This window comes from Cryptomeria japonica, chromosome 5 (genome assembly GCF_030272615.1).
Source record: "Cryptomeria japonica chromosome 5, Sugi_1.0, whole genome shotgun sequence".
Taxonomy (NCBI): domain Eukaryota; kingdom Viridiplantae; phylum Streptophyta; class Pinopsida; order Cupressales; family Cupressaceae; genus Cryptomeria; species Cryptomeria japonica.
The window spans coordinates 344,902,956-344,975,044 of NC_081409.1; the positions used below are offsets into that span (position 1 = coordinate 344,902,956).

Sequence of the window (72,089 nt, forward strand, 5' to 3'; positions counted from 1 at the left end):
TATACTCTTAAAATGAACAAACTAGACTAGAACCTCCTCAAGGCCTATTTGAACCATGTATCTGAAAAGGCGGCGAAGCGTAAACACAATAAAAGGGAACTCAAATTATATACCAACAGTGGAATATGTGCCTTGAATGGACAAGGATGGAATAGCATGCCTTTTAAGCATCCCTCCACTTTCCACACGCTCACACTTGATCCTTTCATGCTTTTTTATAAATTCTTGCTTTCAATTATTTGAGAATTCAAGCTTACGACCTTTATCGTTTGGTGGAGGAGAAGATCACTTCTGGGGCTAAGATGACTCCTGCTGAAATTATAAAAATTTTGATGAGTAAAATATACACTCATGACGAAGCAGTGAAAAATGTGATTAGTTTGTTGGATGCCAAGATTAAGGAAAAACAGTCTCAAAGGATCAGTCCCAAATGGAGGAGGAAGAAAAAATGTGTGACGAAGGTAGGGATAAATCTTGAAAATGATCCCATAGAGAACTCTTAAAAGTTGGGTTTCCCACTTTACCAAATCATATATTATAGATTTCAAAATTGAATATGTTAGCATTTCTCCCTTTTACGTTATAAAACAATATTGGATTTAACAATTACAAGTGTATAGAAAAATTTATGCCATATTAAAAATAAAAAATTTCCATGAGACATTTTGATTATTAGTGAATAATAATATATAAATTTTAATAATTTGTAAATCTTAATATTTAATTTTTATGATTATTATTTCAAAGTATTTTAAGTCTTAAGAAAAACATTCAGATTAAAAATAAAGTGCACATAGAAAATAAAAAATAACGTAAAATTATAAAACAAGCATCTAAATATACATGTTCAAAGTCAATAAAGCTAGTTTCTTGATAAACTACATTAACATTCCTATCATTATAACATATATGTTTGTAAACAAACATTATTCAAGAATACTTCATTAAAATATAAAAGAAAACAATTTCATTGGGAATAATAATTATGTAATATGTAATTATACTACTTTTTTTTTTTTCCTGTTTCGATTAAAGTGGCAAAGCCATTGAATACTACTTAAATGTTAAAAGCAACTTATTTTATATAATAAACTAATATTTAAATATATTAACAATTTAACATTTAATTTGAACATGTAGATTGGAATTTTTCTTTCTTTTGTATTTAGATGGTGAAATATTGTATGGTAAAAGAAATGGGAAATCTAATAAATTGATTATTGACGGAATATTAAATTGATTAATATTAATAAAAGTATGAAATTCTAAAATTAAAAAATTGAATTTAAGTTATGAATTAAGAATGTAATAGGTCACATCTAATAGATTATAATATGATTGAGTTGTAATTTGTAAGTTGTGTTGCTTGATATTTTGAGAAAAATGAAGAGAATAGCTTGTATTCACAATATCTTATTAAAATGCACATCATGGCGTATCATGGATGCGGCTAATCTGGCTCCAAAATGACTAACTAACCTTCATGTTATACACAGTCTAAAAATAAAAGACACAGCTAGTTCTGTAATGCATGGTTGAGATCTATAATTTTTGACTTACCCTTGTGTTATGTAGAAATCATGACATATTTGCAGCTAGATTAGCTACAAATAGTGTATCATAATAATTTTATAATATATTACAAAAATATTTCAATTCAGTTGAATTTATTTATTATAACCTAGGCCTATATCTCACTTTCTTGAAAAAATTCCAATAATTTTGTTGATTTGTATAATCCTTAAAATTTGTAGTATGTTAAAATAAATTCAAATAATGAAAAAAATGAAAAGTACATATCTGTTAGCATAAATAATTTCAAGAAATTTTATTTCTATTATAACATATGCCTAGATTTATTTCTCTTGAAATTTCCTAAGAATTTCCTTGATTTGTAGCCTTATCAATAAATTTGGTGGTCTCATGGAAATCTAGGATAAGTAGGTAGTGTGCAAAGCCAGCACAAAGTGAAATTGATTTTTGCCTAGATGTCACAAACCTAGCAGTGCACACATCACAATTTTCTGAGGTGTTTGTGACTTATTATTGAATCTTAATTACCAAAATGAAAGGTTTAAAAATTTTATAATATAAGGTGACTTGTTGAATGTGATTAATCTTTTGAATGATAGGGCCAAGCCTAGCTAGCCCATTTGTGACACATGCCTGCAACAACAACACTTGGTTCTATAATCACATGGCTACACATGTATATAGGGAGGGAATACAACATAGATCTTGTTAAATTGGCTTCTCAAAATAATGATCCATTTGTATGGAATGAAGATTCTCTCTTCTAAGTCATATCACCCTAATATTACACCTAGATATTCATGGAGTTTAAATTTAACTCTCCACCATCTTTGAGGTAGCTTGACCAAATGTGATTAATCGATTGAATGATAAGGTCACTTGCCCATATGACCTATCCATGTTATGATAGTTGATTCCCACAATAACACCACTCCCTTCTAGAATCACATCACTTAACAAGTGTATAGGTAAAGAAACACTTTATTCTCCTCATAGAGTTTGTGATTGGAGGGTTTAAATAGAAAACCTTCTTTATCATTAGTTTTGTTTAAAATAGCTCAGAGGGGATTTCAAGGTTTTTCGTAGAGGTGTTAGGTTTTATTTCAAATTTGATAAAGTTATTATTAAGATGAGGGAAATCAAATAGGAATAATGTGAGACCAAGATTAAACCAATAAATACAATAAATGAGGCCTTGAAGTGGAAAATATTTGTCTTTGGTTAGAATCACATTCATTGACTGTACTAAGTAATAATGAATCTAGAAAGAAAAATGCATTTTTGTGTTATGCATAAAGTAATTTATCATAGGAAAGAACTATGAATAAAATAAAGAGCCTGGACAATAGTCTTCCACACCCTCAATAAGTCCTCACAATTACACCCATTCTATAGACAAAAAATTTCCTCCCCTCTGTTCAATTTTTTTTTTCTATATCCTTGTTGTATTTTACTTTAGATTTCCTAAGGTATTACGCTCCCTTAACAAGAAGTATAACAACAACCAAAATGAGTTAAATATTGATATTAAGTGAGAGATGCCTAATAACCACCAATCCCTCTTCCCAAGAACAATAAAATCTAGTAAGGAGAAGAGTTTCATGGTTAGTCATTTCTTCAATGTAGGAGCCAAAATTCCTTTTGTAGAATGGGCTAGACTTATAGTTCATTGTTAAAAGACTCACTATTGTTGGGCTTCATCTTTAGTTGGTCACCTCCCATGGTCAATATATAATCCATACTACAAAAATAGAACACCAATGAAATATAGAAATGCAAATGATAGACAAAAAATAATAAGAAAAGAAACAAGTATATGTAGATTGACTTCTCGATAAAATTTGGGGAGCTCACTGTTAAGCCCACTACAAGACTGAAAGGGTTGGTAAATCAGTGTGAAATACTTCAAATCTAATCTAACTATTACTAAACAATATTTAACACTAACAATAAGAACATCAACCATCAACACATGAACACCAAATTTTACATGGAAAACCCAATCAGAAAAAGACCATAGTCAAAATCATACTTGCAATATAAATATAATTTCTTATAAAGTTTTAGGATTACTTCCAAGGAGAAATATGAACTTGATGGACTTGCAAGACTAAGGCACACTACATTAGGGAAAGATATAAGGACTTTCTTATTTGAGGCACACTCCTTTAGGGCAAGATACAAAAGAGGCTACCAAGAGACACACGGTCATCTAGTAATAGAAAGAATAGTAGAACTGATATGAGAGGAATTTCTTGATCATTAAATTATCCTTAAAAATTTGTGTCAAGCAGCACATTATCACAAAAAGTAATCTCTGATAATCACCATTGTCACATCACATTCTCACTAAATGTATCAATTTTTAAATATTTGTACAAACTAACTTTCACACATCCACAATCTCAAATCTACTTGCACATCATTCACATTCACTTCTCATCAATTCACATCCTTCCAAGTAAAATCCAACAAACCACACAAACTAACACATCCTCCAAAGTCAATGCCAAATGAAATAGGTAGATAAACAATAAATATTAGTACTCAATCAACCAAAAGACATCTTCCAATGCAAATTACTTAACACACATCTCCACTTTCCATGGTGACACCCATAGCAATGTCCTAACTCAACTTTCAATGCATATCCAAACCAAAAAGGTATGATCCAAATAAGGGGCATGTGCAAGGTAATGAGTCACAAATTCGCGGAAGTTCGCGCATTGGAAAATGCGCTCTTATAAACGGGGGCCCGTTTTCAAAAAACGGGGGCCCGTTTGTGCTTCGGGCTCCCAAGCCAAAAGGTAACGGGGGCCCGTTTTGTTTAAAAATGGGCCCCCGTTTTGTTCTAAAACGGGGGCCCGCTTTTAAACAAAACGGGCCCCTGTTTCTAAAAAACGGGCCCCCGTTTTGTTTAAAAGCGGGCCCCCCTTTCTAAATGACATTTTTCCTTTTTTTTCCACAATCCGCCCTTGTTTGAAAACGGGGGCCCGTTTTGTGGAAGTTGATTCCACAACCCGCCACTTGGTTCAGGATTAGGCCCGGGATAGGCCTGGGATGGCCACACCTAAGACATGGACCTGCAAATTCAAATCTCCATGAATGAAAGCACAAATATGAACTTCAGAAATAGTTTACACGCCTCTAATTAAAGAATTTTTATACGAAATTAAAACCCATTTCAGATTATACTGTCTAGATTCTAAATATGTAAATTTATTTAAAAATTGATTATTTTAACTATTTTTCATTTAATTTATACTAAATCGGGTCCATAAATTTGAAATATTAACTAATTTTGTTAATTTAATAACTTTTTTATTTTAAAGAATTTTGGAAAAAAAATTATATGTCATCAATCTACACAAAATTCTTTTGTATTTAAAAAAAAAAAAAATCAAAAAATGTTAAAGTTTACATCAAATTATGTGGGTCGTACACGTCAAATTTTTAAAAAGATAATTACGGCCATTAAAAAATTAATTAAAAAAAAAATATTAGAAAAAAAAATACAAAAAAATAGGCTCATCAATCTTCAGTGTGTTACAAACCATTTCCCAAAATGGTTTGAGAAAATAATTTTAATTGTGTCAAAAAGTGTGGGTCGTACAATGCATGGTATGGTCCTGAAATAGGCATTTTTAAAACATAGTTTTCAGAACTCCATTTAAAAAGTTATTTTTTATTATGTGGGTATTAAAATAAATTATATATTCGGAAATTACACTCAGAGGGCTATCTTTTATGTTACTGACTTTTTCCAAGATTCAATCTCTAAGTGTTTCAAAATTTAAGCTCAAATGAGACAAAATCTGAAAATCAGGGAAAACACTTCCACTTTTTGGCCAAAAAGTGGACTCATCTTCTTGCACTGACCCTAAGATATTCCAACAGGATACACTAAACCAGAAAATTACTAAACATGTCAAGTGCAAACCAACAAAGCTCACATGTAGAGAAAAAATACCAAAAGAGACCAAAATTGAAACGTTGCATGAACCAAATAAAAATGTCCATGAAACAACACAATATTAAACATATATGGAGGCCTCCAATGACTTTTTTAACCAGTCTGATAAGCACCATCACTATCAAAGAATATTAACACCCAATTTTTGCAATCTAGGAACTAGAAAACCAATTGATGCAATATTCATAAGACATAATCCTTACCATTTGGAGGAATGCAAATCATTTTACCAATGGAACATTAAATATTGTTTCCTGCATACATTAAAAACTCTTTCCTAAATATTGAATTTGCCACAACCAACACCAAAATATTGCATTAACAAACATACAATAGTACAAGATCATAACCAAACCAAGATCCATTCGAAGAACCAAGTTTGAAATCATTGAAAAACCCAAACTCAAATACATAATTCATATTTCTAAGAATCTCTCCCTTTTTCATTGATGGCAGTACATAAACACATCTCTGAAAATATTAAGATCATCTCTTCCCCTAATAATAAGATCTTTCACCTACAAAACATCAAGATCTCTCCCCCTCTCACATAAAAGACGTAGGGCATCAATAGAAACCACATTCACCATTACTTTGAATGAGAGAAATACCTACATTAATCAAGGAGACAAATGATAAGCTTTGAATGTTCCCTAGGAAATATGCTCCACATGTACACATCTAGCTAGAAAAAGGAGGGGCAATAGCCCCTAGTTTCATCCGAAGATACTAAAAACTATCATTCACCAATGCTTTAGTAAAAATATATTCATCTTTCTCATTTGTAGAAATTTACTTTAATCTGACTTGCTTGTTTGCAAATTTCTCTCTTAAGAATTGATACCTAATTGAAATATGTTTAGTTCTTGAATGCATTATTAGATTCATTCTAATGTTTATAGGACTAATATTATCACACATGATAGGAATAACTTCATCATTCATTACTCTGATATCTTTGAGAGTCTATTTCATCTATATAACTTGAGTATAGAAATATTTTGCTATAATGTATTCTTCTTCTAATGTAGATAGAGAAACTGATTCTTGATTCTTGATTCTTTCTTAGAAATGAGACCAACATGCCTCCCAGGACAAATACACCACCACTAGTACTTTTCCTATCAAAAACACTTCTAATCCAATCTACATCTATTTATACCTTTATCATAAAATTTCCAATCTTTTTATACCAAAGAGAAAAAACTAGTTACCTTTCAAATACATCAAAATCCTCTTCACTTATTTCTCATGTGACTGCTTTTGATTAGCCTGAAATATTGTAACTAGATAGACAACTTGTATAATATTTGTTCTAGAGGCAGCCAAATAAAATAGTCTACCAATCATAGATTTTTACTTCTAATAAAACTTTGAAGGTTCATCTTCTTTTCTCAACTAACAACCAACAATCAAAGGGGTTCCAATAAATTTATAGTTATCCATTTCAAACTTCTTCAACATTTCCTTGACATACTTGGCTTGATAAATACAAATTTTGTCTTCTGGCTGTGTAGTTTGTAAACCAAGGTAGAAAGATAACTCAATGATCATTAACATTTTAAATTCCTTCTGCATCTCTTATACAAACTCTTTACATAGACCATCATTTCCTCTAAATATAATATCACCAACATAAACAACAATAATAAATAGTTTGTTACCTTCATCATTGAAATAAAGATTGCTAATGGCAATACCTTTTCTCAAATTTTGTTTTAACAAATATCTATCCAATCTTCAATACTTAGCCCTAGGTTCTTGTTTGATTCCATATAATGCTTTCTCCAACCTACAAATCATATCTATATTTTCTAATAGTTTGAACCCAATCGATTGTTCAACATATAATTTTTATTCAATCCCTCTATTTAGAAAAGCTAACTTAGCATCCATTTCATACACCTTAAAGTTCTTATAATAAGAAAAAGAAAGAACCATCTTTATACCTTCCATCCTAGCTATCAAAGCAAGAGTCTCCTTAAAACATATGCCTTCACCTTGTTAATAATCTTTATATTCAAACCTTGCCTTGTTCCTTCTAGCATATCCATGTTCATCCATCCATAGATAATCATGTTAGACAGTTCAGATAACCATAAGACAACTGAGGAGGGCGGGGGATGAATCAGTTGTCATAGATTACCAGAAGCATTACCAATTTAAAATAATAATACCAGAGCCCAAAACAATAATACCAGAATAGTAGTTAATCCATTTAAGCATAAACAATAATCACATAATAAAAGCCATCCACAGAACACCAAGATTTGTACGTGGAAAACCAGTAAAGGGAAAAACCACGATGGAAAGCGTACCTAGAGTCAGATAATACTTTTGTAGTAAGTATGAAAATTTACAATGAAGGGGCCTACACATGCAGGAAGGCCAACAGCCTAGAGCACACTACATCACAAAATGAGTCTCACTGACTACATACAAATCTAGACTACAATCCGGAGAACTATTGAACTGCAAAAGATAACATCTCCTATGCTTGAGTATAGTTTCGGTTAAGCTCAATAGTGGAGGACTAAATCCTCTGACAAACCCAATTCAATCTCCAATGATCGACCAACTCCTCTACCTGAATGATATTACATTATTCGCACATTACATTCCTTGACCATGACCTCTTACAATAACCATGATGATCTAAATGAGATCTTACATCTCATTTATACAAACCCTCAAGCATAAACAATCAGGTTGGCCACCAAATAATAAACCAATTACATAATTACAAACCATGTCAGCCTTAGACCGAAAACAAATAATATCCAACACATGAGACATCCCAAAAATACAACAATAGGTCTTATCCACATGCTACATTAATGTCGCTCCATAACCTAGATCAACCGAGACCAGGTATAGGTCCACATGCTTCAAAAATCATCTCTAAATGCCAAGTCTCAAACATGATCACCAAGAACATCTTGAAACTCCATCAGAAGCTACACCAACACCAATTATGCAATGCATTAAAGATCTCCATGAAAATCTTTATGAGGGAAGACCTCATCGGAACTAGAACCCAATCTTCATAGCAAGTAGGATAGCATCCAATCGCCAGACCAAAACCAATTGACTAAATATGAGTATAAGCATTATGAACAAGTCAGTTCCATCACCAATTATACCAGAGTCTATCAGATCATGCTGGATCCAACTTAACCAGAAACCACTCAATGTACCGTGACCAGAAGGGTGCTGGTAAAGCATCCAAACAGCGAGTGTTAACATCAATGCAACACATAATCAATTCCATCAAATGGCCAACAATCTCCCCCTTTGGTATCGATGGCAACACTAGATGTGAAAAACATCTAAGTACCAAGAAATGCCAAACAAGTCTCCCCCTGTGGAAGACAGCCAAAAATCTCCTGTATATAGGTCTGAATATCAGTGTCTCTCCCCCTTTGAATATTTTCTCTCCCACTTTGAATAATATCTCTGTAAAAGCTCTGAATTTATTTTTTACATCACTATCTCTCCCCCTTTGACATCAATGCCAAAAATATGACAGAAATATCAAATCAAAAACATAAGCCTCTGAATCTCAAAGTTGAATGCTCCCCCTAAGCTGTAGCATCCCACATCAATGCCAAAATGAATAGTATCTCTAATAATTCATACCCTACTAAGCCAAACCGCATCAATGAAGTCTTTTCCAGAGAGGCACAAACCCCAATCTATCTCTCAAGTACTTAAATGATTCCATGGATAGAGGTTTAGTGAAAATATTTGCAATTTGTTCTTTAGTGTTCACATAAACTAGATTAACTTCATTTGCTTCCATCTTCTCCTTCAAAAAATTATACTTGATAGATATGTGCTTTGTCTTAGAGTGAAATACCTGATTCTTTGATATATCAATAGCAGCAAAGTTATCACAATGAATAACTATCGATGCATCACAATCCACCTTTATATCCTTCAACATTTGCTTCATCTATAAAAATTGTGTACAGTTAGTAGTAGCAGCAACATACCTAGCTTCAGCAGTAGATAAAGAAGTACAAGATTGTTTCTTGCTGATCCATGAAACCAACTTCTTTCCAAGAAAGAAAGCTCCACCGGAAGTACTTTTTTGGTCATCAACATCTCCAGCCCAATCAACATTTTTATATGCATATAAACTAAAGTTATCGTGCTTAGGATACCACAAACTATATTTTGATGTACCTTGCAAGTATCTAAAAATCCTTTTCACCGCCATCTGATGATTTTCTCTAGGATCACTCTGAAATCTTGAAACAATACAAATAACATTCATAATGTCAGGCCTAGTCTGAGTCAAATAAAGTAGACCTCCAATCATAGATTTGTATCTTGTAGGATTTATCGGTGCAAAAACATTTGTCCTTGTCAATTGCTCACTTGTAACCATAGGTGTACTTACTGGTTTAGAATCTTCCATACCAAATTTCTTCAACAATTCCTTAGCATATTTAGTTTGACAGATAAAAATACCTTTGTCAGTCTGAGTAATCTACAAACCTAAGAAAAATTTCATCTCACCAATCATAGACATCTCAACTTCTTTTTCCATGTTTTTAGAAAATTCTATGCATAATTTATCTTCACCTCCAAAAATAATGTCATCAACAAATACTTCAACAATTAGTATATCATCATGAGTGATTTAATAATATAAATTATTTTCAGCATTGCCCTTAGTAAAACCAAGCATCAAAATATATTTATCCAACCTTGCATACCAAGCTCTAGGTGCTTGTTTCAATCCATATAAAGCTTTCCTTAACCTGCAAACCATATCAGTATCATCTGATAGTGAAAAACCATGAGATTGCTCAATATAAACTTCCTCATCAAGATCCCCTTTCAAGAATGCACATTTAACATCCATCTGATAAACCTTGTATTTTTTATAAGCAGCATAGGCAAGAAATAATTTTACAACTTCAATCCTAAATACCGGTGCAAAACTTACACCATAATCAATTCCTTCCCTCTAAGAATATCTTATACAAATCAATCTAGCCTTATTCCTTATATTTGTACTATCCTCATTCAATTTATTCCTAAAAACCCATTTAGTTCCAATAACATTTTTTATTTTTAGGCCGGGGAACCAAAGTCCATGTGTTATTTTTCTCCGTCTGATCTAATTCTTCTTTCATAGCCTTTAACTAAAATTCATCTTTCAATGCCTCAAATACTGATACAGGTTCAACTTGTGAAATTAAAAATACCTCATTAGTTGCCAGTCTTCTTCTTGTTATTACTCCATTGTTTTTATCCCCAATGATTTGATATCAGAATGATTCAATCTTACATACCTATGAGTCTTCTGACTCTTTGTTCCTCTTCCTGTACTTCAGTTACTGTAGAATTATCTGACGTTGCTAGAGTAACTGGTTCAACTCTTTGTTGTGGTAAAGGTTCTAACTGTTCAGATATAATCATTTCCACTATTGATTCCTTCTCGTAAATGCTGATTTGACTTTTGCTCAACTCATTTACTTTGACATTAGCACTATACACTATTCTCTGCAAACTCTTGCTATAACATCTATATGATTTTATTTCATTAGAGTAACCAAGAAATATGCCTTCATCACTTCTAGGATCAAATTTTCCAATAGTATCATCTCTCCTGATATAACATTTAATACCAAAAATTCTAAGATACTTCACTATAGGTGTATTGCCAAACCATAATTCATAAGGTGTCTTACCTGTTTCTCCTTTCATATGTACTCTGTTGAATGTATAAACCGTTGTACTAACTGCTTCTCTCCAATAGACATCAAGTAGATTAGCTTCCATCATTATTGTTCTAGCAACATCCAAAATAGTTCTATTTTTTCTTTCCACAACTCCATTCTGCCGAGGTGTCCGAGGAGCAGAAAACTGTCTTCTAATACCATGCTTGTCACAAAAGTTATTAAACTCACTAGATGTGAATTCTCCACCATGATATGATATCAAATATTTAATCTTCAATTTTGTCTTAATTTCCACTTTAGCCTTAAAGATTTTAAACTTTTCAAATGCTTCAGATTTTTCTCTCAAAAAGGTAACCCACACCATTCTAGAATAATCATCAATGATTAGCATGAAATTTCTATCATGATGAAAACTTTTAACTCTAACAGGGCCAAACAAATCAGTATGAATAAGATCAAGAACATCATTTGATTTATCTTTTATACTCCTAAAAGAGGTTCTGACCTGTTTAACCATTTGACATTCTTTACATATCTGTTTATAGGGCTTCATAATCTTAGGTATATCTCTAACAACCTTAGTTGAATTGATCTTCACAATGCAATCAAAATTCACATGACACGGCCTTTTATGCCATAACCAATTCTCATCAATCCATGTAATCAAATATGTCTTCTCCCCGGATTTCAAATGAAATATGTTACCTTTTGTCTGTGTACCGGTTGCAATCTCCAAGTGAGATCTGTTAATGATTTTGCATTTTACATCCTTGAACTGTAATTGAAATCCCTTATCTACCAATTGTCCTACACTCAAATGATTATGCTTCAAACTTTCAACATAATAAACATTGGTAGTATTGTTCTTACCATCCAATGATATAGTTCATTTTCCCTTGATCATACATGCCTTGTCATCTTCAAATCTAACTAGTCCACCATCAATTTCTTGTAAAGACAAAAACTTCCCTTTATCTCTAGTCATATGATGTGAACAACTACTGTCAATTACCCATTCATCCTTATCCTCAATTTTAGCAACGAGTGCCTTCTCCTCAGGTACATTCTCTTCCAGTGACCATCTTCCTTGATAACCAGGAATACCCATTCCTTCCCATTTCCAGATCCACTAGTATATTCTTATGTCGGTTCATCATCTAAATTAGTAATGCCTTCCTCATCCGTTATGTAGCATTATTTGTCTCTATTTCTCATGAATCTATACTTGTTTTGATATCCAGGGTAAGGCTTAAATGATCTTTTAACTCTTTCTTCAAATCTTGAATTCCTTTTAGGACATCTAGATGCAAAATGACCAATCTTATTGTATGCAAAACATTTAAAAGGTTCTTTTCCTTCATACTTACTTCCTATTGGTCCTTTCAATACTCTTCTAGAAAATAGTGCTTCAAGTTTCTCAAACTCATCATCTTCTCTCTTCATATCTTCTAATTATTTTGCATATAAAACTCTCTAGTCTTGCTTTCCGGTTGTAGATGTAGATGCATGAAAAGAAGGTTCAGTCTTCACAACTTCAAAAGGTCCAAATTCCTCAAGCTCAAAAGAAGATAATTTCCCAACCAAAGTACATCTCTGTTGACAAATGTATTACCCATTGTTCTCAACTCATTAATAGCACTAGCCTTCATTTTGTATGCCGGGGGTAGGACTCGCAGGACTTTAGAAACAATTTCATCTTTGCTCAAAGTTCCACCACAACATTGCACTCCCATAACAATCTCATTTACCCTTTCCATGAATGCAGTAATCCTTTCATCTTCTTCCATCTTCATATTTTCATATCTCACTTGGTAACCATCAAGTTTAGCAATCTGCACTGTAGGGTCACCTTCATTAAGAGTATGCAACTTATCCCATATAGCATTTCTAGATGATTTTGTCCTCTCTACAATCATTCTCAAGCTCCTCGTCCAGGTTTGCCAGAGGAGGATTGCCAGATCTAGGATTAAAGGCTATGATACCATTCTATGTGATCTCCCAAATCTCCTTGCCAAGACATCTTAGATGAGTCTCCATTTGACTCTTCCATACTATATAATTTGTTCCTTCAAGCCTCGGTATATTCCTTCAAAAGATAGCTCCAAAAAGAAATGGATGAACTTGAACTGTTAGTCGCCATAGGATCTTCCTCAAGCAGTTAATCTTTCTGTAGAAAGGACAAAATCTCTTATACCAATTGTTAGACAGGTCAGATAATCGAAAGACAACTGAGCAGGGGGGGGTTGAATCAGTTATTACAGATTACCAAAAGAATTAGAAATTTAAAACTACAATACCGAAACCCAAAACAATAATACCATAATAGAAGTTAATCTAATTAACCATAAATAATAATCACAGAATAAAAGCCATCCACACAACACCAAGATTTGTACATGGAAAACCCAGTAAAGGGAAAAACCATGGTGGGAAGCCTACCCACAGTCAGATAATACTTCTGTAGTAAGTATGTGAATTTACAATGAAGGGGCCTGCACATGTAGGAAGGCCAATAGCCTAGAGCACACTGCTAATCAGAAAAGAAGTCTCACTGACTACATACAAATCCAGACTGCAATTCAGAGAAGTGTTTAAATGGAAAAGATAGCATCTCCTATGCCTGAGTACAGTTTCGGTTAAGCTCAATACCGGAGGACTAAATCCTCTTACAAACCCAATTCGATCTCCAATGGTTGACCAACTCCTCTACCTGAATGATATTATATTATTCACACATTATATTCCTTGACCATGACCTCTTATAATAACCATGATGATCTACAATGAGATCTTACATTCTTATTTATACAAACCCTCGACCATAAACAATCAGGTTGGCCACAAAATAATAAACCAATTACATAATTACAAACCATATCGGCCTTAGACTGAAAATAAATAATATCCAACACATAAGACATCCCAGAAATAAAACAATAGGTCCTATCCACATGCTACATTAATGTCGGTTCATAACCTAGATCAACCAAGACCATGTATAGGTCCACACGCTTTAGCAATGATCTCCAAACGTCAAGTCTCAACCATTATTACTAGCAACATCCTAAAACTTCATCAGAAGTTGCACCAACACCAATAATGAAATACATCAAAGATCTCCACCAAAAGATCTGCTGGTGAAACCCTCGTAGGAACCAGAATTCAATCTTCATAGTAACCAGTATACCATGCAATCACCAGACCAAAACCAATTGACCAAATATGAGTATAAGCATTATGAACAAGTCAATTCCATCACCAGATTATACCAAAGTCAACCAGACCATGCAATATCTAAGTTAACCAAAAACCACTCAACCTACTGGGACCAGAACGGTGCCAATAAAGCATCAAAACAACTAGTGTGGGCATCAATGACAAAACATCAATGCAACACAAATCAATTCCACCAAATGGCCAAAAAATCATAAATAATCATAAATTCCAGAGTAACAAAGTATGTGAGGCATTATTATAGACAATGATATCATCCCTGCCTCTAACATTACAGGTGATGAAATTTTTAAAATCATTGAAAACCATAGAACACACATGTTCTAGGAGAGAAGTTATCTTAGTTTAGACAAGAATATTTTATACATGAGATCCTAAATTTGCCACTGTATCTGTTGACATTTTAGCTTCCTTGAAGGTATGCTTGAGTATATTGTACACTAGTCTCATCATATTGAGGTGATACTCAAGGATAATATAACTAATATATTATTTGATGGTGGCTTTGCCATTCACCATCATAATGAAATTTCTAGAATATCCTTTATAACTATCATCGTTTAAGTCATAGTTGGATTAATAGTCCTCCAAATGAATTTGATGGGCAAAAATCATCAAGCCTTTCTCGCCCCTAAGGATGTCACTCCCTCTTCCTCGATTTTGGCTCCCTCTAGTTGAGCCATCAAAGTTTGTTTTGAACCAACTAAGGTCTAAGATGACTAATTAGACAAATAATTTCTAGATATGGATATAGAGAATATTATCACATGGTTCTTTAAAACAATACTTGGGAAGAAGAAGAATAAAATATTTAAGAAAGAAAATGATTATAAGAAGTAAATTAAGAAGCATTAGAATAAGAAGTATGAGAAGATGAATATTTTTATGCAACAAAATCTATATTTAATCACTTTTGAGAATAATAAAATTCTATAAAAAGGGTGGCATACTACAAAATTAATCCTATAGGTTTATGGGGTAATGAGTAGCTAAAATTTGATTACCTTAAAACTAAATTAAGCTATATAATTAATTTCAGAGCTTCTAGATTTGACTGTGTGTTAAATATTCTTGCATCAATATTTTGAATCATACTCTATGATTCATCATAACGATGGAGAGTTGGAGTGACATCCTAAGGGGAAACAAAGAATTAATGATATTTGCCCATGTAGTTCATTTGGGTGACTAGTAATCCAACTATGACTTTCATGATGATAGTTATAAAGGATATTCTAGAAATTTCATTATGATGGTGAATGGTAAACCCACCATCAAATAATATATTAGTTATCTTATCCTTGAGTATAACCTCAATATGATAAGACTAGTGTACAGTATACTCAAGCATACCTTCAAGGAAGGTAAAATGTCAACGGATAGGGTGGCAAATTTAAGATCTCATGTGCAAAATATTCTTGTCTAAACTAAGATAACTTCTCTCCTAGAACATGTGTGTTCTATGGTTTTCAATGATTTTAAAAAATTCATCACCTATAAAGTTAGAGGCGGGGATGATATCATTCTCTTCTCCAACTCTCCATCATTATGATGAATCATAGAGTATGCTTCGAAACATTTATGCAAGAATAAAACACAAAGCTAAATCCAAAAGCTCTGAAATTAATAAACATGGACTGTGGAAATCTAATGTCTTTAAGTTATATGGTCATTAATATAATCTTACATAAGTAAATAAATCAGCTTGATTTGCATCTAAGGCATAGATATGGTATATATTAGAGGTGGAGTTTACTTATTATCATCATATTCAATATTATCTTCATACTAAATACTATTAGAGGTATCACCATTAAAATACATTTTAGGTTACTTCCTTAAATGGTATATTATTATCAAGTATTTGTAACATATTTTCTATTATATTATTTATTATATATTAAGTAGCTTGAAACGACATGAAAATGATTCTCTATGGGATGTTAAAAAATCTCATCTTCTTGTATAGTAAATTTCTTAAAACATCCTCGCAAATGGTACAAGTGTCTTCTTATGCTAATACCACTGAAAATAACAACTTTAGTTGATTATATTTAAAGTAACTTGATCAAATTTCAACAAGAAAATATTCCTCTTTTCATAATTCACATTAATATTGCGATCATTGAATACATATATTAATTGATAATGGTTTTATTCTTCATGTATTTAGTTTAAACTTTCTAAAATGAATTCATGTTGATGCCTCTAATCTCAATCCTAATTTCCCATGTTATGCTGAATTTTATATTTTTACTTTTGTACTTATGTCCTATTCATTATTATTTTTTAATTCATTCATAATTTATCATCTTGGAATTCAAATTCTTTCTTTTGGATAAGTCTGATAATGTAGACATCTATAACATCACCCCAACTTCTTGTGATATATATTGATGTGACTATTTTCAAAGAGCTTTGTTCGATGCATTTTTCTCAAAGATTTATTTAATGCTTCTCCCCAATAATCCTTTCCTTATTTATACCCCAAAATAGCTTTTATACAATTCATATTTTGAACTTATATTCATTTTATTTATTTCTCAAACATTTATTTTTCATTATAAATCCTCCTACACTTCTACATTACTCAAAATTTTTATAATTTATTTTCAGTTCTTTTGATACTATAATTATGAACTATTTATAGCCCATTAGACACCACTCCTTAGGATGGTTTTGTTTTACTTTCAATTTTATTTTAGTATTTTATATTGTATTATTCATTTTTATCTTAATATATATTTTCTCTCTCATATACATAGGATACACTTATTACTTTTTCTTTGTCATTTAGTTTGTTCATAGTTTTCAATGCACTTATGATTAAAACACACATAAATTCTAATCTAATTTATATTAACTACATATAAACATCAAAATATACTTAATTTCCCATTTTCCTTATCATGCGATATTTTAGTTTCTTAAACATAAAAGCAAGAAAAATTTCACTCCCACATGTTCAAATTAAGTCCAATTCTTCACCTAATTAGAACATTCATATATTTTATAAAGTAACATATTTTAACATTTAAGTAGAATGTAATTAACTCATTGAATAGTTATTGTCTTTGATGAGACTATTCTCTTTTATATTTTGGTACACATGTTTTAATAATGTGTCATTATGAACAAAGGTTTTGAAAGTTTATTTCTCTAAATTAGATCACCAATTAAATAGTGGATAAGAATTGAAATTACATGATGTTTTGTTAAGATTCAATTGCATAATTGTTTAATCAATCTTGATTGATCAATATTTCATGATAAGTGATTTAGAACAACACGTCACTTATTATTTAAAAACATAAAAAAAAATTTAAAATAATAATGTTCTATCTACAATAACATATATTTGAATTATTATATAATGAAATACGCAATATTAAAATACATTTTTTAAGTTTTATATGATATCCTATCTACCTATCCATTAAACCTCTTATAGATACGTCCTTGTATAGTGAAATTTGAAAGAAACTCTGTTCTAAATGATACGGAGGGCCATGCACTCAAGTAAAGACGTGTATCTACAGTGGCAAACCCAACTTTTAAATGCCTTCTATTGGATCATTTTCAGGATTTATCTCTTCCTTCGTGACCCATTTTTCTTCCTTCTCCGTTTGGGAAGATTCGGATTGACGTAGAGCGTGTTTTTCTTTAATCTTGGCATCCAGGGCACTAATCAGATTGCTCACTGCTTTGTCAGGAGTGTCCACTTTACTCATCAGAAATTCTATAATCTCAGCAGGAGTCATTTTGGCCCCGGAAGCGATCTTCTCCTCCACCAAAGGATAAAGTTCGTGAGCTTCAATTCTCAAATAACTGAAAGCGAGAATTTTAAAAACTGCTAAGTTGCAGTAAGACAGTTCAATGTGGACATCCATTCTCCCACATCTAAGAAGAGCGGGATCGAGATGTTCAGGGTGGTTAGTAGTAAAGATAATAATACGCTCCTCACCGCAGCATGACCACAATCCATCCGTAAAATTGAGCAAACCAGAAAGGGTAAGTTGACTTCGCAGCTTGCTATCTGTGGCCTTCTCCTTCGACTCTCTATCCGTAAGATCGATGGATTGATAATTGTTTTCTTTATGGATGGATCGAGTGCGAGCGTATGAAAAGTAGATGGGTGATTGAAAGGCATGCTATTCCATCCTTGTCCTCGAATGGCGCAAAATCCACTGTTGGTATATAATTTGAGTTACCTTTTGCCCAGTTTATGCTCCACCGCCTTTTCGGATAAGTGGTTCAAATAGGCCTTGAGGAGGTTCTGGTCTAGTTTGTTCATTCTGAGAGTATAGGCGTGTCTTTCAACGGTTTCTTTCTCCACCATTTTCTGTATGGTGTGTTGGGTTCAGCACATTCTCACTCCGCGGAATGAGTCGTGGATGAGCTGGTCTGTTTCGGGAGAGATGCCCAACTCTCTCGTATTGACGCCTAGATACGCCGTTTGATTGCGAGCTTCCGCCGCGCTTTCCAGAGTTTTCACGTACTCTTCCGCGTCCCTGTACAGCTCGTTCATGTTCCATCCGTGCTTTCCTTTGAATTCTGGGAGGCTCACGCAACAACACAGATTTACGCAGTCAAAAATGAGCATCACCCATTGTCTCACGATTTGGCGTACCTGTGGGGGAACATAGCTCTTTTCGAATGTCATAAATCTGATTATGGAAAATATCTTTCCGATTAAGGCTTCCATTTCCATCTTTCACTACAAATTATCAAGTGCTTGCTCAGTTTTGGTTAGATGACAACAGTTTTTCACTACAAATTATCAAGTGTTTACCAGTTGCATGCGGTAGCTTCTGAGGTATTTTTAGGGTCTTTCTTGCTTTATGCAAGTAAATTTTTCAACAGATAGAAGACATGGGTATCCTCACGATGTAATTGATGCAATTAGTTTCCATATCAATCAATTTTATTTTCCAGCGTACTACTCGTCTCTGCCAAAATGGGAGTTTTGGAACAGGGTATCGGTATCCATCAAAGCATAAGAAAAGGGCGATTACTATGAGAGGTTGCAGCAGGAAAGACAACACACGAACTGTTTGACTAGACGCCTCAAATAAATGTGGTATCATGGACGCTATGATTGCAGGATATGCACAAATTGAATTTGTTGAATAGGATTCAGAAACTCTCAACCAAATGTGATTGGTGGGTGTAAACCTAGACTCCACAACCTTTGCCAGTATCGTCACAACCTGTGCGAAAATGAGAGCTTTAAAACAGGGTATGGGGATCCATCACCGCGTCTGTCATATGTTGTAGCTGCAACCGCCCTGGTAGGTATGCATACAAAATGTGTTGGCTTCGACAAGGCACGTGAACTGCTTGAAGACTTATTTTTGAGAGTGCCATGGTTTCTAGATATGCAAAATGCGAAAGCATAGGAAAGGCATGTGAACTGTTTGACAAAATGCCTCAAAGAAATATGTCCTCATGAAATGCCCTGATTGCAGGATATTAACAAAATGTGCTGAGGATGTCTTCTTAGGTTCATGGAGCGCCAAAACAATACAGAATTTTAAATATTTAAATTTTTTATTCAATTCATCTAGATTTATGATGGAGTGAAATTCTAAAGTTCTATCATACTTTATAATAGGTTTTAAAAAAACTATAAAAAATGAGTCATATTGTAACATGTTAATGTGATCTAATCAGTTCTGAATCAAAAGAATCACACTACAATGTTTAGGATTTTGAGAATAAGATAGCTTTCACTAGTAACATAAGATATATTAGTTTATTTATATAGTGGTGGGTTTGAGGATAAGGGCCACTTAGAATGTCTATTCAAGATCTTAAACTTGGTTTAGTCAAATGTTTAATGGTATTAATGTATTCAAAATAGATTCAACCAAAAAGTTTCTATCTAAAATAGATCTTGTTAGAATGTTTTCTTGCTCATATATAATTACATATCTTTTTCACTGTTAAAAAAATAAACATTGCAAAACCAAAAGTCATGAAAACCAAATCAGATTTTATTTTTTATTGTGAATTTCAACAGTCATTGAGAGATATGTTAGAAGTCAAAACAAGTAAACATGAGTTTGATGGACCAAGTTGGATTAATATAATGTTATAGAGTCATCTCTCAATCAGTTTTCATTGTTGGATTTCTATGCATTATTAATTTTTTTTATTATTTTGTGTAAATTTATTACTTCATTTTCATGACAATTTGATATCCGAATATAATATGATAGTCATAAAATTTTTAAGCATGTTAAGAAATTGTTGTACAAGGAATGAAATAGTAGGTGAAGGATTGTCATGAAAACGTCAATTGAGGAATACCTTTTGTTATTAATTCACTTGGGTATATACTATATAAAGACAAATTTAAATGCACCTTTCAATATGCATAAAAAACTTGGATGAATATTTTTGATGATTATGTTTTTATATACAAAGATAAAGCCATGCTTCTCATCTTCTTTTTCTTCTTTAGAACCATCATCACTTTCTATTTCAATATTTATCATCTTCCTCAATATCATCTTCAAATTATCCTATTGTGAAAGAGTCATTTGTTTCTATGAGCTCTTTAGAATTCTAATTTCTAAATTGATTGAATCTAGATATATGATTTGAATACTTTCTCACATGTGATTCCCTTGACCATGCCCATGTATGATTTTGACTTTAATTGCATCTTCATATTGCTAACACCTTCTTTTCATTTTTGATACAAATGATGACTTTGAGATGTCCAAAAGAATTCCTTGACTACAACCCATTATGATACTAATTGCCATTGCATTGTCATATTGTTCACCTTCATTGTACAACATCTCCCACTCCCATCCACCACTCCCAATCATTCTCTCTTTTTAAATGAAGATTCAACTTTACTCATGTTTATTAATTTTCTTGCAAATTGGCTGCTTATGCACCAATTTAGGATATTATTTTAATTATTTTTAATCATTTCTAGATTTAAGAAAGTATTCTACTTTTATATTTAGTGGATAACATATTAATTAATATTAACTAATAAAAATAAATGAATGTAGAAGAAAGGGAGAAGAAATTTGGATGACCTCCTACAATTCACATTAACTAGTGATGGCATGAGAGAAAAGGGGGGTTTATCATGCTATTAATAAAACATGGCATCCTTCCCCTTGGCTATCTAGTCTTTTTGCTTCAATTTTATGAAATAATGTTTGATATCCGGTCTTTATGCTTCGATTGTAAGGAGATATACAAAGACAATTGTGAAAGAAGGCAAGTAGGAGGAGCAACCATGGACAATGGCTGGAACCTAAAAAAGTATAGGGGGCTACATAAACTACCTTGGTAGGTAGGATATTCTCAAAACTAGTTTCGTTCAAAATGGCTCATGATAATTTGAGAAATAGTAATTGGTAGAAGTAAAGGTAGGCTCCACAACCTTTGATGACATCCTTACTTCAATCTTGTGTCTGAAGGAAAGCTTATAAACAAGCTATGCATATACTTCATTTGTTTTTTTCCTTAGTTTTATTTTCAGTTGTTTGTCAATAAACGAAACTATTCCCCATATTTCATTTTTTTAAATAGACTTATAAACCTTTTGATAGATGATTGAATGATGGTATCGGGGATTGAGAACACCAACATCCTCGACCCTTGATCACTTTATACATAATTTTTGTGGGTATTTCAATGTCCTTGACACATGAGGTTTCTCCTATATACTTCAAAGTAGGATCAAGGATGTTGCCATCCTCAACCGCTCAAATACAAAGGTTTATTTATTGGGTAAAGATATGAATATTAGATAGTCAGTGGCTTAGTTGCTTTCAATGCTTAGTTAGTCTCTGCTTTCAATAAAATGTTTTCATTAGTAGTGTAGTATTTTTTTACATTCAATAAAGACTCCTAATTCAAGACATTTTGTGTAGAGTTGTTAATGTCTCAACAAAAGGTCATCCCAATGAAATACAAATTCAATGATTATATTTGTCCTACTAAATTGCACATACTAGATAGGGAGATCACAAACACTGATCTAAGACATATAAACCTAGATGAGTTCCTAAGGCGAATGTCAGAGCCAAACATGAGGACCTTTAGGGGCTATATCTTTGGTTTACTCAAGGTTAGGGAAAATAGCTAGATTTCTTGTTTCCTTGCAGCCTATAGACTTGGTCGTGGAATGTGCAATAAACTACAATTCAAATGAGAGAAGGGATTATGACCCATTAGGATACATCATTTTAGATATCTCTCTTGATGCAATTGAAGTTATCTTCCACATTCCTAAATATGATACATATGCTAAGGTGGAAATCACTCATGGATAACAGTATTTTGTAGAGGAGAATAACCAAATGGTCCATATCAATGAGCATCTACTTGACAAGTCCAAGAAAACTAATCAGTTGGAGCAGATAAAGATTATTCACAAAGCCTACCTACATAAGGATGGAAGAGATTATGTCACCATTCTAAGTAGAGTAGCAAGCCTCCCAAATGCAAAGGATTTAGGTTGATTAAAACTATCTCTACAAGAAAGGAAAGTGATGGGATCCATTTTGTAGCATGGGATTCACAAAAATTCCATTTTTAGAGAGGATATACTTACAAGCTTATGTGATTGTGAATTGGGTTATTGGATTATGCATGTAATAGACTATATCCACTCCCATTTTAGTAGTTGTTTATGTGAACTTGTGTTTTTTATTCATTCACATTGTATCAATGTGTGTATAAGCTACCCACTATTCTACTTTTGATGTTTGTATGGTCTAGTCATTATTATACCTATGATATGTGTATAGGCTAGTAACCTTTTGTGTTAATTGATGTATGAGTGAGCCAACCACTTTGTGAAAATGAGATGTTGGAGTGATGTGATCCCCATGTGGTTGTGTTTTATATACTAATGATTGATATGAAACCAACATGTAGGATTTGAATATGTTTATCATCACTCCATTGTAACTTAACTAATTTCAAAGCAAATTTTTAAAGAATTGTCATTATTTAAAGGTAAAAAATTTAAAAATCTAATACAAGCGGAGATGATTAATTCTCTCTATCATTCGTGTATGAACAACATAGCCACTAGCTCCTAAAAATGATATCTAGGTACCTAGGGCCATCTCAAATGATCCCTTAAGGTTTAGGTTTAGATCTAGACATGGCCCTAATTTTGGGAGCATACCAATTTCTAGAAGGCAAATGAATGGTGGTGTAGATTTGTTTTCATGATTGTGCTTGCAAAAGTTATAAAGTCACCATTTCTAAGTTAAATGGAAGATGTTTGATCACATAAGCTAGAACTAGTTGTTAAAAAAATTAATAATAGCGAAGGGGCAATTGTTATAGGTCTTCCCTTTATCTATAAGTAATAGGTTTGTTGGGGTTCTTATTCATATAAGAAACAAAGATACATAAAAAATACAATAAGACACAATCATATAATTCTATTAAAATACTAAACTTTGAAAAAGATTTCATAAAAAAATTGTTTCAAACAAGTAAAAAAAGTAAATAAAAGAAAACAAAATTATATGACTTAAGTATCCTCTCATTAAAAAAGCTTTTTCTATATTTTTTAGATTTATTAGTGGTATGTTTGTTCAGGTTCTTATTCATACAAGAAATAAAGATAAATCAAAAGTACAATAAGTCATGATGATATAACTCAAACAAAATTGATAAAAAAATAAACCAAAAAAATATAAAATAGAACAAAAAAAAATTAAAATAAAAAACTTGAGAACATAGCTTTTAAAATTCTCTATAATCTATTGTTTTCCTTTAATTAATTAATAAACTTCCAACTTGAATCTCTTCACCTATAATTTCCATCCAACTTCTCAAAAACTAATACAAACTCCCAAAAAATACATAATATAAATTTTCTTTAAAGTAAAATTAAATAAACTTCTCCCTCCAAATTATTGCTAAATTCTATATTAGTAGTCCTCTTGAACATATACTTCACTTTCAATATTGACAAAGAGTAAACTATCTTTAATATTAAAAATAAACTAATTAGTTTTAAATTGTAAATTAATTAATTATAAATATAAATCTTAGAAATTGAATATGTAATTATTTGTGATTCAATAATATATAATATTAAATTTTAATTTGAGTTCAAATAAAATATAAAATCTCTAACTATTTATGAGTTCAATAAAAGTAAAAAAAAAAAATGTAATTGTTTACTGTAAATTTCTTACGATGGAGATTATGAGTATAGAACAAGGAGTAATGAGTATGGATAATTTAGTGTGCACAAAAATGATAGAAGATATTGACATAGGTTGGATGAAGTAGTCGCAGCTATACAAGATTAAATGGTTGTAGTAGTGAGATGAGATATTATAGTAGAAAAATATTTGGTAAAGTTCAACATAGGTGCTCATTATGATAAAGTGATATGTGACACTGCATGGATGGATGTGTGTCATGTATGGTGTAGGCATATGATTAGTGGGATGACACCTACACTAGAATACTATGTCTAGAAGATAAAATTTGATGCTCCTTTAAGGATAAGTGAGGGACAATTCTAAAGATACAGGTCACGATGAGAATAAATAAAAGGTACACGTTTAAAATTATGTAGTTTTAAGATCAATCCTTTATAGATCTTATCAAACATTGGTGAAATGATCTTCTAAAAATAAGAAGCACCAAGATGTGTGTTCCAATAAAGCTTATAGTCATAGGAACATCCACAAAGATTAGAATAATAATACAAATTTTTAAGAACATCATGTTGAAAAAGAAGGCTAATTAAAATAGAACTAAACACTCTCAATAAATTAATCATTGTTAGAGGGATGAATTAGGATAAATTCATGAAGGAGACAAATTTTATCTCAAAACTAATAGATTTCCAAGCAAAGAAAATAAAATCTAGAGTCCCCCCAAAAAAAAATGACTTGAGAAATTTAGCTACCTAAAGGTGAAAACAGTCCAAAATAGTTTCATGGAAGTTGAAGCTCTTTTATATGACTTATTATTATTTAAATCATGTAAAAATAACACGATAATAATTAAGGGCAATTTCATGGTCATCATTTTATGTAAATAGAAAAGACGCTCTACTAATTGAAGAATAAAAATCACATTGAATGAAGCTTGCGTTATACTAGGTAATTTAACATCTTTAATTTTTACACATTTCAATCGATGGTTGGCTCAGCCTTAGCAAAATATGGGATTAATAGCACATTTAATCTAGATGTTTGTACAATGATTCCACCTTTTGTGTGCATTCTTTGACGTCATGTATAAATTAATTTTTATGTTGGAGTGATACTTCCCACACATTTGGTTTAGCTCAAGAGGGTTTTCATCTAATTATATTTTTGTTAGATGCTGCACACTCTTTAGCTATATGATCATTTATTTCACTCTTTATCTCCTTTCTAGGCTTTTTGTGGTACTAAAACATTCACAATGGAGTTGCTAATTCACTTTGGTGGTGAATTATAGTAGATGGTCATCTTGGTGGAGATCAACAAAGCTAGATTAAGAAAAAATTGTTCTTCAAAGATGGTGAGATTGTGACTGCCATTTTAGAAGCACTTGGTATGGATCTCATCAAAAGATTTAATTGACACAATGTCAATGCTGATATCTCGTTCATATTTATGTTTAATATCTATATCCTTATTAATGACAAGGAATTCACCAATACCATGAAACAATATTACATTTGAAATAAGAATATGATAGTATTTGTTGGCAGCATTGCTCTTCTAACTGTCAATACTCTTCCACTCAAAAGATTTGAATGCCATAGATTTTCTTTGATTGATATTGTTTGTGCCATTAAGTTTAGATTGATAGTATTGAATAAATCTTTTAAATATTTAAGATTCTCCATGAACCTAAGAAGACATTTTGTATATCTAGATACCATGCCACTCTCTCAAATAATTATTTGAGCCATTCTGTCAAGCAATTCACGTGCCTTGTCAAAGCCAACACATTTTGCATGCATACCTACCAGGGAAGTTGCAGCTACAACATATGACAGAGTTCCTCTATCATTTACGCGGTGATGGATCCCCATACCCTGTTTTAAAGCTCCCATTTTTGCACAGGTTGTGACGATACTGGCAAAGGTTGTGGAGTCTAGGTTTACACCCACCAATCGCATTTGGTTGAGAGTTTCTGAATCCTATTTAACAAATTCAATTTGTGCATATCCTGCAATCATATCATCCATGATACCACATTTCTTTGAGGCATCTGGTCAAACAGTTCGTGTGTTGTCTTTCCAGCTGCAACCTCTCATAGTAATCTCTCTTTTGTTATGCTTTCATGGATACCGATACCATGTTCCAAAACTCCCATTTTGGGAGAGGTGAGTAGTACGCTGGAAAATAAAATTGATTGATATGCAAACTTGTTAAATGAATTGCATCGTGAGGATACCCATGTCTTCTATCTGTTGAAAAATCTATTTGCATAAAGAAAGAAAGGCCCTGAAAATACCTCAGAAGCTATGGCATGCAACTGGTAGCGGTGAGACAAATGCGAAAAATATTTCAAAGTTTTGGGCGGGATCGACATTCAAATTCAAAGTTAACGGCGACTCTTATTTGGATGGGATGGAGGGGAGGGAACGGACATTAGGCGAAATAACGGTGGAAACAAACAAAGTTGTAAAAAGAAACGCTATGAACGGGAAATCTCTGTTGAGTGAGCCCGGCCACCTAAGCAGTCAACGCTTAGAATGGGCATTGGCTCTGCAGCCCCATAAACTGCACCTCCTCTTTCACTGCTTCCGGTGCCTTCGTACGCTGCAGTTCATGGGTAGAAACAAGGCAGAAAATAGTACCATCTGTGGTACAATTTAAAAAATTAAAAAAGTTCTGGATTAAAAACTTTTTAATTTTAACATTTTACATTTCTTTTTGTTTGGAATTTTTTATTTTTTTAAACTATTTTTAAGATTACATATAATAATATATTAAATTATATAATATAGTTATAATATATATGTACACATACAAAATTATAAATAGTAAAAATTAATTAGATATCTATTGTAAATTACCAAATCTATAAAATTAAAATAATACAATATTATATATAATTAGAGTGAAAAATATTGGTTATTCAAATCAATATATAATAGACAATAACATTAATTATAGAAAATTAATATAACTATTAAAAATAATAAAAAATAAACATATTAAAAATATAAATATATAATGTTAAAAATAATTATATTTATCAAAAACATAATATTATTAAAAATACAAATATGTAATGTCAAAAATAATTAATAAACATTATTTTTTTGGTTTTAAATAAATAATTTTAAAAAATATATATTTATTTAAAAATTTATATTATTTACTTGTATATATTTTTTAAAGTCAAATAATATTATAAATAAAATTTGTATTTAATATATATCTTATACTGGGGTTTTTCATTTCGGTTGAAAAATTGGGGGATGGCGTGCGTGCAGGCTCTCGCGGGCGGCTGAGCTAGGGCTTCGATGCCCTAGCTCGAGGGAGGCGGAGCTGTAGGTGGGTCGTCAAGGGGAGGAAAGTGCAGGCGCGACGAGGGTGTGGAGTTGTAGGTGGGGTTGGGCAGGGTTCGCGGAGGGAGTGGTGGGTGAAAAGGGAGGCTACAGGTGGAGCGGTGTCTGCGAGCAGTTGGGCTTTGGGGCTGCTGCGGGCCGTGGGATTTCAGGGGGTTAGGGGTTTCGGCAGGCTCCCTCTTATGGTGGGCTTTGGGGGTGGTGGGGTCGAGGGCTCCGTGCTCTCCCGAGTGGCCGTTTGGGGTGTGGGCCTTTTTAATCTTGTTTAATTTTTCGGATCTCCGATGATGAGTAATGGTGGTAAGGACTCGCAAGTACCTCCAGCCATGGATTTTCGCACTGCGGTGGGCTCAAAACCCCCATTCCAGAGTATGAATACTTTTAATAATAACCTTTTCTCATCTGAATCAGGATCAGGGACTACTGGTAACCAACCATCCAAATATGAGTATAAGCATTATGAACAAGTGAATTCCATCACCAGATTATACCGGAGTCAACTAGATCATGCCAGATCTAAGTTAACCAAAAACCACTCAGCGTACAGGGACCAAAAGTGTGCCAGTAAAGCATCAAAATAACTAGTGTTGGCATCGATGACAAAAGATCAATACAACACATAATCAATTCCACCAAATGCCCAACAAATCATAGATAATCATAAATTGTAGAGTAATAAAGTATGTGAAGCACTACTATAGACAATGATATCATCCTTGCCTCTAACATTACAGGTGATGAAAATTTTAAAATCATTGAAAACCATAGAACACACATGTTCTATGAGAGAAGTTATCTTAGTTTAGACAAGAATATTTTACACATGAGATCCTAAATTTGCCGCCCTATTTGTTGACATTTTACCTTCCTTGAAGGTATGCTTGAGTATATTGTACACTAGTATCATAATATTGAGGTGATACTTAAGGATAATATAACTAATATATTATTTGATGGTGGCTTTACCATTCACCGTCATAATAAAATTTCTAGAATATCCTTTATAACTATCATCGTGTAAGTCATAGTTGGATTAATAGTCCCCCAAATGAATTACATGGGCAAATATCATCAAGCCTTTCTCGCCCATAAGGATGTCACTTCCTCTTCCTCAATTTTGGCTCCCTTTAGTTGAGCCATAAAATTTTGTTTTCAACCAACTAAGGTCTAAGATGACTAATTAGATAAATAATTTCTAGATATGGATATAGAGAATATTATCACATGGTTCTTTAAAACAATACTTGGGAAGAAGAAGAAGAAAATATTTAAGAAAGAAAATGATTATAAGAAGTAAATTAAGAAGCATTAGAACAAGAAGTATGAGAAGATGAAGTTTTTTATGCAACAATATCTATATTTAATCACTTTTGAGAATAATGAAATTCTCTAAAAAGGGTGGCATACTATAAAATCAATCCTACAGGTTCATGGGGAAATGAGTAGCTAAAATTTGATTACCTTAAAACTAAACTAAGTTATATAATTAATTTCAGAGCTTCTAGATTTGAGTGTGTGTTAAAATTCTTGCATCAATATTTTGAATCATACTCTATGATTCATCATAACGATGGAGAGTTAGAGTGACATCCTAAGGGGCAAGAAAGGCTTGATGATATTTGCCCATGCAATTCATTTGGTCGACTAGTAATCCAACTGTGACTTTCATGATCATAGTTATAAAGAATATTCTAGAAATTTCATTATGATGGTGAATGGTAAAGCCACCATCAAATAATATATTAGTTATCTTATCCTTGAGTATCATCTCAATATGATGAGACTAGTGTACAGTATACTTGAGAATACCTTTAGGGAAGGCAAAATGTGAATGGATAGGGTGGCAAATTTAAGATCTCATGTGCAAAATATTCTTGTCTAACCTAAGATAACTTCTCTCCTAGAACATATGTGTTCTATGGTTTTCAATGATTTTAAAAATTTCATCACTTGTAATGTTAGAGGTGGGGATGATATCATTCTCTTCTCCAACTCTCCATCATTATGATGAATCATAGAGTATGATTCGAAACATTGATGTAAGAATAAAACACACAGCTAAATCCAAAAGCTCTGAAATTAATAAACATGAACTATGGAAATCTAATGTCTTTAAGTTATATGGTCATTAATATAATATTACATAACTAATTAAATCAGCTTGAGTTGCATCCAAGGCATAGATATGGTATATATAAGAGGTAGAGTTTACTTATTATCATCATACTGAATATTATGTTCATACTAAATACTATTAGAGGTATCACCATCAAAATACATGAGGTTATTTCCTTAAATGGTATATTATTATCAAGTATTTGTAACATATTTTTAATTATACTATTCTATTAAATATTAAGTAGCTAGAAACTACATGAAAATGATTCTCTATGGGATGTTAAAAGGTCTCATCTTCTTGTATAGTGAATTTCTTAAAAAATCCTTGCAAATGGTACAAGTGTCTTCTTATGCCAATACCACTGAAAATAACTACTTTAGTTGATTATCTTTATAGTAACCTGATCAAATTTCAACAAGCAAATATTCCTCTTTTCATAATTCACATTAATATTGTGATCATTGAATACATATATTAATTGATAATGGTTTTATTCTTCATGTATTTAGTTTAAACTTTCTAAAATGTATTTATGTTGATGCCTCTAATCTCAATCCTAATTTCCCATTTTATGCTCAATTTTAATTTTTTACCTTTGTACTTATGTCCTATTCATTATTATTTTTAATTAATTCATAGTTTATCATCTTGGAATTCAAATTCTTTCTTTTGGATGTCTGATTATGTAGACATTTATAACATCACCCCAACTTCTTGTGATATATATTGATTTGATTATTTTCAAAGAGCTTTGTTCGATGCATTTTTCTCAAAGATTTATTTAATCCGTCTCCCCAATAATCCTTTCCTTATTTATAACCCAAAATAGCTTTTATACAATTCATATTTTGAACTTATATTCATTTTTTTATTTCTCAAACATTTATGTTTCATTATAAATCCTCCTACACTTCTACATCACTCAAAAATTTAATAATTTATTTTCAATTCTTTTGATACTTTAATTATTAACTTTTTATAGCCCATTAGACACCACTCCTTAGGATGGTTTTGTTTTATTTTCAAATTCATTTTAGTATTTTATATTGTATTATTCATTTGTACCTTAATATATATTTTCTCTCTGATATACATAGGATACACTTATTACTTTTTCTTTGTCATTTAGTTTGTTCATAGTTTTCAATGCACTTATGATTAAAACACACATAAATTCTAATCTAATTTATATTTTCATATAAACGTCAAACTATACTTAATTTCCTATTTTCCTTATCATGCGACATTTTAGTTTCTTAAACACAAAAGCAAGAATAATTTCAGTCCCACGTGTTCAAATTAAGTCCAATTCTTAGCCTAATTAGAACATTCGTATATTTTATAAAGTAACTTATTTTAACATTTAAGTAATTTAATAATTTGATAGAATATAATTAACTCATTGAATAGTTATTGCCTTTGATGAGACTATTCTCTTTTATATTTTGATACGCATGTTTTAATAATGTGTTATTATGAACAAAGGTTTTGAATGTTTATTTCTCTAAATTAGATCAACAATTAAACAGTGGATAAGAATTTAAATTACGTGATGTTTTGTCAAGATTCAATTGCATAACTTTTTAATCAATCTTGATTGATCAATATTTCATGATAAGTGATTTAGAACAACACATCGCTTATTATTTAAAAACATAAAAAAATAATTTAAAATAATAATGTTCTATCTACAATAAAATATATTAGAATTGTTATATAATGAAATATGCAATATTAAAATATATTTTTTAAGTTTTATATGATATCGTATCCACCTATCCATTGAAAGAAACTCTGTTCGAGGTGATACGGAGGGCCATGCACTCAGGTAAAGACGTGCATCTACAGTGGCAAACCCAACTTTTAAAAGCCTTCTATGGGTTCATTTTCAGGATGTATCTCTTCCTTCGTGACGTATTTTTCTTCCTTCTCCGTTTGGGAAGATTGAGATTGACGTAGAGTCTGTTTTTCCTGAATCTTGGCATCCAGGGCACTAATCACATTGCTCACTGCTTTGTCAGGAGTGTCCACTTTACTCATCAGAATTTCTATAATTTCAGCAGGAGTCATTTCGGCCCCGGAGATCTTCTCCTCCACCAAAGGATAAAGTTCGTGCGCTTCAATTCTCAAATAACTGAAAGCGAGAATTTTAAAAACTGCGAAGTTGCAGTAAGAGAGTTCAATGTGGACATCCATTCTCCCAGATCTAAAAAGAGCGGGATCGAGATGTTCAGGGTGGTTAGTAGTAAAGATAATAATACGCTCCTCACCGCAGCAAGACCACAATCCATCCGTAAAATTGAGCAAGCCAGAAAGCGTAAGTTGACTTCGCAGCTTGCTTTCTGTGGCCTTCTCCTTCGACTCTCTATCCGTAAGATCGATGGAGCAGTCAATGTCCTCGATAACAATGATGGCCTTTTCACTGGTCTGAGTAAGAAGGGCGCGGAGCTCCTGGTTATGAGAGACCTTAGTGAGTTCAAGATCATAGATGTCATATTTCATGTAGTTTGCCACGGCGGCAATTAAGCTGGACTTTCCCGTTCCGGGAGGGCCATGAAGAAGGTAACCCCGTTTCCAGGCGCGACCGATCTGTCTGTAGAAATCTTTTCCGGCCTTAAATCGATCAAGATCATTGATAATTGTTTTCTTTATGGATGGATCGAGTGCGAGCGTATGAAAAGTAGATGGGTGCTTGAAAGGCATGCTATTCCATCCTTGTCCACGAATGGCGTAAAATCCACTATTGGTATATAATTTGAGTTCCCTTTTGCCCAGTTTATGCTCCGCCGCCTTTTCGGATACGTGGTTCAAATAGGCCTTGAGGAGGTTCTGGTCTAGTTTGTTCATTTTGAGAGTATAGGCGTGCCTTTCAACGGTTTCTTTGTCCACCATTTTCTGTATGGTGTGTTGGGTCCAGCATATTCTCACTCCTCTGAATGAGTCGTGGATGAGTTGGTCTGTGTCGGGAGAGATGCCCAACTCTCTCGCATTCACGCCTCGATACGCCGTTAGATTGCGAACTTCCGCCGCGCTTTCCAGAGTTTTCACGTACTCTTCCGCGTCCGTGTACAGCTCGTTCATGTTCCATCCGTGCTTTCCTTTGAATTCTGGGAGGCTCACGCAACAATACAGATTTACGATGTCAAAAATGCGCATCACCCATTGTCTCACGATTTGGCGTACCTGTGGGGGAACATAGCTCTGTACGAATGTAATAAACCCGATTATGGAAAATATCTTTCCGATTAAGGCTTCCATTTCCATTTTTCACTACAAATTATCAAGTGCTAGCTCAGTTTTGGTTAGATGACAACAGTTTTTCATGTTTTATAGAGACTGTAAGCGTCGTCTCGCTATCAAAACGGCATTATTACCTTACAAGTCGTTAAAACTTTTAATTACACCACGGCCAACAAATCGTGCACGGTCGAGGTCGAGAATTATAATCTTCATAATTATAATTACTCATTACTATGGTTACGAGTTTCAAAATCTTGAGTATGTTTAATATTGGTGGCATGCTTCTTGGAAATAGAGGGAGGTGAAACAATAGAAAACAAACATAAGATTTATATTCATCAATGTAAAACATTACACCTCCTCATGATCACAAACTCACACTCACAGATACTCACAGATACCATAACGTAAGTCTGAAACATTACAGACTTATATTGGTCGCATGCTTCAGCTCATACTCACAGGTACCATAACATAAGTCTGAAACATTACACCTCCTGATCATAAACTCACAAACACCATTACGAATTCATAGTTGCTTGAGCTGCTGCTCACACAATCTCACAGAATTACTGCTCATAAAATCTCCTTACAGCTCTACACAGCTACGACGGGGTGGTATTTAGAGCATGGGTGACTGCAACAAGATAAGGTAATATTTATTAGGCATTGGTTGGATGTGATTTTCTATCCATTAATAAATATAGATCACATCTCAAGGTCATGGAAAATCACACATATTAATAAGAAGATAGGAAGGTGATAAGTTTAATAAATACCTAGATGTAAGGAATGGTTTTTTTTGTTTTTTTGGTATAGTGCTGCACGCTCTTAAGGAATAGGGTTGCGATTTTAACAAAATACCTAGATTTAAGGAATGGTTTTTTTTGTACACAGATGGATGAGGTCTATATGTCTCTGTGATTTTAGACTTATGCCTATTAGTGTAACTATCATCTTCACATGAAAGAGCTTAACAAGTGATAATGATATGTGGGCTTGAAGTGGATCGCATTACTTTCAGTCACTCCTTAATGAAAGAGTGTCTAATGGTAGGCTATGGTATTATTCAATAGAGTTGGATGAAATATTGTTCGTGCATTTAGTTATTTTCTAATGGTTAATTGGAGTGTTATCGTTATGATTTTAGCATTGATAAGTTTAATGAATTATGATTAGAAGGTGTTCTCTGTTATCCGAGTTTCTTCACTTATCCATCTTTGTTTATTTTCATCTCAAGTGTGCTTAAGAAGGGAGTATTCTCTTAAATTTAATTGAACACCAAATTAATCATAACTTAATTCCTAGATATAACTAATGTAAAAGAAGTATAGAATGAGATAGGAAAATTGAAGTAAAGTGGTTATAGCATGCTAATTTACTTTTTAAAATTTTTAACATTTGTTTTATTTCGAATTTGGTTGAATATTTATTTAATGTCTCATGATGGAATGATGGATTCATAATTCTTGTTTTCCATTCTTTTTGAAAGTAGTCATATTGTAAATAAGACTATTATGTATAAAAAGAATCAATTTTATTCTTTTTCTTTTTATTTACAAAATTTAGCATAAGGTAGTTATATTCTTGCAACGCCATTTTTATATGTTTTTTCATGCAACTTAGATTATATTTTTTAAGTTTTTAATTTTTGAGATTCTTTTTCAAATCAACTTTTTCATCTATGACAACATACTAAGTGTAATTAAAATCTTGTTCTACCTAAGGTAATAAAATGTAAACTAACAAAGAAACAACATCAAAGTGTTATAATCGTTAGGTGAATTGATGAAATCTTATTACTAAAAAGACTCAACCTTTCAAACAAAAAATATTTTGATTAAATAACCTAGAAGAATCTTTAAGATTCTTTTACAACTAATATAGTTAGGTTCATCATAGCATCCACCATTCATATGTCATTTTTTCTCCTTTTAAGGTGGCCCATTTATTGAAAATAGAAGACTTAAATATATATTGATTTGAGAGGAAAGAAAAGAGGCTTACTATACTTTGCCAAAATTGTGATTTCCCTTGTGTCATTTTAAGCCTAATTGAGCTCTATTCTACTCTAAAAGTTCATTGTTAATATTACTGATATACATACTCAATTTTCCCTATACATCTTTTTATTGAAGAAACATCCTTATGGTACATAGGCAACTGTTTCACTGACATTAATCTATGTATATCAATAATGATGATGTTTTCTTAAATATTTCTTGAGCCAAAATTATATAGAGGTGAATAGTTTCTCAAATCTGAGGCACATAATTTTCTATTATTGTAGGTTGCAACCACTTAATTTTTAAAGCTTCACATCAGTTTATTGATTGATTTATTAGTGGAATGAAGTAGATTATCTACATTCTTAGGTTCCATTTCATAGTGATGTTATAAATATAATATTATCTCTTTAATTTACATCACCTCCACCTTTCTCCAAGGAAACCTTACATTGGTCTCTGAGATTCATTCTTGTTGATGTGCTTGTCATGAGAATCTTGGTCATATTTTAACCTTCAAACAAGCATTGCACAAATGTCTTAAAACAATTAGTTTCTACTATTTGGAAAATATTTTGATTATTATTTGATAGGATGTTTAACAACCCAAGGACCTTCACTATCAAGCATATCGAGTCCCAGTAACAGAACACAACCTTTAACTCAACCAATTTGTTTGTATATTTTTGAGTTTCTATATAACTCTAACAATAGAAACATTGTGTGCTTTAATTCCTCATTTGTAGGCTCTACTGCATTAGTATCTTGTTGAAAAACACCACAATGAGGAGCCACAACCACCACTGCACATGCACTTTAAGTGGAGACTTCTTCTAGAACACTCGTTAAACTTCCCAATTCATCTACTCAGAACCAATAAGCATACTCACTAGTTGCAACTATAATGAAAATCATCCTTTCCAATGGAGGGATGTTGTTGTGATTTTTGGAATAGTCTTATCTCCACAAAAAATGGCACTTCAAAAAAACAATTAGATGTGCAAAACACAACGGTTTTTTGTTCATTTTTTTGTGTTTTAAGAGCAATAGGAAGGCAGAGAAAGAAGATTTCACTCCTAAAAATTTCACAAATATCTGTTGTATTTTGTGAATTTTAAAATCTTACAGAGTGTTGTTTTGTGAAGATATTAGCCGCATCTATGATTTTTTTGTGCTACACAAGTTACTTTATTTTTGTTTGCTTGAGAAAAATAACCCATACGAGGAGAAAATAAGAAACAACAACATGTCTTTCAAAGTATTATGCTTAAGAGATATGTTTAGGAAGGTTCTCTTTGCCCTCTCCCTTCATCCCACAAAAGTGTGCAAGCATGCCACGTGTATGCTGCAAAATACATTGCACCAAATATGCATTTTGTAGATTTGAACTTTATCTCCCGTCATGAATTTGCAAAAATATGAAATTCAAATGCTTGCATGAAGTTAAAACATCTAAAGAAAAAACATTAAAAAATAGTAATAAATATTTCATAGGTCATTTAAAAGATCAAAATAGTTCCATTTGCATTCGAAATTTTGGAAAACTAGCACTCTATTATTATCTTAAGTCGAGCAAATGGAAAATTTCACCATGGGCACATGATATGTATGAGAGTCATGAAAATTTGTAAGACATCACAATGAGAATTTCAAGAAGATTTATGAGACCTCCTTTGTAATTGAGCCTTCCAGAAGGGGTAACTTGACCCAAATTATTTTTGATAATGTATCATTTGAACTCAAATAATAATTTAATTAAAATAATAAGCTATTTAGGCCGAAATATCAATTGGGTCATATTAGATCTACACGATTTGAAACTTTTTTTGGAGTCCTTTCAAGCCTATTGGTGGTCGCACATGCATTAAAAAATAAATCAAAAATCACCTACAGACCATGAAATTAGAGGAACTTACTAAGATTCGTCTTCAAAAAAAATTCACCAAATATTTTTACCTGACAAAAAATTATTCATCAAAGTTGGGCTCGTAGTTAGATTCAACAAGTGACAAACACTAACTAACATTATGAACTTCAAAAAATTAAGGCATTGTAAATGTGTCAAATTTGTAGGTGCCAACAATGGCTCATGTTTGGAGACACATGCACCTTGTGAGGATGGAAAGATTCTCAATTTCTTCAGGATGTAGACTAGGTTCATATTCTATTGGACAACTCTACCACTACAATGAACACCGACAATCAAACCTCATTTGGTGGCCCTGTGCCACAAAAAATGAAGAGCCTATATTGGCCTCTATAATTCACCTGATTTTCATCTGAGAAACTTAAACCCAATTTGAAAATATAACGACACTCTATCTAATCACACACAAACGACTTAAATTATAGACACTAAGCTTTGACTTATAGGCTTAAAAGTGCTAAACACTCAAAGTTGACCGACACTCTCTAGCTTAATATATTACTTAGTATGTGTGGTTTAAGGTTGGCCAATCACACACACTATCACTAACATCTCTTACCATTCCATGGAGCCCAACACTATTAGTATTACTTTCTTCAATCTTAATTGTGCAACCAAGCTTAAACTTAAAAAAATTATCATCATGTGACAATAACATGCCACATTAATCATCCTCATATTTATAATACTTTATGTTAAAAAAAATTACCGTGCATTATTGGATAGCTATCCAACAAAACCCAAAAGTAAAAATATTCATAATAGACATGGAATTTGACATCGACCACATTTACATTATCAAATAATTGAGCATTATATACAAAAATGTTGACAAATATCTTTGATGAGAATTGCATTAATTTACCAAGGTAACATTTCTGCTCTAACTTAGCAAAAGTGTAAAACTCATATACATCCTTTGATTTATTATTTGGAATATTTTTCATTGCTAATTGGAAATCATCCTTTGTAGCAAGAATCCATAGTTTCCATTTCCATTTTTCTTATTAAATATTAACATTCATATTCACTTTCACTTTTTAACTCTACCACAACAGAAAAGTATAATTCATCATTATCCATAGCAACTTGAGTAGCATTCAAAGAGGAGATATTATAAATGTTGGACAGATCTAATCCCCGGAGTAAACTAAGAGTGTGGGGGTGAATCAATTTACTATCAGGAATCATAACTATTGCATATCAAAACCTTCAACACAATAAAAGATAAAACATGAAAGAACAGTACACTCAACACCAATATTTTGATGTTGAAACCCCGGTAAAGGGAGAAACCAAGGTGGGAAACCCTACCCACAATTAGATGATACTTTTGTAGAAGTACATGAATTAATTACAATGGGGATTGCACTTGCAACCAGGCCAACCATCTAGAGCTCACTACTCCTAAAAAAAGAAGTCACACTGACTTACATAAACATTGGACTACAATCCAAAATGAATGAATTGTGAAAGTGGCATCTACTAATGCTTGATATAGTTTTCTTTAAGCATAGATGTTTTCCCTGCAATACAAGACCTTCTCAAACCTTCCCTAAATTATATAACCTTGTTTGCACATAAAATACTTTTTTATAATGCAGGCATAACCATCCATGATGCCAATTACATGATTAAGTCACCTATAAATACAGATCATAAACCTTATTGACAAGGTCAGCTAAACCCTAAACCCACAAACCCATAATTACAAAAATTACATCACACGATACTACCAGACCAATATTATGATTTATATTAGATAGCTTTGACCTATATCAAGTAACCAAACAATTATATCCACTAGAAATTTCACTAAGACTAAAATCCAGCATACTTTACCATCTTGTAGAAACCCTCAATGAGATAACTGAAAGTCTAACTGGATCCAAATAGAACCACCTATAAAGTACACCAACTAATGCAACACCATCAAACAACTAGAATATGATCAAGAAGCACCTTCAACACAATAGAAACCATTCCCATAGGCCGAACCAAAATCGTTTGACCAAATCATCAAATAAAGCTTACCAGCAAAGCTAATCGGTACCAGGAAATACCAACTAGGAACAAAAGCGATAGCAACCGGAGCACCAAATCATCAACCAATAGAATATAGCAAGCATATAACCAACTACAATAAGCATCTAAAACTGATTCCAGAGGTCTGATCATGCCAAATCATAATCATAGCCAAAACCAAGATGATCACCAAGACTAACCGAGTTAGGTCCAACCAAGATATAGTGTTGACATCAATGACAATACTTAACGAAATCTAGCATATATGCCAACAATAAATAATATCATTCACATCAATATCCCTTGATTCAGTAAAAATATCCACTCTATTTTTGAACAAAAAATCTGATCCATTCTTCAACTCATCAGACAACTCTTGCAATGTATAACCATGGAGATTTGACTTATCTTTGATCTTAAACCTTTCAAGAACATCTAACTTAAAGCTAATATGATCAACATCACAAGGAAATATTTTAGTATACAAATCATGTTCACAATCATCAAATTGATCATTTATACATTCACTTTTTTTTTAATAGTAAATGGTTGAAGCGAGAGATCCTATTAGATATTAAAAGATTAATACAAAGTTTTGAACATAAACAAAACATAGGGACAAATAACCAAATTCTATGTCAGATAACAATACGAGGACCTATAATGTCTAGATTAAGACAAAACCAAATTGACAATGGTAGAAATAGTAAATGATATTGCTAAGAGAAAAAATCAAAAACTTCCTTTCCTTAGCCTCTTGGCTCATGAAAAGATGTTGGTGAATGTAGTTGAACATGATCAATTTTCTTTGAGAGTTGCTCCACCCACTCAAAGGTTATCTCCTCATCATCTTTGTCAGATTAATCTAAACTTTCGAGACCATATAGGCATTCACCATGCTCATACTTCCATACCCATCCTTCATCTTTATTTACATCATCGCCTATGAGTCTCTCTCCCTGGTCGTTAGCTGAAAATCCCATGACTTTCTTTAAAAAATTTAAACCCCTCTTGATTTCGAAATATCTTGCCTCAAAGCTTTAATAGTTCTATATAGTGAATTGGAATCCTTGGCACCTCCCTTGCCCTAATTTTAACTACAAAATATTGTCTAGGACACAAGATTGTGAGTCAATCATCATTCACTAACAACACTCTATCTAATTCACCTAGAAATGTTCCTTTAAAAATACAGTGACACAACATTTTTGCATCCAATTTTCTTTCTCGCACGTATAACATTATGGCAAAAAACATTGCCAGAATGTTTACGTTTATATGGTATCTATGATTAGCAGGGATAAACTCTAGACCCTAAATAGATTTTACTACATACAAAATTAGCTTATTTGAGAAATTGATTACCTCTCCTAGACATTTTTGAGTAATCTCAGCTAATAAATCCATATTTTGTTTCCTGGCCACAAGTCATTTTCACTATCATTATTAAAAGGCTATATCTAAACATATAAAATACCATTACTAGAAGGAGAAACATGTTTGCCATCTTCAACAATTTCAGAGATAAAAATTTCAACTAAGAAACATACATAAATGTTTTCAACCCTTTCATAATCAACTGATTCACACTATGAAGGCATTATAGTAGCAAATTTGATTATTCACAACTACATATGTATCTTTTCTCCTATTTTTCACTCAAAATATACATGTAAATTTTTTATTTATGAGTACAATCAACATCAAAAAGGAAACAATCATATCAGTTATCACCATTAACTTTATCATTTAGCTACTCCATGCATGGTCTCAACATATCTACAACATCAACGATTATTGATTCTATCATTATGATGCAGGAGAAGGTCCATTCTCTAGAAGTTTCTCATAAAGAAGGATTTCTCATGAAGCTGGATTTATCCAAGGCTTATAATAATGTTGACTGGTCCTTTCTGCTGAGAATTCTTCATGCTTTTGGGTTTTTTGATAGAGTTATTAGGCATATTTGGTAGTTGATCTCTACACCCTCTTATGTTGTCCTGATTAATGGTTCCCCTTTTCATTTTTTCAAGTCCTCTAGAGGTTCAAGTCAGGGGGATCCAATTTCTCCGATCCTCTTCACCATAATCATAAAAGGTCTTGGTAGATACTTGTTGAAATTGGTTTCGAAAGGTTCCTTTTAGAGTTTGAAGCCTTCTTCGTCAAATATTTTGTCCTCCCACCAATATTTAATTGATGATACTATCCTCCCAGGGACTTCTACTATTAGGGAAGATATAACTTGGAAGAAGGCTCTTAATCTTTATGGAAAATCTTATGGTGAGATGATTAATTGGAATAAGAGTTCCCTTTTCTTTTACAATACTCTTGAGATCATGCAGAGAAGGATTGCTGACATTCTTGGCTATAATATTGGTTCTTTTCCTTCTACTTATCTTGGCCTTCCCCTCTGTCTGAAACTGCCTTGTTCCTTTTAGTTGTCCCTGATTGATAGATTCAATAAAAAATTTGTAGGTTGGAAAGGTTCTTTGTTAAGCCAGGCTCGAAAATTACAACTTTTGAAGTCTACTCTTCAAAATCTCTCGGTCTATTTGTTGAAGTTATTGAAAGGATTCAAAATTGGTTCCTCTGGTTTAGATTGGAAGAGAAAACATGTATGCCTTTACTCACATGGGATATTGTTTGTAAACCTAAAGCAGAGGGGGGGCTTGGGAATGCAAAGTATTCGACCCTTTAATAAAACTCTATTGGCTAAGCAGATATAGAGGATTTTTGAAGATAATTATGATTGGAACTCGATCTGGTGCGGTAAGTATATGTTCTATCTCCCCTCTTTAACGAAGTTTTTCAGAGTGGAAGGTCTCCCTTCACACTCTTTCCTTTGGAATAATGTCCTCAAGGTGAGAAAGGTGTTTGAGATGGGAGGGGCTTGGAAGGTTGGAAATGGTAAGACTGTTAGGTTCTTGGAAGAATCATGGCTTTCTCTTGGCACTTTATGTGATAATCTTAATTTTTCTCCTTTTGTGGAGGATTCTAAAGCTAATTTTGGGGTTTTTGTGGCTAACTATTGGAAGGACTCCGGGTGGGTTAATCTTTTTGATGTCAATCCTTCGCTTCTTCCTATCCAACTATCTCTTCTCTCCTTCCTCCCTTGTTTGGACTCTCAAGATTATTTTCTTTGGAGAGGAACACCTTCAAGTAACTTCTCTGTGGCCTCAGTTGTTTCTTTGTTGTCTTTTGCTTCCTCTCGCCCCCCTTTCTTAGCAAAAGCATGGGTGAAGAACATTATCCCTAAAGTTAATATCTTTTTTTAGCTCACACTTCAAAATAAAATTCTCACTACTGATAAACTTTGTAGAAGGGTTTTTTTTCTTCCCAATAGATGTTTTATATGATTGTAGGAGGAGGAATCAGTTTTCCATATTTTCCTCCTTTATACCTTTGCTTTTGATTCTTGGAGCAGGGTCCTTCAGAAGTGGAACCTCAATTGGTTCTTCCCTCAGAATTTTTTGGAATTTTCGAAGTAGTGATGGTGTCCTTATTTTTAATCTATTTTAAAGGTGTTGTGTTATTTTATTTTTCCTCATGTCTCTTGGGGAATATGGAAGGAGAGGAATAATCATATTTTTAGGGATTCTTCTCTTCCCCCTGATGTGGTTTCTGAAAAAAATTGTAACACCATTTATGAGAATATTAATTTGGTGTTGAGTTTTTTCTTCGTTTTATTTGGTCATGGGCAGTGATTATGATATTGTTGTATCTAAAGAGTGGAGGGTTGTTTTTGATATGCCTAGATTTGGAAAAAAGGTGAAGAAGTCTATAGATGGCAGTGTGTTGATATTTCCTCCTTCAGGATGGCTAAAGATTAACTTGATGGGGCGGCTAAGGGAAATCCAGGGCTAGCTGGGTCTGGGGGAGTGATAAGGGATGAGCATGATAGGTGTATTGCAGCGGTGTAACTTCCCATGGGTACTCAGACCAACCACATTGTTGAAGCCATGGGTTCTTTCCAAACATTTCAAATTTCCAAACAATTACAATGCACGAAGGTGTGGATTGAGGATGAATCGAATAAGATTATTTAGTGCCTTAGAGGGAGAAGCCAACCATGTTTGCCTATTGAGCATACCATTAAGGCCTCTATTAATATAATTAAAACTTTTGATGAGTCCTACATTTCCCATGACTATAGGGAAGTTAATTGTGTTGCGAATTATTTTACCAATATGGGAGTTAGGTTTGACGCAAGCATGACAGATTTGATGGGATTCCTATTAAAGTTGATGATACAAGTAATTAATTTTGATATCATTTTTTGGCTTGGTTTCGGATTGAATGCCTTCACTTATAATTATTAACTTTAGTCCTCACACTTTTTGTGGACATTTCTTGTTTTGGAAGTTGTTGTTGGTTTTTTTGTGAACGACTCTGCTTCTACGAAGAGCATGTTGAACACACTATACCACTAAGAGGGGGGTGAATCAGTGGCTCCTTAAAATATTTCTTTTAAACCAAGCTTTAAGTACTGGTTAACAATCTAAACACTAAAAATGGTAATGTCGGTGAGCCAAGAGAAGTAATTAAAAGTAAACACACAAAGGAATAGAATCACACAATACCAGATATACGAGGAAAAGCCAATGTGGAAAAAACCTCGGTGACAAATGTTGTTGGAAACCACTACTCCAATTCAACCTCATAGTGAATCAATGAATTACAAATATTTTAGGGCACCAACCCCTATTGATTTAGGGAACTAACCTAAGGAGAACCAACCCCTACACCAAACACTGACTTGATGTGATACAAAGAAATATAATTAAATACTATGAGAGAACCTTGTTGCAAATGGGCTATACAACACCTAATAAACTTTTGTCTATTGGTAACACTGTTCTCTACCACACTGGTTCTTCCACTACCAGTTGTTTAGTTTCTATCTTAAATAACCAACTGGTCTCCCTCTGCCTTTCTTCTATGTCTCTAAATATTTCCTTGCACAATAACACATTCACAAATGCCTTCCTACTGATACACACTCTGCTGATATACTAGACTGATAACTTTGTTTTAGTTCACCAGTTGTTTTGTCAGTGTCGGTAAATCCCTCGTACCATTTTACCCTGCTAACACTTCATAACTCTGATTATCAGTGAAATGTCTCTCAAATTGATTTCTCTCTTTCCCAAGCTCTCACTTCTCTCACAGTTTAATCTTTAGTCCATATATTTATATTTTGAGGTTCCCGCCAAAAATACCATTCAAATGGTGACATTCTAGGGTTTTCCTCCACCAACTTAATCTTCATTAGATCTTATTGGATTTTATTTTCTGAGAAGATGATCTACATCACGTGAGACAAGAAGTGCCATAAATTCACCTTCCTTTGCATGTATTCTAATTTTACCTATTTGCAATAGGTTTTTAAGCTTTCTTTGTCCATTTCCATTAATGGCTCAGCTGTTTGTTCCGACCACCATGCACAAGGATCAGATCATCCTGCATGACCAAATCAATCACCTGCTTCTTTGTCTTCCTCATGCCACAACATTCTGTCATCAACCCATGATTTTTGGGTTCTTTATTAAAATGTCAACCTACTCACAACTACCATGTCGATGAGCACTTCACCGGTCTCTGCATACTTCCCACATGTCATCCTTGTCATTATCAACCTTTTCTTAGACTGCTGAGTCGGTTTGCTTGATCTTTAGACTTGTCATGTTAGTTTGGCTCCATTCACCAGCTAAGACTCACTACTAGTTCAATACACCTTATTGGTATAACCTAATCAGTTCTCCCTCAAACCTTCCAACATATCTTTTGTCGGTGGATCCACTTGGCTTACCATTATCCATACTGGTCCCTTCAGTAAGTTTGTTGATCGCTTGCCCTGTTTGCTTGCTTGCTTGTACGTGATCCTGCTTATAGGTAGATGTTGCACTTGAAGTATATCGATAACATATAGATTTTTCCAACTAACACAATCCATCCTTTATACCGGTGGCCTGCACATACTTCACCTCCGGTGTTGATGCGATTCTTGTAACATTTTGTCTCTTCATCACAATCAACATCCAAGCATCTTACTCTCTTGTTGTGATGCTATGTAAATTCATACCTATTTCATGTCTTCTTGTATAATTCTTCCTTCTCACTGGTTTACATCTTGTATACATTCTCAGACTTGTTGATCATCTCTACTTACTCATCAATGACCATTCCATACCGGTTGACATTAATGACAACCTAATGCCAATAATCTCCCCTTCTGGCATTGATGTCAACACACCAGCTGGACTCCAAACCGGTTGATTTCTCCCCATTTGACAATAATGGCAAAGGGTCAGGGTATTGCGTTATCCGGTTTATTCTCCCCCTATTGACACAAGTTACATTATGCCATAACAGGTTCATTCCCCCTTTGATTCATCTTCAATCGGTTTGACTGTGTATACTCTCCCTTTGTCAAGTCTCCTTTGTGTGATCTCAACAAGTACTAAGGGATAAATTCCTAAACTCCCCCTATGATCATCATGTGGTTCAAGAGATACACATGTAGCTATAGGCTTCTCCTGAACCATACACCTCCTAACTAACTTAAGTACATGAGGACGATGACACAACCCCCAACTTTTGTCTCAAATACTCAAAAGTTCTTACCAATAATGGCTTGGTGAAGATGTTTGCCACTTGTTCATTGGTGGGGACATATTCCATCATGACCTCTTGTCCTTCGACTTTCTCCCTGAGAAAATGATACTTGATGGCTATATGCTTTGTCCTTGAGTGCATCACTGGGTTCTTTGATATGTTGATGGCACTTGAATTGTCACACCGGATGGGAAGAGGATAAGAGATATCCACCTATATGTCCTTGAGGGTCTTCTTCATATAAAGCACTTGAGAACATCATGTGGCAACAATAATGTATTATACTTCAATAGTTGATAGGGAGACATAAACTTGCTTCTTCTTGTGCCATGAAACCAACTCATCACCTAGGAAGAATGCAACTTGCCCAATCAATATCTATGTATTCTTCCAAGTTAAATTTTCCTTTTTGGGTAATATAATCCATAATTGAGTGTCCCTTGTAGGCATCTAAAAATTTTGTTGACTGCATTCATATGTGACTGCTTGAAACCTGGTCACCATACACACTACATTCACAATATCTGGCCTAGATGCAGTTAGGTATAACAAACTACCTATCATGGATCTATACCGTGTCTAATCCACTACCAATTACTCATCATTCTTGCTCATTTTACATTCGACCACCATGGGAGTACTTATTGCATTCCTCTATTTGAAACTTCTCTAGCATGTCCTTTGCATACTTCCTTTGTCAGATGAAGATTCCTTTATCTAGTTGTGATATGTGCAAACCAAGGAAGTATGTCAATTCTCTAAGCATTGACATCTCAAACTTTATCTGTATTTGATCAGCAAAATCTCTGCAAAGAGTTTCCTTGTTGCCTCCAAAAATGATATCATCTACATATATTACCACAATGATCATGTGGTTTCCATCTACTTTGATGTACAAATTGCTGTCAGGACTCCTGTTTTTGAATCCTTGCTCCTTTAAGTACTTATCTAGCCTTGAATACCATGCTCTAGGGGCTCACTTTAAACCATACAGAGCTTACTTCAACTAACACACAAAGGTTTTATCATCATGTAATAGAAATCCTTCCGGTTGTTCAATGTACACTTCTTCCAAATTTCAATTTAAGAAGCCAAATTTTACATCCATCTGATACACTTTATACCCTTTGTAAGCTGAGAAAGATAGAGACATCCTAATGGCTTCTAGTCTAGCTACCGGTGCAAATGTTTCTTTAAAATCACTACCCTCTACTTGAGAGTAACCCTTGCACATAAGTCTATGTTTATACCTAACAATCTTACCTTCTTCATTCATCTTGTTCCGATGGACCCATTTGGTGCCAATGATGTTCTTGTCTACCGATCTTGGGACTAATTTCCAAGTCTTATTCTTCTCACTTTGCTGCAATTCTTCTTCCATGACAACCATCCACTTCTCATCCTTGTTGGCCTCATAGAAGGTATTGGGTTCCATTTCTGTCATGAGGCAGAAATTTACTTGCTCATTGTTCTGGACTAATCTCCTTCTTGTTTGTACACCATCATTTTTATTTCATGTGATCTACTCTTCTAGTTGATTTTTCTGCACATACCAGTTGGGGGACTTATCGGTTTCATCTTTTGGTTCATTATCAGTATGGACTCCATTGTCTTCATCACTAAAATCATCATACCAGTTCACTTGTGGTTGTTTTCCCTTGTTCGTATCTTCATCAACTCTCACATTCACACTTTCAATGACCCTTCTCAGTCTCTTATTGTACCATTTGTAGGCCTTACTCTGAGTTGAGTACCCTAAGAACATGCCTCCATCAATTCTGGAATCAAAACTACCCAAAGCATCCATGTCTCTCTTGATAAAGCATTTACTTCCAAACACTTTGAAGTGTTTGACTGATGGTTTTCGTTCATACCACAACTCATAGGGTGTCATATCATTGTTTTTTCTTAATTGTGCCCGATTTAGACTGTACACTGCAGTTTGTATATCTTCCTTCCAATAGGTATCCAGTAAGTTAGCTTCATTTAACATGGTTCTAGACATCTCCTTAACTTTCATGTTTATCCTTTCTACCATTCCATTTTTCTATGGTGTCCTTGGAGTTGAATATTGTCTTTTGATTCCATGTCTTTCACAGTAGTCCTCAAACTCATTTGATATAAACTCTCCACCTCGGTCTGATCTAAGGCATTTTAGGTTCCAACCACTTTCCATCTCAACCATCTTCTGGAAGATCTTGAATCTCTCATATGCTTGTGATTTATCTTAGAGGAAGATCCCCCATGTCATTCTTGAGTAATCATTTATGAAATGCATGAAGTATCTCTCATCGGTAAGAGCTCTTGTCTTACTAGGACCACATAGATCAGTGTGCACCATTTCTAACGACCCTGAGGTATTATGTACTTTAGTTTGAATACACCTTATTTTGCTTTACTTTAACACATTCATCACAAAAAGTGCTTACCGATTTGATGATCTTTGGTATATGTCTTGCATAACCCTTATTGCTCACCTTGAGAAGTTGGAAGAGGATGTGAGTGAGATCGAGGAAAACCTGAACAATCTGGTGAAAATTAGTAGGCAGGTGATGAACAATAACACTGATAGTTTGGAAAAGATTAATTCCATGATGACTGATTATAGAACCAGGACCATTGCTAGTGACCCTCCCATGGGTGAAAAATAGAAAAAGATTGCTTCCAAGGTTGGATAGAGTTTTGTTGCCTAGAAGATTAGTTCGGTTTCATGTACTAGAACTAGGAGCCAGAGCTAGTACTAGGGAACCTCCAAATTCATCATGGAGGACTTGGAGAAGATTAATAGGAGTATTATTTAGAAAAACACTGATTTGATGCACTCTCTTAGTTGAGTGCTTGGTCCTATTTTTTGGTTTTGCTTTTGTTTTTTGTTGTCGGTCTATGTGGGGCTCGTCCCCTATCCTGCTTAGTTTTTGGTCTGGTTGGTTGTTGGCCTTGGTCTGTAATACTTTGGATTTCAAGTCCCTATAAAACCTGTTTATCTTTATCAAAAACAATATTGAAAATATAATAAAATTATAATTTTAAATTACAAAACACAATCTTACATAAAGAATTCCATTATAACTACTAATTTTTTATTTATTTTTCCATTTCAAACATATTTAGTATTGTCTCAACCATAATTGCAACCTTTTCTAACATCCTGCCTACCTATGTCAAAATGCAAGCTTTGAAAATAGGGTATGAACATCCATAAAGCGTAGGGAAAACATGACACTATTCTTGGAAGATAATGTGGTTTCATGGCTTGAAATGATTGTAGGATATGCACAAAAAGTATTTTTAAAATATTCTTTAGAAACTTTCAAGCACATGTAATTAGAAAGTGTAACGATAAATTCAATAATATTTGCCAACACCCTCCCTACCTGTGATAAAATGGGAGTTGTGGAATAGGGTATGGACATCCCTCAAAGAATTATGAAGGAGGGATTTGGTCAAATATTATTGTTGGAAATGATTTTATAGATATGTATTCTAAATGTGGAAGCGCAAATAAGGCACGTGAACTGCTTGACAAAATGCCTTAGAGAGATTTTGTCTCATGGAATGCAATGGTCACAAGATTTGCAAGATGCCTCAAAGAGATGTTGTCTCATAAAATGTAATGGTCACAAGATTTGCACGTAATGTATGTAAAACATTTTGGTAGTTTCCTCCCTACCCCTCCCTATCCCTGCCAAAATGTATATGGAAATTCATCAAAGCATAATGGCAAGAAGATTTATATCACATATTATAGTTGGAAACTCTAATAGACATGCATGCAAAATGTGGAATAATAGACAATGCACCTTAATTGTTTGATAGAATGCCTCAAGGAATCTCTCAAAATATTTGAATTAATGAAGCATTCTCAAACACATTCTAACATTAGCAAAAAATAACAAAAAATAAGAATAAATATGGCTCATGGCTAGCAACTTCTTTTCGAAAGCCAAAATGACCTAGAAGTAATCTCATAAAAAAGTAACTTGTCAAAATTCTAATTAGTTGGGCTTAGAGACATCCAAACTCAAGATATAACGTCAATTGATTCTTTTGGTTGTCTTGTTACTTATAGGCTAAGAGACATCCAAACTTGAGATATAACATCGATTGATTCTTCTTGTAGTATTACTACTTATATGCTATAATATTAAGGTGAAAAGAGAGCTAGAGGGGAAGGAAGGAGTGTTCGATGTGGTTGGGAAACTGTACCATATTTTCATCTACAATTTTCCTTCATGAACTTGATCACTGCAAAGCCCAGTTCCATGCACCTTACTGATTATCTAATAAAATTTTTGATGTATCTCATAGTATCATGTCAGAAGGTTGCTTGTTGCAACAAGTTGTCTACCATTTTATAAACCTTCTAAATATTCACCATAAATTCAATTGACTAGGGACAACCAATATGTCACTTAGCATGTGTTCCTACTCTGGTTGAGATTTCAGAGGATCCCCCAAATCCACATTAGAGAAGAACTAAAAAGATACCAGGAAGGAGTGGGATTGAAGGTCATAAGACAGTACATGCTTTTAGTGTAGGAGACAAATTACATCCATAGACACAAGATCTCACATGACAAGGAGACTCAAACTAGGGCCTTTGGCAACAAAATCATCAAGCTCTTGGGTGTTATCATGAGCTTAAAATTATCATCAATTGCAACCGTCTATGGCCACAATTGCAGAGTTGGATTCATATCACCTTGGTAAAGTGGAACATTTTGTGGTTTAAAGCCATTCATCTCAGTCTTCAATAGACTCTTTTCAACATTTTCGGCCTATTAAGCAAATTTGTTCATTGGAGGAGGATCCGCCATTGTGTCTGTGGAGTTTTTGAAAGACTGTTTCCGGACGATGACATCAACATTTCCCAGTGATAGCAACAAACTTTTTAGCATGAGACATGATACAACTTCAACGGAGTTCTCCTACAATAATAGCCTATGGATTAATAACTAGTAATGTGAAGGTTATGAGGTCTCAAACTACATGCTTCAAGTGAGAATGCAAAGTATATGTGAATGTGTAGATGTCATATGACTAGTATACAAAATGCATACCTCGAATATTGACCATACTCAAGATTTTAAATCTCATTACCATAATATCCAGTTATTATAATCATCAAGATCATAATATACGACTTGAATGATGTGTGAGGTAATAATCTCATTTTGATCACAAGACAGCGATTGGAGTCTATAAAACATGAAAAACTATTGTCATCTAACGAAAAAAGTGAGCGAGCACTTAATTTCAAGATAAAGATGGAATTGGAAGCCTTAATCGGAAAGACAGTTTTCATAATTGGGTTTCTAACATTCGTACAGAGCTATCTTTCCCCACAATTATGCCAAATTGTGAGGCAATGGATGATGCACATTTTTGACTGTGTAAATCTATGTTGTTGCATCGAAAGCTCACAATCTAACGGCGTATCAACATGTGAATGCGAGAGAGTTGGGCATCTCTCCTGACACAGACCAACTCATCCATGACACTTTTCACGAAGTGAGAATGTGCTGGACCCAACACACCATACAAAAAGTGGTAGACAAAGAAATAGTTGAAAGACATGCCTATACTCTTAAAATGAACAAACTAGACCAGAACCTCCTCAAGGCCTATTTGAACCGTGTATGAAAAGGTAGCGAAGCATAAACAGGGCAAAAGGGAACTCAAATTATATACCAATAGCGGAATATTCGCCTTGAATGGACAAGGATGGAATAGCATACCTTTTAAGCATCCCTCTACGTTCCACACGCTCACACTTGATCATTTCATGCTGCTTTTAAAATTCTTTCTTTCAATTATTTGAGAATTGAAGCTCGCGACCTTTATCGTTTGGTGGAGGAGAAGATCGCTTCCGGGGCTGAGATGACTCCTGTTGAAATTATAAAAATGCTGATGAGTAAAATATAAACTCATGATGCCAAGATTAAGGAAAAAGAGTCTCAAAGGATCAGTCCCAAACGGAGGAGAAAGAAAAATGCATGACGAAGGTAGGGATAAATCTTGAAAATGATCCCGTAGAGAACTCTTAAAAGTTGGGTTTCCCACTTTACCAAATCATATGTTATAGCTTTCGAAATTGAATATGTTAGCATTTCTCCCTTTTACGTTATAAAATAATATTGGATTTAACAATTACTAGTGTACAGAAAAATTAAATTTTAATAAATTTTTGCCATATTAAAAATAAAAAATTTGCATGAGACATTCTGATTATTAGTGAGTAATAATATATAAATTTTAATAATTTGTAAATCTTATTATTTGATTTTTATGATTATTATTTCAAAGTATTTTAAGTCTTAAGAAAAACATTGAGATTAAAAAATAAAGTACACATAGAAAATAAAAAATAACATAAAATTATAAAACAAGCATTGAAATATACATGTTCAAAGTGAATAAAGCTAGTTTCTTGATAAACTACATTAACGTTCCTATCATTATAACATATATGTTTGTAAACAAAAATTATTCAAGCATACTTCATTAAAATATAAAAGAAAACAGTTTCATTGGGAATAATAATTATGTAAAATGTAATTAAACTACATTTTTTTTTTTTTTTCTGTTTCGATTAAAGTGACAAAGCCATTGAATACTACTTAAATGTTAAAAGCAACTTATTTTATATAATAAATTAATATTTTAAGTATATTAACAATTTAACATTTAATTTGAACATGTAGATTGGAATTTTTCATTCTTTTGTATTTAGATGGTGAAATATTGTATGGTAAAAGAAATGGGAAATCTAAAAAATTGATTATTGATGGAATATTAAATTGATTATTATTAATAAAAGTATGAAATTCTAAATTTAAAAAAATTTCAATTTAAGTTATGAATTAAGAATGTAATAGGTCACATCTAATAGATTATAATATGATTGAGTTGTAATTTGTAAGTTGTGTTGCTCGATATTTTGAGAAAAATGAAGAGAATAGCTTGTATTCACAATATCTTATTAAAATGCACATCATGGCATATCATGGATGCAGCTAATCTAGCTCCAAAATGACTAACTAACCTTCATGTTATACACAGTCAAAAAATAAAAGACACAACTAGTTCTGTAAAGCATGGCTGAGATCTGTAATTTTTGACTTACCCTTGTGTTATGTAGAAATCATGACATTTTTGGAGATAGATTAGCTACAACCAGTGTATCATAATAATTTTATAATATATTACAAAAATATTACAATTAAGTTGAATTTATTTATTATAACCTAGGCCTATATTTCACTTTCTTGAAAAAATTCCAATAATTTTGTTGATTTGTAGCCTCAAATATAAATTTTGTATAAACCTTAAAATTTATAGTATGTTCAAATAAATTCAAATAATGAAAAAATGAAAAGTACATATCTATTAACATAAATAATTTAAAGAAATTTTATTTCTATTATAACATATGCCTAGATTTATTTCTCTTGAAATTTCCTAAGAATTTCCTTGATTTGTAGCCTTATCAATAAATTTGGTGGTCTCATGGAAATCTAGGATAAGTAGGTAGTGTGCAAAGCCAACACAAAGTGAAATTGATTTTTTCCTAGATGTCACAAACCTAGGAGTACACACATCACAATTTTCTAAGGTGTTTGTGGCTTATTATTGAATCTTAATTACCAAAATGAAAGGTTTAAAAAAATTATAATATAAGGTGACTTGTTGAATGCGATTAGTCGATTGAATGATAAGGTCACTTGCCCATATGGCCTATCCATGATATGATAGTTGATTCCCACAATAACACCACTCCTTTCTAGAATCACATCATTTAACAAGTGTATAGGTAAAGCAACACTTTATTCTCTTCATAGAGTTTGTGATTGGAGGGTTTAAATAGAAAACCTTCTTTATCGTTAGTTTTTTTAAAATAGCTGAGAGGGGATTTCAAGGTTTTTAGTTAGACAGGTGTTAGGTTTTATTTCAAATTTGATAAAGTTATTAGTAAGATGAGGGAAATCAAATACGAATAATGTGAGAGGAAGATTAAACCAATAAATACATTACATGAGGCCTTGAAGTGGAAAATATTTGTCTTTGGTTAGAATCACATTCATTGACTGTACTAATAATGAATCTAGAAAGAAAAATGCATTTTTGTGTTATGCATAAAGTAATTTATCATTGGAAGCAACTATGAAAAAAATAAAGAGCCTGCAAAATATTCTTCCACACCCTCAATAAGTCCTCACAATTAAACCCATTCTATAGACAAAAAATTTCCTCCCCTTTGTTCAATTTTTTTTCCCCATATCTTTGTTATACTTTACTTTAGATTTCCTAAGGTATTAGGCTCCCTTAACAAGAATTATAACAACAACCAAAATGACGTAGATATTGATATTAAGTGAGAGATCCCTAATAACCACCAATCCCTCTTCCCAAGAACAATAAAATTTAGTGAGGAGAAGAGTTTCATGGCTAGTCATATCTTCAATGTAGGAACCAAAATTCCTTTTGTAGATTGGGCTAGACTTATAGTTCATTGGTAAAAGACTCACTATTGTTGGGCTTCATCTTCAGTTGGTCACCTCCCATGGTCAATATATAATCCATACTACAAAAATAGAACACCAATGAAATCTAGAAATGCAAATGTTAGACAAATAATTATAAGAAAAGAAACAAGTATATGTAGATTGACTTCTCAATAAAATTTGCGGAGGTCACTGTTAAGCCCACAACAAGACTGAAAGGGTTGGTAAATCAGTTTGAAATACTTCAAATCTAATCTAAATATTACTAAACAATATTTAACACCAACAATAATAACATCAACCATCAACACATGAACACCAAATTTTACATGGAAAACCCAATTAGAAAAAGACCATAGTCAAAATCATACTTGCAATATAAATATAATTTCTTATAAAGTTTTAGGATTACTTCCAAGGAGAAATATGAACTTGATGGACTTGCAAGACTAAAGCACACTACATTAGGGAAAGATATAAGGACTTTCTTATTTGAGGCACACTCCTTTAGGGCAAGATACAAAAGAGGCTACCAAGAGACACACAGTCATCTAGTAATAGAAAGAATAGTAGAATTGATATGAGAGGATTCTCTTAATCATTAAATTATCCTTAAAAATTTGTGTCAAGAAACACATTGTCACAAAAAAATCTCTAATAATCACCATTGTCACAACACATTGTCTCACTAAATGTATCACTTTTAAATATTTGTACAAACTAACTTTCACACATCCACAATCTCAAATCTACTTGTGCATCATTCACATTCACTTCTCATCAATTCACACTCTATCCCATATCATCACACACATAACTCATACATCCATACTTCTTAAATATAGGATAGACAATAAAAAACCTAATTGAAGGTTAACCAAAAATAGAATAAAAAATATTACAGAAAAAAAAGCCACACAAACTAAAAATACTCGAAGAAGTCTAGTCCAAGAGAAAGAGGGGACCCAAAGACATCATAATACATCCAACAAACCAAAAAAATTAACACATCCTCCAAAGCCAATGCCAAATGAAATAGGTAGATAAACAATAAAGATTAGTACTCTGTTAGCCAAAAGACATCTTCCAATGCAAATTACTTAACGCATATCTCCACTTTCCATTGTGAGACCCATAGAAATGTCCTAACTCAACTTTCAATGCATATCCAAACCAAAAAGGTATGCTCCAAATTAGATATTCCAATAGGATACACTAAACCACAATATTACTGAACATGTCAAGTGCAAACCAACAAAGCTCACATGTAGAGAAAAAACACCAAAAGAGAACAAAATTAAAACACTGCATGAACCAAATAAACATGACCATGAAACAACATAAGATTAAACATATATGGAGGCCTCCAATGACTTTTTTAACCAGTCTGATAAGCACCATCACTATCAAATAATATTAACACCCAACTTTTGCAATCTGGGAACTAGAAAACCAATTGATGCAACATTCATAAGACATAATCCTTACCATTTGGAGGAATGCAAATCATTTTACCAATGGAAGATTAAATATTTTTTCCTTTATATATTAAAAGCTCTTTCCTAAATATTGAACTTACCATAACCAACACCAAAATATTGCATTAACAAACCTACAATAGTACAAGATCATAACCAAACCAAGATCCATTCGAATAACCAAGTTTGAAATCAATGAAAAACCCAAACTCAAATACATAACTCATATTTCTAATTATCTCTTCCTTTTTCATTGATGGCAGTACTTAAACACATCTCTGAAAACATTAAGATCATCTCTTCCCTTATTAATAGGATCTTTCACCTAAAAAACATCAAGATCTCTCCTCCTCTCACATAAAAGACCTAGGGCATCAATAGACACCACATTCACCATTAGTCCCAAAGAGAGCAAGACCAACATTAATCAAGGAGACAAATGATAAGCTTTGAATGTTCCCTAGGAAATATGCTCCACATGTACACATCTAGCTAGAAAAAGGAGGGGCAATTGCCCCTAGTTTCATCCTAAGATACTAAAAACTATCATTCACCAATGCTTTAGTAAAAAATATATTCATCTTTCTCTTTTGTAGAAATGTACTTTAATCTGCCTTGCTTCTTAGCAAATTTCTTTCTTAAGAATTGATACCTAATTGAAATATGTTTATTTCTTGAATGCATTATTAGATTCTTTGTAATGTTTATAGGACTAATATTATCACACATGATAGGAATAGCTTCAACATACATTACTCTGATATCTTTAAGAGTCTATTTCATCTATATAACTTGAGTATAGAAATATGTTGCTACAATGTATTCTTCTTCTAATGTAGAAAGAGATACTTTTCCTAAACACTTCTGACCCAATTTACATCTATTTATGCCTTTATCATGAAATTTCCAATCTTTTAATACCAAAGAGAAAAAATTAGTTACCTTTAAAATACATCAAAATCCTCTTCACTTCTTTCTCATGTGATTGCTTTCGAATAGCGTGAAATATTGCAGCTAGATAGACAACTTGTATAATATATGTTTTAGAGGCAGTCCAATATAATAGTCTACCAATCATAGATTTTTACTTCTAATAAACTTTTGAAGGTTCTTCTTCTTTTCTCAACTAACAACCTGCAGCCAAAGGGGTTCCAATCAGTTTATAGTTATCCATTTCAAACTTCTTCAACCTTTCCTTGACATTATTGGCTCGATAAATAAAAATTTTGTCTTCTGACCGTGTAGTTTGTAAACCAAGGTAGAAAGTTAACTCACCGATCATTAACATTTTAAATTCCTTCTGCATCTCTTATACAAACTCTTTAATTAGACCATCATTTCCTCTAAATATAATATCACCAACATAAACAACAATAATAAATAGTTTGTTACCTTCATCATTGAAATAAAGATTGCTAATGGCAATACCTTTTCTCAAATTTTGTTGTAACAAATATCTATCCAATCTTGCATACTTAGCCCTAGGTTATTGTTTGATTCCATGTAATGCTTTCTCCAACCTGCAAATCATATCTAGATCTTCTAATAGTTTGAACCCAATCGATTGTTCAACATATAATTTTTATTCAATCTCTCCATTTAGAAAAGCTAACCTAGCATCTATTTGATACACCTTAAAGTTCTTATAAGAAGAAAAAGAAAGAACCATCTTTATACCTTCCATCCTAGTTATCAGAGCAAGAGTGTCCTTAAAACATATGCCTTCACCTTGTTAATAATATTTATATTCGAACCTTGCCTTGTTCCTTCTAGCATATCCATGTTCATCCATCCATAGATAATCATGTTAGACAGTTCAAATAACCAGAAGACAACTGACAAGGGGGGGGATGAATCAGTTTTCATATATTACTGGAAGCATTACCAATTTAAAACAATAATACCAGAATAGTAGTTAATCCAATTAAGCATAAACAATAATCACAGAATAAAAGCCATCCACACAACACCAAGATTTGTACGTGGAAAACCCAGTAAAGGGAAAAACCATGGTGGGAAGCCTACCCACAGTCAAATAATACTTCTGCAGTAAGTATGTGAATTTACAATGAAGGGGCCTACACATGCAGGAAGGCCAATAACCTAAAGCACACTACTCATCACAAAATGAGTCTCACTGACTACATACAAATCCAGACTACAATCCAGAGAACTGTTGAACTACAAAAGATAACATCTCCTATGTCTAAGTATAGTTTCGTTTAAGCTCAATAGTAGAGGACTAAATCTTCTTACAAAAACCCAATTTGATCTCCAATGATCATCCAAGTCCTTTGCCTGAATTATATTATGTTATTCGCACATTACATTCCTTGACCATGACCTCTTACAATAACCATGATGATCTACAATGAGATCTTACATCTTATTTATACAAACCCTCGACCATAAACAATTAGGTTGGCCACCAGAACACAAACCAATTACATTATTACAAACCATGTTAGCCTTAGATTGAAAACAAATAATATCCAACACATAAGACATCCCAAAAATACAACAATAGGTCCTATCCACATTGCTACATTAATGTTGCTCCATAACCTAGATCAACTGAGACCAAGTATAGGTCCACACACTTTAGCAATCATCTCCAAACACCAAGTCTCAAACATGATCACAAACAACATCTTGAAACTCCATCAGAACTACACCAACACCAATTATGCAATGCACTAAAGATCTCCATGAAAAGCTCTACTGGTGAAAAGCTCGCCGGAACCAGAAACCAATATTCATAGCAAGAAGGATAGAATCCAATCACTAGACCAAAATCAACTGATGAAATATGAGTATATGATAACTCAATGATGTATGGATAGTACTAACCTAGTACTGAGAGGGGGGGCTGAATCAGTATAGACAAAAATACAGTCCTAAACCGGTTTGATAGCAGACACTTCAAATGATTGGCAAACAGTGACACTGGTTTGAAACAGAGTGCAACCGGTAAAGCTAAGAATGACTGAGACAAGCATTAACCGGTTACTTACTTAGCTATTCACTCAACTCAAGACTACACTACCATTTCATCCTTATGCATAAATAGGTAATCTATCATTAGATCATAATAATAGCTAGTTCAACATGTTTTATTGACAGGCATAAAACACATTTAACCATCATATGCTTGACAGACAATAGGAAAGCATCACACATGACACACATATTTTTCATGTGGAAACCCAACTGGGAAAAACCACGGTGGGGATGAATACCCACAAGCTATTTTTGAACTCTTTAGAAGTCCACTCTGTTAGGAGCCTTGTCCGGTTAGAGACATTACAATAGGTTTTGCTAGGAACCGATCCTATTAGGGATCACCCGGTTAAGGGATGCCTAGAATACCCGGTTAAGGGTTAAACCCTGTTAAAGGTTACCTTGTTAGAGGATTTCAAGAACTCAATAGCTAAAGGATTTCGAACTCAATAGCTTTGAATTACCCTGTTAAAGGATTTACAGCAAGCCAATTAAGGCTACCCTGTTAAGGGATTTTCCAATTGTTGACGTGGTTAGAGATCAATAGGTATTACAATGATCTGGTAACAACACTCAATGCCAATGCAAATCCGCTCGAGCTCCTCTTCACCTTATGCACTTACACTCTATAGGTATTGTTGTTCTCAAAATCTGATTCCCCTTCAATGCCCTTAATAATACAATCTAAAGTGGGTGCCGAGAAGACATCAAGGATAAAGGGATTTTAGAGACAACATATGACAAGGTTTGGTTAGACCTTCTACACTTCAGGCTCTTCTTGGAGCCTAGGTGGGTATACCCTTTGTGAATTAACTTCACACTCTTAACCAACAAACCCACAGCAAACCAGTCCAGAAAACCAGTGAGTTTATTCACCTTCAAAACAACTGAAAACAAAGAATGAAACAATACTCAACTTCAGCATATTTGATCAACAAAGCATGCAATAAACAACTTCGATTAGTACCAGTGCTTTATCCAAGGCTACAGAGTCACTCAAACTCAAATAAAACTCCTGAAACAAAATATCTCTATACTTCCCATCAACTGGGTTTCCATTAATCCTTACGAATGCCTAACACCAACAAGAATTCAATCACTTCAAACAAAACTATGGTCCTCAAAATTCAAAGATCCTCCCAAAGTATTTACTGGTAAGATTGATCATGCATATTTAATTTCCCTCCTAGAGAGAAAAGCTAAAAACACCCATACTGAGATTGCCTTACAATTTCAATCAAACAAAAAATCCTGGATTATTTAGAATGAAACAGTAAATAAACTTAAGGACAAGTTTGAAGACGACACAAAGTTTCACTCAAAACTGACAGTCTGTATATTGATATTCATTTGAAAAGATTTTACAAAAGTCTGATTCTCCATTAAACTTTGGAAAAGCTCAGATAATATTTCTGCAGCGTTTTCTTACAAAATTTTGTGATCCCTTTCACTCTAGTCCTAGTATCCATTTATAACAATATGGATGCACAAAGCTTCGGACTTCTCAAGGAAAGTTTGTTATATTTACTTCAAAAATTGAAGAGGCTACAATTTTTTGCGCGAATCAGTTATGCGCTCTTCTCAGATTCGCCAGCAGTCTGTTCAACGGGTTGTTCAGTTATAACCTCTTCTGGCTCTTCAGGGGCGCCCTCCAACTGCTCTGAATCTCGAGTGGAATCTTTAACTCCCCACTCACTATATATCTCCTCTGTCGGCCATACAAAACTAATCACATCATTTTTAACTTTAGTCAACTTTTTCCAAGAATTCCTCAGTTTGTTGACTTCTAAGTTAAGAAAACTATAGTGTGATTTAATTCTTTCTATTTCCTGTATGGTTATAACAAAGAAAGAGGTATCATCCAGATCAATGATTCCCTTGACTCTTGCTGACAATTTGGCATTTATCTCATTGAGCCATATCTGCTTATCTTTCAGCTGATCTGGATTGGCAAAAATCCCTGGGAGCAACTCACAAACTTGATCAGTGTATTCCTTCTTAAGCAATTTAACCTTTCTTTCCACATTATCCACCTCTGTTGCCAATTGCAATAAACTCTTAGTGATATCAGAAGTGGATTTGATAATCGGATTAGCTCTTGCTTCATCACAGGAAACACACATGAACTCTAAGTCTTGCTCCCTAGGCCTCCATCTGTCAAAAATGGGTGTCAAAATGGCCTTATCTCTTCTTAATTCAGTCCATATCTCCATGACCTTTCCTACACTATTGTGAAGGAGTGAGACATTTATAGTGTCTGAAAAACTGGAGATTGTGGCTTTTATCTTCTCCTCATACCTCCCCGCATAATAGGCCTGAGTCTACTTTAGATTCTCCAATTCTTGGGGAGTTATCTCAATCATTTGAGAGATGGAAGGCGCAGGAGACGGTGGGAGCTCAATGATGGGGCTAGTAGGTGGAGGTCTTACAGGAGAAGAGGTGATCATTAATGTTGAAGACTCACCTTGTTGCTGTTGTCCTGCTAGCTGGCTCTGCAATTTAGCAATAATGCTATCTTTGCCTCTTATCTCCTCCTTAGCAATATCATAGGCCTTCAAAACTGTTTCCAATTTAAGCTGGAGGGCCTCCTTTTCTTTGGCTTCCTTTTCAGCCACCGCAACACTAAATTTAGCAGTCTCTAGCACAGTGCTAGCAGCCTCTACTACCCCTGTACTCTCTACTCTCTTGATCATCAATCCACCAATGTGACTTGTCCCTGAGGTGTCCTTACCTTTCTTGTCCTCATTTCTTTTAAGGGACCACATGACTAGTGCAACATTGTCCTTACTGAATGTAACCCCTTCCATGGGTTTGGTCTCCTTTCTTACTGCATCTAGCACTAGAGCATCAACAATATTCCATTCTGGTAAAATGAGCACTCCAGCTTGTGCTACTAAATCCCTTCCCTGTTCAGGAGTGATGGTTTTGAATTCTTCCATCATCTCCTATTTTATTTCTTCCTCCACTGAGGTTGGATTTTTATCAGGTTGTTCTGCCTTTCTTGCTTCACATCTAGCATTATATTTATCTATATGCTGCTTCTAGATAAATTGCATGAATGCTTCAGATGTGACAAAACTATCATCAGCTAGAAAGGCACTAGTGGCCTTCTTTATCTCAGGATCCCACTCCTGGCCTTTGAGTTTAGTTGAAGTGATATCCATCTGTGCTTCAGTGGGTTCTTCTGGCATCCCTTCTTCCACTTCATCATATGTATATGCAATCTCCCCCAAGCTGCCCAACTGAGAGAGATATTCAGTTGCTGCTTGCTCATCTCCTATGTGGAGAGGGGATTGGGATGGGGAATACAGGGGTGTATCTGATTGCACTTCCTTTCCCACCCTCTGCTTCTTTGGGCTGTCCTGGATGTCAATGACTTCTTGTGCCTTCCTCTTTCCTTTGGATGAAGAGGGCTCTCCTGTTGTAGACACCAGCACACTATAACCTGCTTTCTTATGCAGGGTGTAATCACCAGGAGGGATTGCTTTAGTGGGAGCTGATTTTCCCAAAATCATTCTTGCTTTCTCAGGGTTGTTCTTGATTACAACTTCCCTCTTCTCCTTTATTGTTTGCATTACATCCTCAAAGCAAATAATCAAAAATTTTATCTTCTCTTCCAATGGGAAGAAGCTAGACAATGGGTCATAGCTAGCATCAAACTGATGCACAAAATCCAGGGCCTTCCTGTAAGCCACCCACTTTTCTTTCCTCAACTCTTGTTCATCTAAATCAAATTCATTCCTGATGAGGTCTTTAGGAAAGTGGAATTGATGAGGCCTACCTCTACATGCTACTTTCTTTCGGAACACACCATTGTAAAAATCCTCTGGATCAGCGCATCTAGACACTGCAGTGGACAAATGGTAGGGTTTGAGGAAATCCTCAAAACATTTCCAGCCTCCCTTGGTGATTACAAATTGGTGGGCTACTATAGCCGTAGGGAAAATAGTCCCTTTACGTCTGCCTGTTAACTCTGCCTCTTGCAGGTTACCAATTTGTCTGAGAATCTCAGCTATTCCCACTTTGAGGGGAACCTGGTATGGTAACAAAAATGGGGTGCCTCTGAAACCAAAGACTCTAAAAACTATAGAGACTGGATATAAGTACATATCACCCCAGTTATGAACTATCTTGATATTCTCTGCGAATTCTTTTGGTCTTAAGAACTCCAGAAGAACCTTGGGGACTCTTGGGTTGTCAGAGCAAAGGAGAGTCCTTATTTTGGATGCAAAATATTTGTCAAATTTCAGAAAACTAGCATCCTCTATGTCCCATGACAACACAGTACTCCATAGTTGTACCGCCATCTTCTCTCCCTCCTTTTCTTTTACCAGGTCCATACCACTGGCGAAATAATCACCACCTTTGAAGAGAAAGAGGTGCATCAAGAGTGAATACCACCCAAATGGCCTCTCCACCTTTCCATTCTTTATCCCTATCAACCCTCCATGGATAGCGTCGGCAATATAAGAAGCATAATCAAATGTAATAGCAAGAGAAGGATTCAAAATTTGAACAACCATTAGCAAGTAATGGTTTGGCTTATTCGATTTAGCATCCTCTCCTAGAACTTGGCAAAGTGCCCAATACATCCCTTTTGCCCTCAAGGTAAACATACTTAATGAAAAAGGCTCTTGTGTGTTGGGCCCTACAACTGCTAACCCTCCTACTTTCAGAAAAAGTTCTTTGAGAGGCCCATTCCTAAGATGACTCCTCTATGCCCTATACACCTGAGCTAATTGTGTGAAGTTTATAGGTTCCAAGAAACTGGTGAACTCACTGAGCCCAAATGCTGTTCTCAACTCTTCTGCATTAATCTCCACAAGGGTTTTTCCATTTACATCCCGGATGCATCTTGTAACTGAATCATAATTCAATGCCATTTGGGTTAACAAATCTGTATCCATGAACACCCTTGGGACTACCAAATTCCCAACATCTAATTCCCAAATGCTATTTTGAGGAGCAGGAGAATTCCTCATCCCAAATCCGATTCTAAATAACCCCAACCCAGACAGTCCAACCTGTGGGTCTCTTAACCAATTACCCTTGTCATATAATCCTTCTCCAATCTTCAGACGGGGAGCCCTGGGTACTAACTCTTTGGCCTTAGATGCCTGGTTGGTTGACAGCGTCAACTATTCTAAAAAGTCATCACACACACTCCTTTCTAAATAATCAACTTTATCAGAGAATTCCCTTTTAGGAGCCATTTGCAAAACAACCAGATGAATATCACTTCTTAAACACTTCTGTAATACGAGAATAATTCCACTTGTTACAACACACAAGAATAGCTGCAAAATAAGAAAGAACCTAATGCTTGCTTCGAGGAATTCGCTCTGCAACTGATTTACCTTCTCTGTATTTGCAAAAGATAACTCTGCGTTACTCTTTTGCAAAATCCTTTTAAAAGATCTCTATACTTGGTTGTTAGGAAATCAAATGCTTGTACTCTGGGCCTTAACTATAACATTGATTCCACATGCTTCGGCTGTCCCTTCAAAATCGAATTCATACGAGAATTCATATTTTAACTCCAACGGGTCGCAGCCTTCCTGCAAGTGTCTCACTATGAATTGTATTTTGACGGCTTTGTCTTTAGTCCGGGTCCCATCTTCCTATTGGCTACATAATATCACGCGGCATCTGATCATTGGCTTAGAAAATCCCTTTACATTCTATTTTGTTACTGGCCGAATGTATCCCTTTATACTATGGCGGGCCCATGTTTTTCCCTTTTGGCCATGTCATCATCATGACACGTGGACGGTTGATATCCATTCTCGCTATTTCGCGGCCTTAAAGGGTGAGTACTTAACCCTTGCGAAATAGCGCTGACCATCGGATCATCTCTACAGTCGATCAGTATTTAACCCTTTAAAAATTTCCTCAGAGATGGTGGGCCCATGGACACGTCATGGACACCTGGTGCCTTATCACTGTCGGAGCTGACTTGTCAATTTTTTAGTCTCCAAGCATGAACCATAGGGACCCACATTTTCCTTTTAGACTGCGTGTCATCAAGACACGTGGACGGTCCTGGTTGACTTTCGCTATTTCGCGGCCTTAAGAAGTGGGCATCTTACCCCTGCGAAATAGCGTGAGCCATTAGATCATATCTCAACCTGCTCAGCATTTAAACCCTGTTAGAAGCTTTCAGGAAAGGCAGGCCCACGGACACGACATGGACACCTGGCGCCTTGTCATTTTCGGAGCTAACCTGTCACTTTTTCATTCGCCGGAAGAAGCCACGGGGTCTCAATGAATTGTAAGAGCTATCCCTGCCAGGTCATCTCCACCTATGAGCCGACTCATCTTTGGGGGCCACTTTTAAAACCTTGGTCCTGAGGAATGGTGGGCCCGCTGACTGTGGTGACTTGTGCCACGCGCTACCTTTTAATACGTTGGAAGAAAGCCACGGGGCTCCAGCTACCTCTAACAACTATACCTTTTACCTCCTCCGTCACAACACATGGATGGCTGATATTCATTCTCGCTATTTCGCGGCCTTAAAGGGTGAGTACTTAACCCTTGCGAAATAGCACCGACCGTTGGATCTTTCTTCAAGTTGATCGGTGTTTATTGGGCCTGACACTTTAGAAGGAAATAAAACAGGGCAAAATTTTTTCAAATAATCAACATAACCACCTAGGTAAAAAGCAAGGGGGGGACACTTCCTACAACCCCGCGACCCATGACTTAAGTGAAAATAAAGTAATGGCAAAATAGAAACTAGAGGGCTTAGCAAGGAAAAAAAATCTAAAAAATTAAAACCCTTACACCCCTAAGGTTTAGAACAAAGCTGAAGCACTTAGGATCACACCTCATTCAGAAAACTTTCAAGGTACCATAGCCAATTATGGGGAAAGGAGAACCCCATTTTAAAAACAATGACAACAGTGGCTTTGACTGGGGATGGTTGATTGCAAGATCAACACAAGAAAACTTAGAAACTCTGGAGAAACAGACCAACAAACAGACCAAAACCAAGAAAATAAGAAACAAAACAAAATATATACAAACAAAGGACCCACCGTGCATGGACATTAAGAGAAATAATGCTTCAGGAATTGTCCATGCACTGGAAATTCCTGCATCTCATCATTCATATTCTTCAAAAAATATGAATCCTTACCATTCAAGTCACAAATTACAAAAGGGCCAATCCAGAGTGATTCAAATTTCTTATGCTTTCCTTTATCTTGCCCTTTTGCATTCCACTGAAGAACCATGTCATCAATTTGAAACTTCCTTAACGATGTCCTTTTATCAAAAAGATATTTTGACTGTAACTGGAGCTTCTGATTTTTCTTATGAGCAGAAGTTCTAAGCTCTTCCACTTCTACAATTTGGATCATTCTGTTCTCCATTGGTTCAGATATTTCCATGTCCTCTTCCTACAAAAACTTATACACTGGAAGAAGGTTATTTACCGGTAATCTGGCTTGGGTACCATAAACCAACTCAAAAGGTGATATTCCAATAGAGTTTTTAACTGTTATTCTATCCGCCCACAGAGCTAATTTCAACTTTTGATCCCAAGACCTTTTGTTTTCTTCTAGGATCTTCTTGATGATATTTAGCAAGCTTTTGTTGCTAGATTTTGCTTGTCCATTCCCCTGAGGGTGATAAGGCGATGAGTATGACATGAGTATACCGTGACTATTACAAAAACCTACAAATTCTTCTGATCTAAAACACATAGCATTATCTATTACCAATTTTGCAGGTGTTCCAAATCTAGTCACAATATTATCCATCAAGAAATCAATGACAATTTTACTAGTAGCTCTTCTTGTGGGAATAGCTTCTATCCATTTGGTAAAATAATCTGTGGCCACTATAATCCATCCATGACTTCTTCCTGATTTCTCAGCAATTTCTCCAACAAAATCAATGCCCCATTGCACAAAAGGAGCTTCTACAGAAACTGGATTTAGTGGTAAGGCTCCTTCATACTTGAGCTTAGAAGAGAATCTCTGACATGAATCACATCTTCGAACATATGCATGGGTATCTTTAAACAAAGTAGGCCAATAATACCCAGCCCATATTATCTTACCAGCCGTAGTCTTAGCAGAGTAATGACCTCCGCATAATCCATCATGCATTTCATTCAACATCTGTTTAGCTTGAAATTCATCCAGATACAGTAGTAACTCCCCATCTCTTTTTCTCCAAAAAAGATCACCCTGAATGAGGACATACTTTTGGGACTTGAGCTTTAAAGTTCTCTTCTGGTTATGTGTCATTCCCTCTGGCAGCATATTACCTCTCAATACTTGGATTATCTCTGTGTACCATGGTTGTCTCTCAATACTAGTAACCAAAGTATCTTTAACCTCAACATTGTGTACTTCAACATTCATGAGATTTGACTCAGTCATGAGCTTAGCCAAACCTAACCCTCTCACCAATTTAGTAATCTTTATCTCCAAATTGAATTCTTGAATTCTATTGATCCACCTACATCTCTTCCCAGTAACCTCAGACTGAGATAAAATATCTTTAACTGCAGCATGTGGAACATAGGCAGTGACATTTGCGTTCACCAAATATGGCCTAAAAGCTTTAACAGCTTTAACCAAGGCATAAGCTTGTTTCTCCATGGTTTCATATTTCAATTCTGCCGCTTGCAAAGATTTGCTATAGAAAGCTATGGGATGTTCATATCCCTCGTTATCCTTTTGCAATAATACTGCAGCCACTATGTGATATGAAGCAAAAGAAAACAAAGAAAAAGGCTTACCATAATCCGGGGACTTCAACACTGGTGCTTCCTGGATTGCTTTCTTAATCTCATTAAAAGCTTTTGAGGCTTCCTGATCCCAGTGAAACTTTGCGTCCTTCTTGAGCAACTTAACAATAGGCTTTACTATCTCAGCAAAGTTTGCAATGAATCTCCTGACAAAATTCACTTTGCCTAAAAAGGACTGGATTCCTTTCACATTCTTTGGTTCAGACACCCTGTTGATTGCTTCAATTCTCTCGGGGTCTATTCTTATCCCTTCCTTGGAAACTATGTGTCCCAATAACTTTCCTTCAATGACCCCAAAGTGACATTTCTTGGGATTCAGTGATACACCAAATTCCAAAGCCTTATCAAACACCTTCTCTAAATGTCCACAGTGATCATCAGCTTTCTTTGAGAAACAAGTTAAATCATCTTGGTAAACCACCATAATAATATTAATGAATTCCTTAAAAGCCACATCCATAGCTCTCTGAAATGTAGCCCCTACATTCTTTAATCCAAATGGCATTCTCACATATACATAAGTCCCCCATGGGGTAGTAAAAGCTGTTTTAAACTGTTCTGATTCCTTTACCAGCACTTGATTGTATCCTGAGAAACCATCCATCATGGATAAAAGATCACATCCTATCACTCTTTGTAGCATTGCTTCCATATTTGGAGATGAATAATTATCTTTTAAAGAGGCAACATTAAGATTCCTAAAATCAACACACAATCTGATGTCTCCATTTTTCTTTCTTACTGGGACCAAATTAGAGACCCATGAAGAATGTCTGATTGGTTTGATAATCCCCCCTTCTCTCAATTTAGTCAGCTCTTATTGCATTTTTGTTTCTAACAAGGGGTTAATAGGTCTCTATTTCTGTCTAAAAGGCTTAGCATCCGGAAGTAAGGGAACTTCATGCTGAAAAAGATCTTGTCTATACGCCTTTAGGTCTTCATAAGACCAAGCAAAAACATGTTTATACCTTTTCAGTAAACTGATTAGGTTAGTCCTAACATGAGGAGGTAACTTCTTTCCAATATATACCAACTTGGGGGATGATTCTGTCCCCAAATTGACCTCCTCCAATTCCTCTAACTTGGTGGTAGATTGCTGGTGTAAATGACTGTCATTATAACTAAACATACTTTCTAACTCCACCAACCCTTTAGGTATCTCATTGGTTTCCAACTGGACAATATCATTTCCAAACACTGTCTCTTTGTCATCCACCACTTCGACCAATGCATTAGAATCAATTTTTTGTCCATCATAATCATCAACACATTGGATGAACCTAAGAATATCTTCATCATCAACAAAAACTTGCCAATTATATACATTATCAGGAATAGCAGGCCTAGCTTTTATTTCCACAGTGGAAATACCATTTAGTGTTGCATCATCATTTTTTAAAACAACATTAGGTAAAAAATCTGCCATAATATTTCTTGTTCGCTCTATCCAGTTGATAGAAAAGGCATGAAAGTATTCAATAACATCCCAAACAGCATGCTTATATTGCTTCAATTTATCATTTTTGGATGCATATTTGGATCTTACCTGAGAGACAACCAATTCTGAATCGCCCATCACTTTCAATAATCAGATTCCATGCCTTTTTGCAACCTCAAGTCCTAATAATAGGGCTTCATACTCTGCGGTATTATTTGTGCACTGGAATGCTAATAAGAATGAATATTTAAAGGTTATACCTGATGGGGATACAAAAAGAACCCCTGCTCCAGATCCTTCTTTGGAACAAGCTCCATCAAAATACATTTGCCACAATCCATACTGCTGTGCTTGTAGTTTGACTACAATTGGGTCAGTGTTCTTCAACTGAGGTAATACTGGCTGAATTCTGAAGTTATCTAAATCCACATCAATCATACAATTAAGCATATTAGGGTCCACATTTTCAATTACCTTAGGAGCTCGTGGCTCCCTGTATAGTTTGACCTTATTGCCACCAACAAGAATAGTAGCATAAGACAAGTCCAATTGAACATTTCCCCCCACCGTTGCTGCCCACTGCCTAGAAAGCAACATGCCGTAATGGGGTTTAGTATCAGTGACAATAACATCCATTTTATAAGTAGCCTCAGGAAATGCGGCTATCTTGACTTCTACATCTTTCATTGTACCTATCACAGGCACTTCTCTATTATCCATGGCATAACATTTCCCATACACAGTCGTCACTGACAACCCTAATTCTTTCATAACACCATAGGGCATTACATTAGCAGCTACTCCTGAATCTATCATGCAATTTTTAATTAACCGGTTATTAACTAGTAGGGTAACATAGAAGGGATCCACCTGAGAAGGCTCCTGAGTAATAGTGTTTCCAACATATACCTCTGGAGTTTGGAACTCTTGATCCTTTCCAATTCTATCTGAACCAATGGGTAATACTGAGTCACCATCAGATATACTAGAAAATAGAGACAAAGCTGCATCCTTGTGTTCTTTAATCTTTAGTAACTCTACTAATGGGACAGTGACCTTCATTTGAGTTAAAGCTTGGGCCATATCAAATGTAGAATAATTACATTTTTCAGTATTAGCCTTGACCTTTTCTACTTTGAGTTGATTGTCCTTTTTCACTATTTCCGCCTTTTGTACATCACCAGCAACTTTGGCATCTGTGATTGTAGGTAAGTCTTTAACTTGTTCCTCTTTTTCTTGACTAGCTTTAACAGTAGTAGTAACACTGTTTGATGCCCCTTTCTTAGTGACTTCTTTTACAAACATAGAACCTGGCTCACCTTGATCAGTATCTCTCTTGGCGCTTCTCAGGTTGTAATTGTGTCTTGCTTTGGCAATTGCAGCCTTAGTGAGATTTTTAACTTCCTCTTCACTAGGCCTCCTAAGATGAATTTCTTCATCTTCAATTGTTACCACATTCAATGTAGGGTGCCAACCTAAGGCTAACTGCCCTTGTACTAGTCTTTCATTATCTAGCACATCGCTGCATTCACTTTGCATAGATTCCTCATCACTTTCTATGATAGTTTTAAACATATTAATATCAGGTTCTGTTTTTGGTCTCATGGATTCTTCTAGATCTTGAGTCACTGCACACTGATGAGGAGAATGTGGTCCATCACAAGCAATACACCAAGGAGTATTTTCTATATTATTAACAGTTTTCCCTTTCAAAGGATCTGGTGTGTCTTGGCTTTGGGCAATTTTAGGCTTCTCAACTTGGGGTTTACCATCCTTCCAATTTGTATTGTATGGCATATCATGTAATCTAGGAGGCCTATCTTGCCAGTTGTAATGAGGTTTATCATTTTTGTTAACCTTAGCAGTCAAGTCTTTCATAGCAGTAACCAGTTTTTCTATTTTATCCTCTTCTTTAGCAACTTTGTTAGGTTGCTGTTTGGTTTCATGCCACAATCTTCCATCTGTCCTCCTTCCTAATTTCTCAGACGTCTTTCTATTACTTTCAACATTTATGGCAATTCTAAAGGCATCCCTCAGGTTATGAGGATTTTTATCTCTCAGGATATAAGCCATCTTGGAATCAAATGCATTATAATATGTATTAAGGCACATATTGTCATCTAACCTCATTACCTGATACAACCTATGCATAGCCTTTTGGAACCTAGCATTAAAATCAGTGACTATTTCATTTTCAGATTTTCTAATGTTGTTGAACTCATTCAGCATGAAACTCACATTAGTCTTATCACCGTACTGTTCTTGAAAGCAATTTTTGAATTCTTCCCATGAACCTATGCTAGCTACTGGAACACCTCTGTACCAATCTCTTGCATCATCGACCAGGGATTGAACAAACAATTTCATAATAACATCTTCATCAACTATCTCACAGTCATTTATCAAATCCCCGAAAGATTTGAGATGTTCCTCAGCACTGACTGCATTGTTTCCAGCAAATTTATGGAGTTTGTCTCTTAACTTGGTGGGAACATGATTTGGATATCCTGGGATCCCATCAAAAAACAATTGCCTATATTGTTCTAGATTAATCGGCCTTCTCTGAAAAGGGGAAATAGTACTATTATTCCCCATGATCATTTTAGCTTTTGGGATTGGGGATTGAGATGTTTGGGTGTACTGTTTATTTGAAGGTATGTGGCTTGCTGAGGCAATGTTAGTGTGTACTGCTGGTTGGATATTAACCTGAGGAAGAGAGATATGTTGGGGATTAGGCTTGCTAAGATCTTCCGATGGGAATATAATAGGGGGAGCTTTTAGGTAGTTAATCTTTCTTTTAACTTCCTGATTTGCAGCTTCTAACTCAGCCTTTTCCAACTCCATTTGGAGATCTTCCTTTTCCTTCCTCATCTTTTCCATCTCTTTCTCATGTGCTAGGATCCTATGAGAAATCCCTTCTGCAGTTTTAGACTCTACTTCATCATCTACCCATGTCTGTTTCCCTTTGTCTAAATTGACTTTAGGAAGCTGGGAGTCATTAAAAACTTC

General features: G+C 34.2%; 1 protein-coding gene across 1 annotated transcript; it reads right to left on the reverse strand.

The window, feature by feature from the left end:
- Positions 1-17,990: 17,990 nt before the first annotated feature.
- Positions 17,991-33,350, reverse strand: LOC131875922 (AAA-ATPase At3g50940-like). The gene is made up of 6 exons (XM_059220652.1): positions 32,118-33,350; positions 31,958-32,048; positions 28,286-28,390; positions 27,096-27,212; positions 18,804-18,990; positions 17,991-18,495 (listed from the first exon to the last, which is right to left on the reverse strand). The coding sequence occupies exons 1-6, from the start codon at positions 33,348-33,350 to the stop codon at positions 17,991-17,993; spliced, it is 2,238 nt and encodes a 745-aa protein (XP_059076635.1).
- Between the last annotated feature and the right edge of the window lie 38,739 nt (positions 33,351-72,089).

Bases quoted from the DNA above. Each gene is read 5' to 3' on its own strand.
- LOC131875922 (XM_059220652.1), bottom strand. From the start codon at position 33,350: ATGGAAATGGAAGCCTTAATCGGAAAGATATTTTCCATAATCGGGTTT. The intron at 27,213-28,285 runs GTACTTGCGAGT...CATGAACTGCAG, and splicing joins GCGAAAATCCATGGCTGGAG to CGTACGAAGGCACCGGAAGC. The intron at 18,991-27,095 runs GTTCATAGCGTT...TGAGCCTCCCAG, and splicing joins TCACTCAACAGAGATTTCCC to AATTCAAAGGAAAGCACGGA.